Raw genomic sequence first — 72,089 nt, 5'->3', positions numbered from 1 at the left:
CCTCTGGACTCGTTCTAACGCTTGCCTCTTTATTGTGTCATTCATCAGGGGGTTGGCTCCACTATGTTGTTAGTGCTCCACAGAGGGTTAACAGAAGGCTTCAGTCTCTGGAGGACTCTCTTGCCAACATTTCTTCTACTTCTTCCTTTTCAACATCTCTGAATTCTTCTTTCATGCCACTGCACAGAGGAAGGTATTCGGTTCTGAAGGTGTCAAAATGCATATGTCCGAGCATTGTGGTGGTGCCATCATCATAGTAATGCCAGCTTCTGATGGTTTCAACAGTGTATGTTGTGAAAAACACTCTGTCTACCAACTTCCAGTGGGTTGCTAATTGGACAAACAAAAGATTATCAAAACACCAAGCATCCTACGTATCTTGCTGTTGAGCATCCACGAACAAATTCCAACTCTTTTCCTTCTTGTCTTTGTGAACCTCCACAGACCAAGACTCCTGAAGCTTCTTCACAATCTCCCACTTGATGATGTCTGGAAACTTCTCAATGAATGCCAAATCTTCCATGGATGGTCATTCTCTCTGTTTCTGCTCTTCAGTTTGTCCCCAAACAGTTTGCCACCAAGATGCAAGTTTCTGTTGCTTCATCAGGAAGAGGAAATTGTCCACCACATAGAGCATGCATCATGATGGTGATGTGTTTCTGCCATTGTAGGATGAACTTCTTATGGAAAGTGGCTTTGATTATGAGAAATTCCAACTCTTCAGTGGAGGAAGGAACTTTACAAACATCCATTGAATTCTTCTCTTCTTGGCAATGCCATTTCCTTCATTTTCAGCCTCTTTTGGTGCTTGTTGATGGCAAGATTCCCCGGCTGCGCACCAAAAACATGGAGCCCCAAGAGGAACACCAAGAAAAAGGGAATTCTCTTGCAAGAAAATCTATCTTGTAACATCAACAAGCTTTTTTATTAGGTTTTATATGATCACAATGAAGAAAAGAACACCAGGCACAACAAATCTTCATGCAACATCATGTAGATCTCCCACGGATTTGATAGAATCAACCATATTCTTCAATATCTTCACAAAATCCATCAATAGAACAAAGAAAGCAAAGGAATACACCATCTTTGAATGGAAATACATCACATAGTATTCATCTTCAATGTCTTCATATTCTTCTCTCTCAATCTCTGACATACAATCACTCTGTTTTAGTAGAATTGGCTATCTCTGACTCTCTCTCTCTCTCTCTCCATCAATAATACATCATATCCTCACTACAATATCTCATAATCACTCACAATAATCCTTCTTAGGTCATGGATACCCCTCCCAAGAGGTATGTTTGATATGAAGAGTCACCAGAGCCACTACAGTGTCCTTTCGTAGCTCACTACTGTCACTTCACTTCAGTCTTTACTTAAGTCTTCAACAGCTACTTCTTTCACTTCTTTTAGCTCTTTTGCACTTGTATTCACCTCTTTCCAAGGCTAGAAAACTTTCCCAAGCTACACATACATTCTACAGAACACATATAGAAGGTCTACAAAACAGTCACAGTACAGTACCAGAATAGCTACAATACAGTTACAATATAGAGATAGAAGCTCTACAGAAGATCTACAGAAGGTTACAGAAGGTCATCAAAACCTCATAACTCATACTCAGACCATTCCAAACTCTCAAAAACTATTCAATAAGCTTTCACAAGATCTCAAACCCTATCAATCAATACCCCATCGCTCCTTGCAGAGAGAAAACAGAACAAAACAGAAGCTCAACAGAACCAATCAGGACCAATCAGAACATATCAGAACCTCATATCTCCACTGAAAATCATCATGAACTTTCAAAGCATAATCAATATAATCCAAAACACTCTCAAAACACTTCCAAACCAATCGATCATCTCATAAAATCAACCATTCAGCTCTCAAAAACAACAAAAAATCAGCCAAAAGAATAGGTCATTTCAACACTCAACATCCACGCTCCTGGCTGTGAGGCCGTGGGGTTGTTGAGCGCATGATAGAGGTCTGGCTAGTGCATGAGCCAGTGCCGGCCCATTTTAGGTACCATCAGTGGTGCGTCTGCCAGGAGCTGCCGATAAGTGGCGGTCTCCGAATCTTGGTCTCACAAGGGACATGTTAGCTTTATTCTATTGGTCGATAGCCGCCTTGAAGCGGTGGATATCAAGTTAGTCTGATAAAAACCTTGATCATCAGTATGATGGTCAATCCAAGAAGTCCCCAACACCCAAAGGATACTTTGTCTATCTTGAACAGTCTAGGGGGATCTTTGACACGTCGGCTGATTAACTATTTTACCCTTTGCCCTGAAAGTGATACCATGCTTGAGTTTGGGTCACTATGGAAAAATACCCATGGAGCTACCTCTAAGATTAACAGCCCATGGAGATTAGAGAAAAGGGAAAGTGAAAGTAGTGCTAAGATGACACAGTCATCTATGATCATTCATGATGATAATGTCATAGAAAAGACTGTAACAATGATGGTTAATATGCACATAGGAGGACATGATGATTATGATCTAAAGATACATCCGATGCTAGTGGCCGACGCAGTTGGGTACCATAGTGTGATTGCCAAGGTCCATAAAGTATTGAATGATGTCCATGTGTGTGGGAAACCATTGTTAGTAAGGAAGACTTCATTAGGACCTATCCTAAGTTCTAGCAAAGTGGTGGCAGATGAGAATAGGCTTACTAGAACACCACTAGTAGATGATGGGATAGATTCCCTATTGCATAGTGTTGGACTCCCTAAACCACTTTGTGAGTTGGCGGAAAGGGAAGTTCATGGAATTAGTGACTCTTCCACACCAGTAAAGGTGGAAATGGAAGAGATTAAAGACCCTAACACACTGGTATTAGGTCAAGAGGAATACAAAGATTTTGATGACCCAGTCTTGATCCCAAAGGAGAGGACTAAATGTCCTGCTCTTTATAGGGATCTCCCAGTGTTTTATGGGTTGCTAAATGAGGATCCGATGATTCATTTAAGAGAATATGACCTAACTTGCATTGCAAGTGGGTTTGACGATATACATCGGATGCTCGTATTCCCAAGTACCCTAAAGGGAGAGGCAAGGAAATGGTATTGGAGCCTCCCAAGAGGGTCGATCAAATCATTTGAGGAGTCTTGTGATAGATTTCTAGATGAGTATGATAAGCAGCTCCCTATGATTCAGGTCTTAGGGCAGCTTGTGTAGTTTAGACAGGAGTCTTATCTTTTTGTTAAAGAGTATGCTAGAGCCTTTGATAGTACTCTTAGGCTTTGGCCAAGAAGAGCCAGTGCATTACCAGATGATGTGCTATGTGATCTCTTTCTTAATGGCTTAGAGATTAATACGCAAATCCAAGTGGGCCTGCAAAATCCTAAGTCATTAAGGGAAGCAAAAATGCATGCCATTGATTATGAGGGTCATATTCAGAGATGTTGGGAAAACTTTTGGAGTTTTCCCTGCTCAGTACAAGTGCATCCTAGCTTCCAATCATTTCTGCAAGAAGACAGCTCACTTGTTGATACCAAGACAACCTATGAGGGAAACCTTGGTGGCCAAAATCTCAAAGCAGAAAATGGCCATCCTATGAGTAGTAATGACATGCCTCTCAGTGAACAGGTGCCAAGCCATGTAAGTCCCATTAGGGCTTGCAACACTTCCACGAGAGGTAGTTGTGATGGCAATATGGATAGAACCAATGGGCCTATGAGTGTTGATAAGCATTCTGTGTGTGGTTCTAATTTTGTTGCTAGTAAGGCTCTTGAGAGACCTTTGGTGTCAGAATCATGCTTTCGGGTGGATGTTGTTCCCTTCAGTGAAAGCATGGTTCTTATGGGGAAAAATTTGTAGTATGGATGTAAACAAGTAAAGATATCTTTTGTAAAGAGGATGCAAAATTCTAAAAGTCCACCTGTGCTTCACAAAGGTCATAAGGATGTGAGGCCCTTTGGCCATAGGGATAAGTTTGCATTGAGTTTGTTAGACCACTGCAACAAATTGAGGGAGTGCAAGAATATTAAGGGAAATGTGAGATGGGTTTGGAGACCCAAAATCTCCAAAAGTATGGCAGGAGTGTTGGATGCAAGGCCAAGGATCCCATCTGGATATATTCTGTTGAACCCCCAAGAGGATAAGACTGGATATATATCTGACAATATACACTGCCTTGGGATACACCCATGTGATGTGCCTAGGCTTGAAGCTCTACCTAGTTTGGGTCGCAGCACTGATTTATGTGAAAACCCAAATAGGGGAGGTTCGAATGAGTACAAAGCTATGATTCTTTCTCCCAAATGAGCCACTCAGCCGCTTGAACGACTAGTTTATTCGGATGACAATAAATGTGGGACATGCGAGCCCACTGAGGCCGTTCATTCAGGTCATAGTGCCAAAGAAGGGATCGGCCTTATTGATGAGTTATTTGTGGAAAGGCTTGGACTTATATCTCTACAAAAAAAAAAAAAAAACCTAATATAAAAAAACACAAGATCAAGCTTTTACCTAACTTGCATGAGTAGCATGGGGTTAGTCGACCTATTATATGCTATCCTTGGCACCTTGGGTACTCTGATAGGGTGTGATGTATATGCCAAGGATATCAATATCATGTGGACTAAAATAACCTATCTAGTTTTAAGCTAGGAAGGCTAGATACTTTGGATATTATGTCCAGATTTCATTAGGCCAAGAGGGCCAGATGTCAGTTTAGTGCAGGTGCGGTTAATGGTTTCTTGTTTGAGTTTTGTGCAAGATAGGTTCGGAAGAAGAACTTGGAAGGAGCCTTTTGTTGCGTGGAAGCTTCTTGTGGCCCTATCCAGGTGATATCTCTCCTTTATGAGTATCGTGTTTTTCTGTTATATGTGTTTGTGTACTTGTAGGGGATTTTCTTTTCTTGTTGGGGACCGGTGTCCAAGGCATGAAGTCCCAGGTTTAGGTTGGCTATGTCTGAGGGAGGCCTGAGTAGTCGTTGCCTCCTGTAAAGACATTGTCAGGCATCGAAAGACCTGTTTTAGAAGGTAGTCCTAGTGACCCTGTTCTGCTAGCCTGCTAGGCAGCCGTTCTAGGAGTTCTTGTTCGTTGTGAGGCAGTTAGAGAAGCTTGCCAAAAGAAGGAAAATAATGATGATAAAGAAAAAGAAATCCTGAATATCTTAAAGACAATAAATATATACAAAGGTGTGTAAAAAGGGGTTCTAACCCCCTCTAAAAATAGACAAGAAAAGAAAGGAAAATATATAAGCAGTTGATCATCGCCTAGTGAAGGCCTGGTAGGTTTCTGGGGACGAGTCAGACCCGAGGCCGATGCCTTGCCTTCCTAGGGGTGGCATCTTGCTGGAAAAGATGAAATTAAGGAAGGTTGGAGTGAAAATAAAAGTGAGCATCAGAAAATGATTAAGTGTCGCCTTGCGAGAGCTTGCTAGGTTCTTGGGTACCGAGACAGGTCCTGAGGTCGATGCCCTGTTCTCCTTGGGCCAGTACGCTCAGCTCCCTTCTTTTTACATGCCCGAGTATGGAAACATAAAACCCTAAAAGAAGAAATGTGCTGAAAGAAAATACTTCTTATGCTATAGGAGTCCTCGCCTAGTAGGAGCTCCTAGTTGTGTTGTCCTTAGTTAGGTTGGTAGTTCAGACCACCACTTAGGGCGACCTCTTTGATAGTTCTTTTTAGTTTGGCCGTGTTGGAGCAGTTGGTTAATGACTAGCTTCGAACCTTTTATCAGATTATGCTAGGCCTACTCCTTGTGGATGTCATGCCTTGGTTTTGTCAGGGGGTAGGGTGAGCATTGTGCTATGTGTAGTGTGTATCTATTTTGTATCAGCTTGATGCTTCCTTTGGTTGTTTTGTGCAGATCTGTTGTGGGATTCGACGGGCTGAGTCGCCCTATCCCGTGGTCGCCAATGAGAGCAGAATTTTGATGTTGAGAAGTGCTTAAAAATAGCCAAAAATTATGAATATCAAGGGAAAAATATTCAACGTCGAAGGCGGCGGCTCCAGCTATGACGATTTTAAGTACCAAGTGAAATACGACTCTTAAAAGGCGCCCGAGCGACACTTGGTGATTTTTGATAAATTTTCAGACTATCGTGCGAGTTTTCAGGAGTTACCAGTCAATGCGGGATGTAAAGCCGGACGCACAGAAATTTACAACACTCGAATCGGAGCCAGGATGGGAAAATGGCCACAAAAGGGGCAAGATATGAAAAGGTGGACACTTGGGAGACCAAAATTGGGCATGCCTTTTGAGTTTGGATCCCCCCCCTCCCCCCCCACCCCCCCCCTTTCAAAAAAATTTTTTATGCACCTTATGAAGCAAAAAACGTGGAGAGAGAATGAGAGACGAAGAAAAAACGTGGAGCAACATGGCGGTCGTTTTTTGTGCCCTCTCATGATGGAGATGGAGTATGTAGGCTGAAAGCAACCCATATAACCGATCATGGGGTTGATCTTCTCCTTTCTTGCTGGTCTTATCGCCTGTCTTCGCCCGTGAAATGGCTGTGGGAATGAAGAGATGGAAATCTAGTCTTTCTCTCTCCTCTCTCTCTCTCTCCCTTAAGAGGCTGTTCTTGTGTGGAAGAAGACAATGAATAATGATGGAGGAAAGCTTGTCCGGATGAGACCGGATTGCTTTCAGATGGATGAAGATATGAAAAATGCTGATGCTTGACATTGAATGAGGGCTGACACGCAGTCCCATAGCAAAACCGAGATTCCGAGACACAAAGCCTAAGCGGTAATTCAAATTTTATGAAGAAAAAATGAGTTTTTATGCTATTTGGTTGATGAAATATTGTTCCCATGGGCTGATTATGCATCATAATGTTGTTTGCTATGAGTTTGATCAGTTTATGCTCAGAAAATCAGAAAATCATAAGTGTTATGACTGAAATTAATGGTATAAAACTCGTAAAACACGCGTTTAAGGGGTAAAATGGACTTTTTTGCAAAATAAAGGGGAAACATGAGATATAACATCAATAAAACCTAAAATTTTGCTGTCAAGAAACCTAAGGGCCACAGCCCATAATCAATCTCAATTTCTAGTCATTTTTTATTGAAAAAATAGAGGAAAAATACCAAAAAATGGTGAAAATTTGGTTTTAAATGTGAGAAAATTAGGAAATGATAAAAGAAAAAATCTAGAAAATCACATAAGTGTTTGTGCAATGTATAATGAAGGTAGAGCATGAGGTTAGCCTCGGTTTACCCTCATTTCTATTTTTTTGTCCGTATTTATTGCTTTCTCTACAAAGAAATACACATAAAACAACTCTTACACCTATCAACGATTGCAAAACATTAAACGGTAGGGTGAGAGGAGAGTTTGAGCGTCAAAGTACAATCTTAAATCTGATTTATGTGTTGCATCATGGCTATAGGACGTTGTTTTTAAAATAAAGGAAAAGGCAGCATGAGCGTAAGGCTCGGTGTCTCTCCTCGTTTCAATACATAAACGTTAGCATGGAAATCATGAAAAGATTGGTTTCACAGGATACACAATGCTGATTTTCTATTGTTTGTGCACTAAACCATTCACATTATGCACTATGCATGGTTCATGGTATCGAAGGAAAAATCTCCTGGACTGCATAGCAATTGTTTTCTTAGGAATTTGACCCACGATTGAGAGTGTGAGGTTATCCCTTGCCGTAGGGTAGAGGGTCGGGTTTTTAAGGGATTGTGAAGTGAGGAAGCATGGTATATCTCCTGGAAATACGAGAAATATAAAAGAGAGGAGTTTGTGCTCGTTTGTGTTATATGTTTTGCAGCGCATCGAGGGGCCAATCCCCAAGGTGTAGGAGAGTCGCAGTGAGGTAGCAGCAGTCAGCCGTGGGAGGACCTCCTATGTTTGTGCTTCGTGCTATTTGGCAATGTGCTAGGACTCCCTCTGAGGAGTGTTAATTGGGTTAGAGTTGGACTACGAGACATGATACAAATGCAAGATGTTTAGGAAGATGATGTATGTGTCATCCACACTCCTGGCCGCGAGGCCGTGGGGTTGTTGAGTGCATGATAGAGGTCCGGCTAGTGCATGAGCCAGTGCCGGCCCGTTTTAGGTCCCATCACCATCCAACTTCTCATTTTTAAAGATAGCATTATCATTCGATCCCTAACAATAATTGTAGAGATAAAAGCATGATTCAAGACAAATAGGTCATTGTAAATGATAGCAAAAAACCCCCAAAATCATAGCCAAATCAAGGGATAAGCAAGAGAAACTCCCAAAATAGTGAGCTATCCACAAATTATAATCAAGTAACTATCAAATTAAAGTGAGTGTCCTTAGATAGAATGCATAAACTGAAATGGCACACTACTGTAATAAATTACAATAGTATGCCGATAACCAACTATGAGTAACCAAGAAAGAAAGAACACGAATAACTAGCACTGAAAGCTCTCATAACTACAATGTATTAGTAACCAAACATATAGTAGATATAGACATCATGCATATAGGAGATCTCAAGATAAAGAGAAAATAACTACCAAATGCATAACCGACAGCGACAAGCTCTGCATAACCAAAAATCATATAAATATCATTGGCAATACACTGATGACAAATATATGTATCAGGTCCAAACTAAGTGATCAAATTACCACAGTATAGGGTAACTATATCCAATACATATCAAGAGAGCATCTATATGAGTAAGCGTCCCACAACCTCGGTGAAAGTAAGCTCAAGCTTAACTTATAAATACAAAGCTCTATGTAATATCCCAAGTAGCACACATAACTCCCACTGGAACAAAATCAAATGCCAAATAAGCAATGCAAGCTCAAAACATCAAGTATATGACATTCAAGTATCCAAGATACATGAGCATACATGACATCTGAGTATCCAAGATACATAAGCATAAGCCGAGACCATAAAACCCAATAAATTCTTCAAGCCCATAACTACATAAGCCACTAGAATAACCAAGCCATGTAATCATAACCAATATTAATGAAATAGAGCCCAAATTCTAGCTCAAAAGCATATCATAGCATATAAGGAAATATATATAGCAATAGAAGTAGTGGTACATCCACTGAGTATCTCGTAAAGTATCAACGAGCATTAGACATAAGCTTTTAACTAATAACTACTTGTTATCCTGTCATTATAACACTAAAATGATAATAAAATATGAGCTATTTCAAGCTCAAATTAGTCCCAAAAGCATAACCATAGCATCCAAACACCAAAATAGCATCCTGAAAGCATCAAACATGCATTATTGAGTTTATTGTTTGCTATCCAAAAGTAAAATAGTTCTGTTCTATGTGAAATAGAGAATGCAAAACTACATAGAATAAACTCTATAAGTAGCTAAAATTTGTAGTTCTCATTGTGCTCTTTGTTTTTAGCTATAGAATGCCTAAATTTGATACCATATGAAAAAGTTAAGGCTAAAATATGATAGTGTTATCAAGCTGCCACAATTGTCCCAAACAATGACTTCTACAACATGCTTTTTATCCACTCAAAATGGATAAAATGGATGTTTTTTAACTCAATAAGTACTCAAAAAGGCTTAACTAAGACTTGGGAAGCTCCTTAACAAGCATGGAGCAAGCTAGAACAAGGTGGAAGAAGAAAACACTCAATGTATACCTCAAGAAAAAGAAACAATGGCTACCATGGAACCTTGAGTTGAAGCTTTGAATTCAAGCTGAAGTAAAGCATAAACAAGCTCCCCAAATGGTTGGCTCTAATACTAGTTGAAAGGGAGAGATTGAGTGGAAGCACACAAGCAAAAGCAAGAACAAAGCACAAATTATTGAGACTAATTTAAACCTTGGCTTTGGCCAACCTTGTTTTACCTCCATTACTTCAATAAAAAATTGCAATACGCAACTTTTTCCACCCATCGTAATCTTATAATCTATAAATTGTGACATTTCCTTCCTCATGGATGGGTGCTGAAAGAAAATTCCTAGCCTTCACTCCTCCAAAGAAATGCTCTTTTAGCAAGCTACCATTTTTTCTTGATCTCTTCTCATCTTTTTCAATTTTTACTTGATGCTTGTGTAGCCCAATTTTTGGTAGCACTTACTTCACATTCCTACATGTTGCAATGGCTTCTTTTTTTGGTTGCATCATGTAAGCAAAGAAAATATACTCATATATCATTTTCTCTGTAATTTTGACAAAAGAATACAATGAAAAAATATGAACACGATCCAATGGAATGTTGAAGATGGGCTTCCAAGTGGGATCTTATTTATCACATGTTAGTGCAACACTTGTTATCCTTTGTTTGTTATTCTTCCTATCCTTTCCTTCCACTCTCTCTATCAAGAAATATAGGTATGGATGCTTTGCATTTGCACCATTGGAGATTCCACACATGCCTTTTAAAAATTTTTAGTATCTTGCAAGATGTCATTCCACCAAATATTGACCATGCCCTTCAATTGAGAGCATCTCACCATATTCTTGAATGTGGATGATGTTTGGAATGCTTATGTGCATAAGGAATAGTTGTAGCATCTCAAATGTTTCCTTAGGAACCTCAAATGCAACAAGCCATCACACATGGAACTTCGATTGAACACTAAAGGTCGTTGGGTTTCTCTTGAATTGTAAAGCTCTGTTCATCAAAGTTACACTAACGCTTTCAAGCTTTACTCCTTTGACAACCTCACTTTCATCTAGTTTTATGATATAAACTACAATTTATGATTACATTACTTGACATACGTATTGTAGTATATTATCATTGCCATTTACACCTTATAAAGATCTAGATAATAATTTTTGAGTTTGGTGAACTTCACCTTATATGCATTTTTTATCCCAACCTTTAGTGTTTTTACACCTTGAACATGCATGGGATCTTTTATCAACTTCAAAACCTTTGCGTTGCTGTCAAGCCTCTGTTAGCTTTGAAGGTCTAAGAAGAGGTATGATTCTATTTCTCTTCAATACATGACCAAACCCAACCTTCACACCCTTGAACATTTTTTAAATAAGTCATTGTACTACTACTAGCCTTGTCACAAATAGATTGTGCATCCATAGCTCTTTGATGCATCTTTCAATGTGGAGTCAATCACCTTCTCCTTCAAAACCTTGAACTTTGGATTGCTCAAAGTGTTTTCCAATGTACTTATCGTTTGCAATCTTCTAATAGATGATCCAAGATTACCCTCACCTAGGTTTTCATTATGGCTTCCTTGCATGCTTTAATACATCACTTTCACCAAATATCATTCACAATTAACTCATTGATTGGCTTCTTGTTTCATTTGATATTGATCATTCTAAGGTCATCCAATTGTGTCTTTGCCTCCTTATATGAGATAGCAATTTCGCGTAGTGTCCTGCATTGTGACAATTTAATTATTTTGTTGAATTATAGTCTCATTCAAGTGTACCACTTGTCATATGAGCTATTTTATATGAAGTTGATGTGCAATGATTACATCATGAAATTTTTTAATGATTTCTTGCTAGGTTTTAAACACTTTGAATTCCTAGATATTGGGCCACTTAGTGTAACTAAGGAACCCATTATTACCCTCACACACATACTTCAAAAAATTTGTGATCTGAGAAAGTTGGAGTTTTTTAAGTTAGGGGATCAAATGGGTAGATTCCGCCATCAACCCACAAGTCCACATGATTCAATCCCATCTACCTACTCTATAACTTTGTCAAACTTGACAGTTGTCACTGGTATGCTGGGACCTTTTAAACAATGGGGCATATTCAGCCTCTACTGAAATATGTAGCTCCTTTTCTATATGTGTTTTACTTATTACTTCTGCGGTAGTTGTAGGTATATGAAATGATTCTTAGAGATGCTAATGAAAATATGAGGTCTAGTATTTAGAGAGTTGACCTAGAGAGAAGCCAAATGACACACTTACATATTAATAGGAATAGGGCTATTGAGTCTATAATGATAGACTAGAGAGACACAAGTAGAGACATTGAGATACATACATAAAGACATTGATGGAAATAGTTGGTTTGGTATCTTTATGAAGATAGGTTTGGTATCTGTACAAAGATAGGTTGGAGGGAATACATAGAGATATTAATAGAAATGGAGAGCTAGGCTTGGTTGTCTCAAGAGATAGAGTAATAGTGCATGCAAGTCTTATTGACTGCATAATAGACATGTATGTATGCTCCAAATTCATTGAAACACAATAGTCTGTAAAAGGAACTTCCAAAATTTTATTTTTATTTTTCTTGATTAAAATATCAATCATTTCACATCTACAAATAATTTTGCATTGAAAACCAAACACCACACTCCTATAACTAACTCCTTATAAATATAGAATTAGCTTGAAAAAGGGTTCTTGAATGAGAAGAGAGAAACAATCTAAGAAATTCATTTGTGGATAATATAAAAAATACAAAACAAGATTGCAAAAGTGGAGAGATAAGAGGATTATTTTATTATTGTTCTTCCCTTTTTTCTTTGTTTCAAGGAGGAGAGAGGGGGGGCTCAAAGACGCATTTTTTAGTTCATTTTTTTCCTAATGTAGAGATTGACCTTTCCCTTCACTTCCTAAAATTAGTTTTCCTCATATCTAAATGTGCTTAACCATATTATGTGTTCAACTAACATGAGACCCTTCAAACAATATTGCATTTAGAAAATCAACCTATGCAACTTTCTCTCTTATCCTACATTGTCTTACAGAACTACTTACAGCCATAACCAACCATTATAGAAAAATGGATTTGAATATTCAAGTGGATAAGTGATATGCTATTACAAAGACCCCTTGTAGTAGATGTGGCCTTAATTTGCTACAACAATAGAGAGGTAAGTTTAGTGAGTTACAACTCTTGATTCCTTTTACTTTCTTTCATATTATGGTTGGTGATGGAGTAGTCCAAAACTAGAATATGAGCTAGCTTGAACCATAAGTGGGTTGAACTCTTGAAATTATAAGAGCTCTATAAAAATCCCATTGTTGAGTGTAGAGTCTAGTAATGGATGGGGCGCTACACATCCTTAATAGCAACAAGGAATCAAAGAATATTGAAAGCATGTGGATTGAGTTTCAAAAGACCCAAAAAACTTACAATTGGTTCTTCTCATGGATGGGGTGAGTCCTTTTGGCCAACACCTAACTATATTAGTGCTTGGACAATGGTCTTAGTGAATTACGATATCCCTCCCTGGCTCATCACTAAAAAAGGTTAGTTAGTTTAGTAATGCCTAGCTAATACAAAGTTAAGAATACGAACATCTACTTGCAATCTCTTATCAATGAGCTTAATATCTTAAGGTCTAGAATTGAGGTCCAAGAGATGAATAGGTATGTAAGTAGGAGAGTCCAATCTAGGGGCTTGGAATGTGGAAAATATATGACTTTTCCCACTATAGAGAGAGTATTCACATATGGAGAGATGCATTCTATGAATGTTTTAGGATTAAGTCAAAGTTTTTTACTAGCATGTGTATCAATTCACATTTATTGTATAGCTCTTATGATAACTTATTACCTTGGATGTGCCCAATTCTGAGAAAATGTTCAAATCTCAAAGGTCAAAGTCATTTGAAGGGACATGACTTGCGAAAAAAATCTTTTGGAAGGCCACTAAAGCATATTATTTCAAACAATTAGAAAACCCTTTGGTCACAAAGCAAATGGAGCCTTGCCAAATGGTATGAATAGGCCACCCATCTTCTAGGACTTTCTGTTTTGGGACCATCTTCTAGTGAATCACATTCATTACCAATGCATATCTTTAAGGACATAGAAATTCTCTTCTTGGAGTTCCCAATTAGCTTAAGGGACTCACTTTCTTCATGCAATAACCTTATGGAGGCCAATATGATGCAAACATATTTTTGATGGGTAGGATGGAAGGAAGACTCTACCAAAAGTCCCACGAGTGTTAGACAACACAAATAATGCCAAGTGAAATACATGATTAGAAGGATCTACATTTTGCGACCAATCTCATGCATAGTCTAAAAATGGCCTTCATAAAGGACTCCAAGCTTAGTAGACTAAAATCCCATGATTGGCATAATATGCATCAAATGAGTACATTGATATCACAACCTAAACATTTAGCTTAGTCTACTTGTAATTTAGCGTACTTAATCTTTTGATCTATGTATGTCATTCTTATAATCATAATAGATGGTCCATTAATCATAAAGGTTCAATTGGTCATATACAAGCTTGCACCATTAGTGCAATGGATCTTGCAAAAGAAGATTTCCCTCTCATCTCTATTGACATGACCTAGAAAAACTCCATCCTAGTGCACATAGAGAAGTAGCATCGCTCATTGACGATGATCATTTGGATACATTTTATTGTGCATATTCTAGACAAGTGTAATACTTCCATGTAATTAAAAATTAGTTGGTTAGTTTGAAAGTTAGTTAGTCAATTAATAAGTTAGTAAGGTTACTAACTAAAGACTAACCAAAATAAAAACTAACATTAATAACTAACCATTTTTATTTAATTAAAAATATTTTAGAGAAACAATCGAGACTTGTAATCCCATATTTTTCCTGGATTGACAAGGACTGTAGCCACCCTTCACGAAAGTTACAATGTGAACAAGAGGTATGAGCCATATTAATCACTAGTATTAATGTGTTTAATATAGATGGTCCAAAAATATTAGATTTTTGGACAAAACTAGCATATTTTAGATATTACTTATTGTAAATATCCTAAAAAGCTATGGATATTTCTAAAACATGATGTCGTGTAAAAAAGGCAAGTGGTTTTTTTTCAACTTGTTTTGGAGATTTAATACCAAAAAAGAAGAATTGGTGAAATCGCGCGTGCCGCGATCACAGTTTACAGGTAGTAGACAACACTACAAACAGGAAGAAAAAGAAAGAGTGATCTCAAAGATTTCTAACCATCTTGAGGTTTTACCCCCCTTTTGGAGCCAATGGAACCATCAGATTTATGATTTGAGCATCAGATTAATGATTTTTCCAAGTTCCCCTCCACAAAGAGCTCTTTTTCTCAGCCACAACCCTTCTTCTCTTATTTAGCTAATAAATATGAGGCATGGGGAGCAGTTAGAGAGATAGAAGGAGACCCCGGGAGGCTACGAGAGAGAGATAGAGAGAGGGAGGTAGAAGGATACCCCTCCAAGAGGTTCTGAGAAGGAGAGAGAGAGAGAGAGAGAGAGAGAGAGAGAGAGAGAGAGAGAGGTTACCTCGAGAGGCTCCAAGGGAGAGAGTCAGCTCAATTCCCCCGATCTCGGTCTTCAACTAAGCCATCTTCTCTTACGCTCTCCCATCTCAAACCCATTCCTTCTTCTTTATCTCTCGAATCCACTTGCCTATGATGGCCCCCAAGAGAAGGATCTCTCCAAACACTGAAACTCCCACCACAACCAACGGGACTACGAACCAAGGGACTGCAACTATGGAAAATCCATCTCTTATGAATTAGGTGCACCCCATTGTATTAGGGAAAATAAATTGTGAAGGGAGCTACAAGCTCAAGCCCCGAGACCTACGGACCGCTTATTGGTCAAGCGTTTCAAGCCGAGCGGCCATGGCTACCTCTCACATAGCCGACGCGCCCTCCCTACCTATGGGGTGTAGTGAGCTTACCTTGATGCCCGATCAAGTACCCTCCTCTCCCACATACCAGTAGCTCTGCGATCCTTGAGGCAAGCTCAATCAACCTCAATCCCTCTCTAACAAGCTCCATCCTCCATAGCTGTACAAGACAAGAGAAGAGTAGAGAAGAGAAGAAGATGAAGAGAGGAGATGGGGAGCTTCTTCTCCTCAATCCCTCACTCTCAGACACTCACTCCCTCACTCCCTCTCTCAAGCACAAGCAAGAAGGCAAGAAGAAGAGAAGAAGAAGAAGAAGCTTTTTGCCACACACAAGAATGAGCTTCTCATTCACTTTTCAACTTTATATACAAAACCCTAAATCCCTTTTGGGCGGTCATCCTCTTATCCCCTTTTTTACATGGCCGGTGGTTGCCTAGGCCCTTTGTCCCATTGTTTTTCTATCTTCCTAACTTCCTTCCTACTACCCAACCACCTTTACAAATTGCACGCGTGAGAGCCCGGGACTCTTAAAATAAATCATGGTGTGCCTTGCACTTTTTTACAAAAGTATAGACTCATGCTTTTTCTCATTCACCTTTTTCCTTGATTTAGGATTTTTCTGTACTTCTTGTATTTCTAGATTCTTCCTGGCACACCTTTGTCTTCTACTTCACTTTTTCCTTGGCCTTGTCTTTTGCTTTATATTTTTTGATTTTTCCACCTTGTTGTTTGAGGGTTAATAAATCGGGAGAAAAGAATGTTTACATTAATTTTTGCAACTTAATCGAGTATGTTTCGAGATAATGAATATACTTGGAAAAAAAAATTCATCGCATTCATCTCAAGTGATCGATTAAAATTACATATTAAAATCTATTTAATTGCACATAAATTGCATGGCAATTTTATGCTAATATATATATGAAAAGATTCAACAATACTCATTAAACTGCAATTAAGCTAGATAGATTTTTTGCATCCACATTCATTTACTTGGTTGAAATAATAGGAAATCCTATTACATCTTGTACAATGTATGAGACCTTACCATACGTCTTAGCCAAAGGAAGGGAGTGCTAAATACATTTTACATAGAATCACTCTTTGATCCCAAGGGGGAGAGCAAATATGCGATGGAAATATCTTTGTATCTATTCTTGCATTGTTTGGGAAAAATACAATTGGTTTTGTTGGTTGATCGAACAACACCCTAAATGCTTTTATATTCAACTGATTGTTGCATTGTGGTTTGGATGGTTATTCCAAGTACTTGTGATTGATGGTAAATTCATGGCAGGGGTCTGTGATGACAAATTGCCTTGGGGATAAAGGAATCTCTTCTTGAAAGATGATATTAGGACTGAATGCATTGACTTTTCTTGATTCTTAAATGATTTAATTAAGGAAATGTTTTTTTTAACGGGTGGATCACCTCCATGATCGCACTGCAGATCAACCCGAAAAGGGCACTGATTGATTCACGGGTCAAAGGTTGAGTAGTAAAAAGGCTAAGCACAGAAATGGTGTTTCACTCCTAGGTTGCTTGTAAGTCAGGTGGAACTCTTGACACCCCTTGCCAAGTTTGGAATGGAGTTGAAAAATGTCCTGGCCCCAATGTCTATGGTGTTGGAAGATCCTATTCTAGATAAAGGATGGAAATTATGGTGCCATATGATTTGGATCGTGTACTTCTGCAAGAGGGCAAAAGGGATATATAATTTCTTCTGTATGGGTAGGAGACAAAGATTAACTAGAAGATAAGTTAAGAAACTTGTTTGTGAAAATGATTGAGGTTATGTGTAATTATTTCATTTAGATCATTTTGTGTTGCACGAAATTCATTGTCCCCCATATCAAGCTAACTATGCAATACATTCCCAAGAGAGAGACGAGAGTGGCCCAGTTGTAGGAGCAGACTTAGATGCTCCATTATAGCAGTAGATAGATGATGCATAGAAGGTAATTTTATCGAATCAATGTTATCGGATTCACGTAAAAATTTACCATAGGGCCTCTATGGCATTGGAAGTGTGCAAAAAAAAATTCGGGATCTGGCCCCGAGAGCTACCCTAGCCAGAGGCTCGTGTCTCTTGTAGCTCCCTAACCCACATGGTTGGCGTCGTGTCAGCGTGTTGATAGCTCCACCCACCACCCGTGACATCGTCCCTTATTGTGCCTCCTGCTACCTTGTACATAATTTCTAGCTATGAATATGACGTGATGCCCTCAAGATGCTCCCTTGTGCAAACTAGTGTGCATGTCATGATACGTGTCATGTTGGGGTGCCCCGTGACATGTTGAGGGGTCAAAATGGCAGAGTTGGGAGAAAGGTTTAGAGCTACTTCGGGGCCTAGACAAGGTCCCAAGGGGGTCCCGCACGGGTCTCTGAGGGCAGGACCATCACACTTGGTATCAGACACTCCTGATGCCATAGAGGCCCTACTAGTAAATTTTAATGTGAATATGATGTATATATCTTTATCACACTTCATGCATAGTGAGTTTGACATAGTGAGTCTAACACTAAACTTGTGTGATGTAGGACATTGTCTATATAGATGAATTTTCATCTAGACAAGGTGGCCAATCTGGTAGCCAAGGAAGGGTGTAGGACTCGGCATTGAAGGAGTATATCGGCCAGCTTGTGAGCGACATTTTTTATTCCATAAGACATACGCTCCGGTTTTTTCTGAGAACTTCTTGAAGTTGAGGGCACTAACGAAGGATGGGCCCTTCAAGACCATCCCAACTGACGAAGGAAATTTGGTATGGCAGCCTCTATACTATGCCAAACTCCCTTCAGCCACCCACAAAGTGAATGAGGTAAGGGCACCACCTAGTCATGGAAGAGCGGACTAGGACGCTATGCAAGAGGAAGAGGAGCTTGTGAGGGAGAAGAGAGAAAAACTAAGAGAGAGAGAGAGAGAGAGAGAACTACAAAAAATAGATGAATCAATAAAACTTAAGAGGGCACAAGAGATAGAGAACTCTCAAGACATAACCAATATACACAATATGGACACCAATAGCATGGGCTTATTACACTGTAGAGCATGCATAAGCTATAGTAAGGGAATGAACTGCATAAGCTCATGAGAGAGAATGGGGAAGGCTCAATAGGGCTAAAGAAGGCCTCTTGGCTCTCTCTTGCAAATTACAAAGGAGAAGGCCTCTTTATATAGGCCTTGAGGGTGTTTAGGAAGGAGATTAAGATAGAATAGGAATTAACACCACCAAAGCTGCATTAAGGCGATTCCACCAATGTGGAAGCTCCATCTAGATGTTTTGTTGACCAATTTTGTACTTAATCAAGTTCCATCATAGGTGAGTTGTCTCCATTCTTCCCCCCATAGCTTGAGTCCAAGAGCACTCCTATAAAAAAATATAGAGAATCTTTATAAAATAATATCATATCTAGCAATAATGGAGAGAGAGTAGTGAGAATTCATACATTACTACTACAATTAAGGATGATTTGAGGGTAAGTTAGGAGGGGAATAATAGTGGTTTATTAGCTTGAGAGAGAGGAGAAGAGAGGGGAAAGGGTTGGGAGTCTAATGAATGATGTTTATGGAAGTGTTAAGTGTGGGGAAGAAAGTGTGGGTGTGTATAAAATTGGGAGGTGGTCTCCACCACAGTTGAAAAAAGTTGGCATCCACCATTTTGGTCATATCTTTCGACTCGTAGCTCCAAAAAAATATAAAAAAATACCAGTCAAAACTTCAGCTCATGTGCTACAACTTTTATGTTGAAAAGTTTTTTTGGATTAGAGTGGAAGTATTTTTAAAAAATCTTACAAAACCATGTGCCTAATTTTTCTTCCACTAATGCTTCCAAGAAAGATCCCATTTGTTTGAATTATCATAAGGATCCAAAGCCATGACATTATGAGCCTCACATGCCCTTTAGATGGCTCCAAATCCATTTCATGTATTTTCTTTTCACATTACACATTTTTCCTTCACCTTCCTCCATTGATCTTTACTCTTCACATCTCCCCCTTAGTAAACTGATCCATGAAATATTTCCATCCAGTGATTTCTTGGATTTCCCAAGAGGTTGTTCCCACCCTCTTCTTTATTTCAAATCTCCAAATGTACAAAAAATCAACAAAGTATTAAACAAATATTTTTTTGTGATTTTCTCGGATCACCAACGAACTCTAGCTTAGAGAAAGTAGTGTTGCTTAGACATTCGAAACTCCTCTACTTATTCTCTAATACTAGGTCTGAGTCACTTTTTTCCATGGTGGCCCGTGGTATGGTTGTTGGTGCTGAAGACCCCAATGTCATTAGGCATGAACTACTATGGCAAAATGTATTATTGCCTATGATCAAGAATAGCTCTGACCATGGGAAGTCTAGCTCAAAGAAGCCTAGAAGAAGTAGATGTACTTAGCGCCAAATGATATCTCATCACCAATGTAATGTAATTTGTAATCTTCTCTTGAAATAATGAAAACGGATATTTGTTGGATTTGCATGCAATGTAGTTTTTCATGTGTGTCGTTTATTATTGTTTTTTCCTTGAATATTACGTTTATTTATCGGATTTATACGCAGCACGATTCGTACCCTAAATTTAATACGTAGTGCTTTATCAAGTTCATACGCAACATGTATTCATTCGAACACATGTAACAATAACTCAAAGACAAATAAAACAAATAACAAGTGAATAAACAAAAATAAGATGCGCCAAAAATTTTGTATTCATATTCATAACATTTTACATGGGATCCATTACAACTAGGGTTTTACAAAATCTTTTTGGAAGTTGCATTCCGTATATGTTTTGGTAGTACACCCCTATCATTGTTGATCTCCACGAGGACTATCCTTCCATCACCAGAAGAACCTCACTATCCGCAAATCCCTATCAGTGATGATGACTCTCCTTGCATGTACCGTTGCATAGACAAATTCTCCAAACAAGTCGATGATGTAAGCTTCGACAGCTTTCTATAGTGCAAGGAGGGCTTAGGCAGTCCAACGATCGAGTTATTGCAAGTGTGTTTCATCTGGGAAGTGCTATTGCTATTCTTAATGAGTATGCCATCCATAATCTCACACACTAGCTTCTGGAATGAAGCCTTTGGTATTAGGAGGTGCATGGTCTTTTGGTAATGGCGGATCTCACAAAGAGCCACTGTGCATGGCTTCCATCGATGCTTGTGGTGGTGGTGATGGTGATGGTGGTGGTGGTGGTGGTGGTGGTGGAGCTGGGGGAGGTGGCCTCTACATAGGATTTCTAGGGGGATGTCTCCAAGCCGCTTGCTTGGTGCGTGCCATGTCTTCTAGGAGAGAGAACTCAAAACTCAAAAGTGAAATATGTAAAATGAGGTGAAACTTTAAACTTATAGCAAAAATTTCAAAAAACCCTTAAAATTAAATTAATGTATCTAGGCTTTAAAAAAATATTAACATGAAATTTTACATATGGACTCCTCTAGGATTCATCAACTACCCAAAAAAAAATTGGCCCTAGACGCGAGCCTCCAAACAAGTGTCTCAGAGACTTCTGATGGGGCAAATTTTTTAATATCCATGGTTTTTTTATGATGCCTGGCATGTGGATGAAGTTTCACCAGATTTTGATTTATGAAATTGATGGTTCAATCATTTTTTCAAAATCCATTAACTGGATTATACTTCACTGATAAATAACAGAAAAACTCACAATCGTACCGAGTGTGCATAACTGCATATTAAATGTGTTGCCAATCAAACTACATGAAATATTAGAAATTTTAAAAAGCACAAAAAATAAGTCATGGATCAAATGGAATATCGCATATCGGATATAGTGTTGCCAAATCGTTAAATATAGTAAAGATATAGTGCATTGGCCCATATACAACTGATCACTGATGTGTGCGTGATTGCGCATTGAATTTATCCTTAACAAAACTACTTTCAAAATTAGAAACTTAAAAAATATGCACAATACAAATTATGGCAAAATAGAATATCAAATATCAGATTTGGCATTACGAAACTATGAAATACATGGTAGATAGTGCATTGCACCAAGTACAACTAGAGCTAGGCAAAATTTAGCTCCATTTTGTAGACCATTGCTATCAAATACTTGAAGGTCTACTAGAAAAATAAACAAAAACTAAGCTCCTTACAATCTACAACTAAACTTGGCTAAAAACGTAGATCCAATTACTATGTAGCTTCTCAAAGCATATTGTTGACATTAAGATTAAATGCATCCTTGTTGTTGCAGATCCTATGAACAAGAACCATATCTATGGGCTTAATAATGATACGTCGGGCATGAATGGCTAAAACTTGAGAATCACCCATTAGATCAATCAAGTAACTTCCAACTACTTCTTGGAGAGCAAGCAAGGCTTAGCTTGACCATCGCCCCACATTCCTTGCCTGGTTCCTTGAAAAGAACTTGTGATTATGCCCTAACTGCAGATCTTGCAGTATTTCTTGCACCAACCTAGAGAATGGTGCCTTAGGAATAATCAAGTTGGCACTCTTCTGGGATTTTCTTATCTCACGTAGCGCAACTGTGCCTGATCTCCATCTTCACTTCTTATGTATTGGAGGACATGTATGACCAGTTGAAGTAGTAGTGGTAGGTGGAGCAACTGGAGCATGTGGACCACCATTTCTAGACAATGGCAAACCATCATTATTGACCACGCTAGGGCCACCATTGTTGGGCACAGTAGCACCACCATTATTAGCTGCAGTAGGGCCACCGTTGTGTCAGCGACTAAGGGACCTTTGACACTCACAGTACGCTCACTAGATTTGGAAAAAACAGTATTGAGCTCTTGCTTTTGCAGGTGCCTTTTTGATAGGAAGCTTGGAACGCGCCATGGTTGTGATGATGAAGGATAAAAAGGTGGAGGGTAGAGTGAAGAGTAATGGGAAAAAATGAAAGGAGAGACTTGACTTAAGTACGAAACTTTTAAACTTACTGTGGTGTAAATGAAATTTAAAATTAAAAAACGTAGTTCGAAATTAACTTTGAAAAACATAGTGACAAACCTTCAAAATTTTAAACAAAAGTTGCAAGACATCTCATGTTAAAGATAGGAGTATTGATGTGTCATATCCTGAGTACCTATACTCTCTCATGGACTCTAAATGCATCAAAAGTATTATATTTATCTAGGTCTTCATTTCTTGCCATTTCTCTCTTGGGTTGCCAACCATTATGTGTGGCGTTGTCTAGCTGTGTTGTTTTCATATCTTGCTTTTCTCACTTCATATATTACCCTACTTATAAATTCTACTTGAGAGGTTTTGGACTTCTTTTTTTTTCCTCGTATCGTATCTCTAATCTCCTATACCACCATTGTAATGATTGCCTCATAGAATTGGAATCATTGATGCCACCTCCATGATCAGTTGCCTTTTGAAAAGCACAGCAAGCTTGCCATTGAGATCGTTCCATGCCCTGAGATGACCATACTCCCAAACTTCCTTGATCTGCAAAGTATGGACCATGTGCTTCAAGTATATGCTGCACAAGAAGAGAGATTAGAAACACAAAATAATTCGAAATGATGATATTTTTTTGTAATGGTGACAATACTAACCATGTAGTGTGTTATACTATTTGTAGTCCATGCCTCCACCATGTGTTGAGAAATGTGTAATCACATCCACCATAGCCTCTTTGTATGAAACAAACAAGGCAAAGAAACATACTGCAAATAACGCCTTAGACGAGGTCATGTATGCATGGTTTATTAAAACCACAGTTAGTGAATACCATGGTCATCTCCACCTACCAATACCACCTATTGCACTCATCCCCACACTCATTCCATCAATCATTCTCATCAGTTGTACTTGCATTATGCTTGGATAATATCAGTTGTTCTTCTTTGTCAATGCCTATGCTTCATTATGATTGTCTATCTACTCTTCAGTGATCCTCCATAGCATGCATTCTCAATATTTTAACATGATATCAGAGTGAGTTTTAAGTTAATGACTCATCATGCCACTAATTGAGTCATTCCAGTTTGAATTTCTGGCTCCCTCCACTTTTCCATGAATCTCTCATCTACCTCCATAGCTACCCACCTTCAGTGGAGGACTTGAATCTCCCTCTCTAGGAAGTTTCACCTCATGTTTTCTTCTAGGCAAATACTCTCCGACTCAGGTCGCTCCTGCCCATCACATCAAACCCTGACATTGGTGGTTCTACTATCCAGCGTTGCATGGAATCTCAGTCTCATAGGACGTCAATTTGCGCCATATGTCGTTCGTACGGTTCAGTCTGCCTGCATACATTGCGATGATGATGAGTATCATAGGGCCTTGATAGCCTATCTCTTAAGCTTCATTTCTATAAAGAAAGTTTTGAAAATGATCAAGTATTCAGTTCATTTCACAGGAGCTGAAAAACCAGGCTACCCCCAGAAACCCTAATGCAGACTCCATACCTATCAAGCTTTGAGCTCATGCTTCACTTCTCTCACTCCTGTGGCTCAAATCAAGTCACTGACTGTAATCTGCTCCAACACTAAGTCTTCAGCAAAGCATTCAAGTTATTTACCAACAAGGAGAGGAGATCTTGACAAGATTCACAAGCATTTCAAGAAGTGTCCATTAACACTCATCTAATGTTTTAGCACTTATGTTATCTAACACAATCAGCCTTGCCCTTAATCAAATCTGAGTTTTTCATGCTATTTGAGCATCAAATCAAGGAGGGGAAGACTCGAACTTATGAAGATTCCAAGTTTAAGGGCATAATAGTCACCAAATCACCTACTATCTCTTGATACTAATCACCCAATGCTTCTTGGTACTTGTGCTCAACTAAAATTTGAAATTTTTGGAGCTAATTTGCTGCTAATTTTACAATCTCAAAATGGGCAATGACTCACCGACATCCTAATTCAATGGTGTTGGATTCTATACATGGCAAACTAGGCCCAAACTAATCCTAATGAAGAAAGGCTTATGGTCAATCACAAGTGGTCAAGAGAAGAAACCAAGGAAAGTTGCACTTTCAATCGTATGGGATAAAAATGATTATAAGGCTCAAGCTATTATCAAGCTCGAACTTGAAGACAGTTATATTCATCATGTTGATGATTGTGAAACCTCTTATGAAACATGGAATCGATTAGAAACCCTATTTGGAGCTCATTCAAAATCCTCAAAATATGATTTACTAATTGAAATTTTTAGGCTCGACATGCAAAGTAATACCTCACTTGCAACTCATTTGAATTATATGGAAAGTTTGCTGACACAACTTGCAGGAATCAACTTAAATATGGATGAAGACATTTGCATTGGAGTGCTTCTCAAAAATTTTCCACCTAAGTTTGATAATGTGTCCACCACATTAATCAACATGCCAAAGCCGAAACTTATGGACATCAAAGCCTCTCTCCTGGAAGAGAAAAAGATGATCAAGAACAAGGGAGAAACAAGCATCCCAAGATGAGACCAACAACTCCTCTATGTGAAAGGAAAGAAGAGCATAGTCTGTGACTTTTGTAAAAAACTGGGCATATTAAGAAATTTTGCTATGCTAAGAAAAGGTCTCAAAGAGCATAACTTGCTACAATCAAAGAAGATGAAGACAACATTGAAGAAGAAGGAGAACAAGAACCCCAAGAACAAAAGGATAGGACTCACATGTCCCTCTTTTGTAGCTCATTTTCTGATAGACTTTTTTAAAGTTTAACGTGTGGACTTGCCTAATGTTCCCACCATAAGCTCATATACTCCTCATGTAACCTCTACACACTACAGCCTCTACACACTTAGTGAGGCCTTGTAACAACCTCTAGCTTTGTATGGTTGTCTTTGTTTCTTCCATGTCTACACTTAGCAAGGTTCTACTCATGACAACCATTGTATACTCAGTGTCTTTTCTGGTTGTGATTGAGGAGGGGTGTTGAGAAATGAACAATCACATCCACCATAGCCTCTTTGTATGGAATAAAAAAGGCAAAGAAACATATTGTAAATAAAGCCTTAGACTAGGTCATGTATGCATGGTTTATTAAAACCACAGTTGGTGAATACCATGGTCACTTTCCACCTATCTCCACCCACCAATACCACCTATTGTAAGCATATAAAAGGCACTCATCCCCACACTCATTCCATTAGTCATTCTCATCAATTGTACTTGCATTATGCTTGGATAATATCACTTGTTCTTTTTCGTCAATGCTTATGCTTCATTATGATTATCTATCTACTCTTCAATGATCCTCCATAGCATGCATTCTCAATATTTTAACAACATGGACTTATGAGATTTAGCAACTATCTCTTTAAATATATTGGCATCAGCATCCCTAAACCTCAACTTTTGTAAGAGAGCTGCTAATCTATCTAGGTGTATCCACACTTCTGCATTTGCATTCCTCGTTCGTCCCCCATTGCTCCAATCTGGAACAACAAGGTGCAACTTTTTCCATGCTTCATACTTCTTTGGTTGTTTTACAAGTATATTTCCTTTCTCATCTCAAGGTGGAGATATAAACTTACTAGCCTTGGGTCCACCAAAGCATGGTTTACAAGGGATATTTTCACTCTTTCTCGATTTTTTCTCGTCCTTTTTCATTTCTACTTGGCCCCCGTGCAATTCAACTTCAGAGAGGACTCCTTCTACCTTCTTGCATGTAGCATCAGCTTCTAACACAGGCTGCATCTTGTATACAAAGTATATATATTCATATACTAGCTTCTCAATTATTCTAACCAAACAATGCAATGTGCAAAAGTGAACCCTTGTTAGTGGTATTTCCAAAATAGGGTGCCAATTTGGATCCATTGGAACTAGCATTCCATTTCTCATGACTTTTTGATCACGTATTGGAGCACCTTATTGTCCTACCTTGGTCAGCCATTCTTTCTTTCCATCTTTCCCTATCTTCCTAGTTTGCATGCAGTATATGCACGAAAATTTTGCATTCACTGCATTTGATAAACCAAACATACACTTCAATCTTTTTAAATCACCTGCAAGATGTCATTCAACTTGATAGTCCCCAAACCTCTCGATGTGTAAAATTGCTCCATTATTTTGTTGTTGAATAACACTGGGTATATTAGTGAGGTTTAAAAAAACTTAAAGTACTTCATGGTCCTCCTTTGGTACTTCAAATGATGCAAGCCATCATATTTCATTCTCTGACTGTACACTGAAGTATAAAGGATAATTTTCATCAATGTTGGGATCCAATGCTCAATTCATAAGTGTTATACTCACACGTTCAAGTTTTTTCCCCTTAATAATCTCGCACTCATTAAGTTTGAGGACAAACTTACGCTTGCCTCTACATTCTTCCATAGACATATTGTAGAACTTAACCATAGCAATCTGAACCCTACATATATTCAATACAAAGTTATTGGATGCATTCAATACAAATGCAACTTCTTCGGAACCATACTTCAATATGTGTATATTTTTCAGATGCATTGGCTCACCAATTAGTTTTAAAACTTTCTCATTTAGTTATTTTCGAGCCTTTTTCACATGAAATGGTTTTGGTAGAGGCATTACTCGCTTAGCTTTGAAGACTTGCTTAAATCCTATATCCAATTGTTGATATAGCATACTATATGACCCAAAACTCATTCCCACCTTGTCACATAATTCCTGAGCATCTGTAGCAGTAAACAAGTTGCTCACATCCCTAAGATGTTCACTTGCGACACCATCTATAATGTCTCTAAATTTACAATTTTTCAATCATGCATTTTTTACCATATTCTTTCTTAGGACTTTGACAATAGTATCATTCTCTGCATGAGGAAACATATTTCTCATTGTAGCAGATTGAGCCGTCTATGATATTGTCCACTTCCTTTGGTTAATTGGTGTATTGGTTTAACTAATCAAATGCACCGACGTACTTCTTTGGTTTTTAAAATTGGCCCAATCTCTGAGCTTTCTCTTTACATTTCGATTCTCCTTCTCCAAGTCCATAACTTTAGACTATAACTCCATATTTTGCACGTGTGTAGCCTGCATAGCATCTTGAATGACTGACATTACTTGTTGTAGGCTCTAGTTCTCCATATCCTTCTCAGCCAATAATCTATCCTTTTTCATCAAATACTGCATATTTCCTTGTAATCTTGTCTGTATATTTGTCAAGCTTGATGAACCCCTACTAATCCTTGTGTGACAAGTCTATATGTATATCCATACAATCTTTCATTGCCTTCACAAACGAACTTTACAAATGATATAAGCCCTTCAAATTGTGGTAGACTTTGAGTGACTGGATCAGGTGGATAAATGCACCCATCAACCCAAAAAAACCACATTTTTTTTCCTGCATTTCTTTCTTGTTGCATCATGTATCTTATTTCATTATCCCTTTCTACAGTTATTTTGAACATCGGTACATATTCATCCTCCAATTGAAAGTGAACATGTCTCTTTCTCTTGGTACACCCTGCACCTGCATCCTGTAAAGGAAAATATATGTCAATTTTAACATTACACAATTACACCCCTTTGATTAATAGTAAGCTAAGGAGTCAATGTCGATTTTCTGATCAATATCAAGAATGTCTAAATATCTGGGAGTTGTAAGTCAATATCAATCCAACAACATACAGCTAATTTTGTACTAGCTTAAATCACACAATTACACCCCTTTATTCACTACATTTGTGTTCTTTTTTTACCCAGTTGGATCTTGTATATTTCTCTTAATTTTAGTCATGATAGACCCTAATCAATCCCTAATCTGCTTGTAATCTTAGCTTTTAATCTACCTCTAATCAGCATCCAATCTTATCTACTGTTCTATCAAAAATATTCTCTCTCTCTCTCTCTCTCTCTCTCTCTATATATATATGAATTAACACTTAAGGATTAAACAACTATGAAAAAAAATAACATCACAGAGATTAAAAAAATAAAGAATACTCCATTATCACTTGATTACTTATAGTATAGAGTGTTGAAGAGGAAGATATCTTATAACACAATACTAAATAGGAAGATTGCTTGTAGCAGGGTAGAGTGTTATAGATAGAGATCATTTGAATTCAACAAATGCTATCAAAACCACACGTGAGATTGCTTGTAGTAGAATAGAGAGTATTGTAAATAGTATTGAGTATTGCTTCAGAAAAAATCATATATAAGATACCATATTCTGGAGAGAAGGAAAAGAGTACACAAAATTTCGGACAAAATTAGAGCTTTGAGAGGGAATGAAGAAATGTCCGAAAATAACCATATACTTGTCCAAAAACGATAAAAATTTACAAGGAAACTCTCGAGTCAAAAAGGTGTCTCTGGGTAAAAAATAATCTTAAAATATGATGTATATGTAATTTTATATCATTTTTTAACTTCCATCCTTTTAAGAAGCAAGAATAAGAATGAATCTAATATATTTTCATGTTGAAAAGTCATGAGGACATTAAAGAGTCGTATATTTATGATTGGCTCTGTTTTAATAGAAAATAAAATTGTATTTTTTTAGTTATGAGGATTTTGAGAAAAAGTTACCTTATCCTACAATTTGAGAATAAAATAATAGGTGAAATCTATTGAAAATACAAATACAATATTTGCTTGATTGGAGAAGATCTCTTAATCTAATATTATTTTGGAATCTCTTTTGAGTGAGAGAGAGGTGAGAGAAACCCCTTAAATGGCAAAAAAGAGAGTCCATATTTCTCCTAATGAAACAAAAGAGATTTCTTCTTAAGTAACGGTGCAAACGAAGAGAGAGTTGTACTTGAGAGGAGTGTGTTAATAAGCCCATTTAAGAAATACTATCTTAAAATACTACTCAGAATGCATATGGATAAGCAACCACACCTATTGCAAAAAGCCTCTAAACTTTAATCTTGTAATATCAAACTTTTCGAGTATACTAACCTTTGGCTCCTTTTTGTACTTAGGAGAGCTACTAAAAGATGTCAAAAAGCCTTCTTAATGTAGACTTGCCTCTCAGAGTTCTTAAGAGTTGATTTGGAAGGTCTTGGATAGCCAATCACAAAATTTAAGGCTTCTCTGCTTACAATCTTGCATTACGGCTTCTCTGCTTACAATCTTGCATTACTCTTATAAAGTTCTTACATTTTTTTCACAAATATTTTATAAAAGATGATAACACTTTCCATTATTGTATCCATCACAACTAGACAAGATCAAGTATAAAATCTTACCAATTTGTTATGAGGATGATAAGAACTTAGCAAAGACAAGGATTGTGGCCTCATAACTTACAAGAAAATAACTTTGAAGAAAAAAAACTTTTTTCTTTATTACAAAATGATGAAGTACAACAATATATTTTCTTGACACAAGACAAGAACTAGATATAAGACTAGGTCAAAGACAAGTTAAGAACTAGATATGCACAACTTGAACTAAAACTAGAGAGGACTTACCTTATCTAGAATGTACAAGTTTTCATGGTGTCCATGGCACACAAATAGAGTGACACTCGATGATCACTTGTTTAGAAGTTTTACAAAATCTGCAATATGAAGAAATTAATATAGGTTGTGATGTACAGTTGCATATACGTTGCCTTTTGATTCCATGCTTAGCCAAATACCTATCAAATTCACAAGAGTCGTATTCATCTCCTCCATCTAATCTCAAGCAAGAGATATAAGACCCAAAATGTTTTTTAATATGACTTTTGAAATCCTTAAAACACATCCAATACTTTATCCTTATGCCTTAAAATATATAGCCAAGTTTACTTGCTGTAATCATGAATGAAAGAGACATAATACCTTGCACTACTAAATGATGCATTATGTGCTAGAACCCAAACATCTAAGTGCACTAGTTGCAATGGTCTAGTGTTGTTCTTGACACATCTAACTTGAAATGAAAACTTAGCTTGCTTTCCGAATTGGCGATCGCCTTTTGGTGAATGAGCCCTAAGAAGCTTCTCACTTCCTTAACTATCGTTGGAGGTTGCCACTCGTGAACATCTCTAACTTTGGTTGGATCTACAGAGATTCCTTTAGTAGATACTATGAATCCGAGATATGCCATATGTCTTTTGAAAAAGACATACTTCTTTTTCTTTGCATAGAGCTTATGCATCCTCATTGTGTCCAAGTTTGCTGAGTAGACCTGGTTTATTTAGTTTTCTAATTACTTATCACATTAAGCTATGACATATGAAAGCAGCTTTGTTAATTAACCCATTATCATAGAATCCTTTGCGTAATTTTATGACACAACACAAAGATAGAGAAAAATAATATTTTGGCAAAACATATTTATCTATTATTTTGCAAAGTTATTTACAATGCTTTTTTCCTTTTGCCTATGTAGAAGATAAAACCTTCGTTCATTAAAAAATCCCTTATTTCTGTGCAAAAGAAACCAAACCCTCCAAGATTTCCGTCCCTTCACTAGTACCGGGGACTCCAAGATCCCATCCTAATTCGCGTGAGGGTTAGGTAGTTCCTAGGAGCGATCGAGAGATTTACGGCCAGAGCCCCTTGGCACTCCCGCCTCCTCCTGCCTAATGGATTCCTCACCAAGCAACCTCTCACCATATCGGGACTGGTCTAAAGCTTCTCGTGGCAGTACAAAACAATCCCCCTTGGAACAGGGTTCCGCGTCTAGCCATGGGGGAGGCATAGCGTGATCTTTCCTCTTATTATCTTGATTATATATTTACAATCATATCTAATTGCTACAAGCACAATTAATTCTTTCTTATGCAACCATTAATGCATGCACAAAAAAAAAAGAAAGAAACATCAGCAAATGTCTTTGGCATGGGAAGCAGTCCCACTCAATTCTAGGGTTTCTCTTTTAAGGTTCCACCTTTTTCTTAGGGTTTCTCTTCCTACTTGCAACTCTTTTTTTCGGATTCGTAAGTTATTTCGCAAATTTGAAGTCTATTTTATCCTTATCAAGACTTGGCATTTTCTCCCTAAAAGATAATGTGGGCATTTATACCTATGGCAAGCAATTCATGCGCTGCCCTGCCCTAACCCTCACTTAGCAGGATTTCAAATACTTTTCCAAGTCTATTTAGACATTAGAATTTGTATCAAAAAATTCTTATCAATGTCCAATAATTCTTACAGACTTTTGATATTTATTTAATTTTCGAATACTGATAGTTTCAGGGTTGTTGAGTATTTCATAGTTGTTTTTGCTTCAACATTCTTGATATTTTGGATAAGGTTTTCTCACTGACGTGGGTCGACTCATGATATTGACGCTAATATAACCATTAATATTAACATTGTGTGTATTTTCAGTAGTAAGGAAAATAATTTTTATTTTATTCTGCTCATATTCTATGGTTTAATCGATAATGTCTGACCATTTGTCGAACTTTTAACATTATCTAGGAAGATCAATTTTCATTTAGCTATGTCCTAAAGTGCAATGCATATTTTTTTTTTGAAAAATTTATTCTAAGCAATGTAAAAATCATAAGTGTACTTTTTCTTTCATCCTTCAGACATCAAAATATATTACTATGTACCTAATTTATGTGCATCTAGTATATATTTTCTTATACAATTTTCTGTTGATTTAATGCATTGATTATTTCATGATATTATCTAAATGATTTTCTATAAATTTTTATAAGACTCATATGCATCTATTTATCATTATGTAACGTGCCCGCTTACTAACTGTCCAAGCATGTTTTAGCAGTCCATCAAGAAACGATTCTAGGCATCGCCGCCCGACGCTCCCATGGAGTGTTTCGGGGCTTGTCACCTAGGGTTTCCCGAGTTCACCTCGCAACGGAATGTCCACGGCTGAACCCACTAGGATCGACCTGAAATTTGGGTTCCTAGTAGACAAAGTCTCTTGACAGCATCCTAGTGTTGGGTTTTTGGACATCCTACTTTACATAGAGATGCCCAATCTGAATCAGATCCATCCCGCACTTGGTTCAAAGAGAATGGGAAACGAGAGGGATGCACTGCTCAACCTCCATGCCCATAAGGCCTAGTCCCATTCCAGTCCCCTAAAATGGCATGAATCGGGTTCTATTCTAATATTACCTAAAGGTCGTTTGTCTATAGAACCTTGTGAGAAGCCTCCCAACTTTTTGGGGCCACACTTTTGTAGAACGGACCCGTCAAGGGTTCCACCCACCCGCTTCCTTCATTGGGTGTTTCTTTAGTTACCTAATTAGGTCCTATCACATTTATGTGGGACATTTAAAAACAGCTCCCTGAATTAAGCCTTTTAAGAAACAAGGTTTGTTTGTGTAACTTATGGCACTGATACAAAAACAGTTCAGACAATTCTTTGGAAGTTAACTTTACATTATCATCTTAACTGAAATACAAATTCTTGTCCAAAAGGGAGGGATTCTGCAATCGGTGAGGATGCATCTTATTTCCTCCAAGTATTCGCCCTTGCACTAGTAACACAGCCTTGAGATTCTATCCCGAGTCTCATAGATTGTTTGAGTAGGACCTCAAGGCAGGGAATTTATAGTTAGAGCCCCCCTGGTATCCAAGCGTCCTCCTACATTCAAACTAACCCACCGAGAGACCTCTCGTGGCGGGTTTGGTCCATGTTCTAGTCATGGTTATTTTTGGAACCCCCTTGCCTAGGGTTGGTGGCCAGATGTGGGTAGCTTGGCCCACCCTCCTTGAATTCAACCTGATTCATTGTTCAATTTTTCCGTTGTGAGCTTGGGTCATTCATTCCTTTCACAGACATTGCACCTAGATGTACAAGCACACACAAACAATGATGACGAGTGCTCTTAAGACATTTGCTAGGGTGGAGTCCTCATCTTTGATGCTAACGCCGCCTTTCTTGTTCATTCCTACCTTGGCGTCATTTTCCATTATTTTTTGGGGGATGGAGAAAACCCTCTGCTTAACCTCACTACTATGTATAAGGGTAGAGTAATTACACTATAGTTTCAAATGATGGCTCCCCTGGGTTACTATCCTTTGGTCCTCCTATCTTAAGATTTTGGTCTAGGGTTTTGCTGGGTCAATTGGTAGTTATCTCTTCCATCTTAGAACTCTATCAGGTTTTAAGTTCACCCTAGGGTCTCCTCGTTCTCAAGATAACAAAAACTCATATTTACTGTTTTTTCTAGACAATGTAGACCAAGTCTACTTACCATTCCGAGATAGCTACGAGCATCGGATGTAGCTTGATGAGTAGTCATTCTCCTTGTGGGTACTACATTCGAGCTTCCTTGAGTTAGTCCCGGGGTGTTTCATATTCCGAAAATGATTTACTTAAGCGTGTTTTGGGTTCATTGCGGTTGGCTATTGGGGTTGAGACCAACGAGCGTGTTGGCTATTGGGGTTGAGACCAACGAGCGTGTTGGCTTCAAGTCAAAATATGGTCGTAAAGATGAGTTGATTCATCTTGTGACTAGGGTCCTAGGTGGGTCAAGCTAAACCCCATCTTCACTTATCGTCGAGGACCTTATTTACCAAACTATTCCTTTCAAATGAGTTCAACAATGTGTGCATCCTAATCTACCTGTTTAGATGCATACCCCATTATGTGGTGCAATTGAAGCTATTCATGATGCCATACAAGTCACAATGCAAGTCTCCCCTACGTTGTCAATGCAATGCAAGGTCCCTATTCGTAGAAATTCCTTCTAGTACATTTATGCAACTCAAAAGGCATGACTTAATTGCTCAAAGGCGAGTGTACATGCTTCCATTGACAATGCAAGTTAATCCTCTACGATGGTCTATGGAGTATAATTGACCTAGACGGAATATTTATGTGCTTCGATGTAATATTTCCCCCCATGCTCCCCCGTGCCTTCCCCCCATGAGACCCCCCCTTAAAAACTTGTTTTCAAAAATTTTTAAAATTTTTTACTCCCTCTCTCTCCCCCTGCTAATTGCATGGTGGGGAGAGAGAGTGTGTGTGTGAGTAATGAAGAGAGAGGGGCATGCAGCCCCCCAGATGTCAAGATTGTGGGATAGAAGGAAGGAGTCTCACTTGTAGCTTTCTTGCTTCCACAATGGGTGAATACACACAAAGGTGGAGGCTGTAAACAGTTTTCCTCTTCTTAGTTGTGTAAGCCAAAAAACTCTCATAGAAAGAAATAGAAGAACCCTATATATGGGTCTCAAACCAAACTCAACTAACTAAGGTGGCATACTAACTAAGCCACGAACTAGAGTAGATAAGGATAGCTATCGTGTAGCTATTATTCATGGGCGGTGTACCAACCGCATCTGCAACTGACAAGTCGGTGACATAAATACACAACGGTCACCCTGGCGTATCACGAGTGGAGCTCGATATCTCAACACTCCCCCTCGAGCTCAATCCCAATTCCTGCACACCAAGCAGGTCTCTGAACTTGCACAGCTTCTCTGTGCCCAATGCCTTCGTAAATATGTCAGCTACCTGATCCTCTGTGCTGACATAAACTAGATCAATAAGACCTAGTAAAACCCTCTCCTGCACATAGTGATAATGCACCTCAATGTGCTTTGTTCTAGCATGATAGATTGGGTTATTTGCCAAGTGTATACTACTCATGTTGTCACAATAAATGACAACTGGCCCATCTGTAGGTTGATGCATATCATAAAGTAGCTTATGCAACCAAGCTACCTCACATGCAGCCATTGCTGCGCCCCTGTACTCAGCCTCTGTGCTAGATAAGGCAACTATAGGGCTGTTTCTTACTGCTCCAAGTGACTGTAGCACTCCCAAAGGAGAACACATATCCACTGGTAGATCGTCTATCAGAAATGCTACCAGCCCAATCAGCATCAGTGTATCCATGCAACTGTATATGAACCCCAGTCTCATAAAATAGTCCATACTGCAATGTGGACTTCACATACCTGAGTATGCGTCTAGCCGCATCCAAATGCGGTTTCCTTGGAGCCTTCATAAACTGACTTACCAATCCAACAGCATAGCTCAAATCTGGCCTGGTAATAGTCATATAAATCAAACTTCCTACTATGCGTCTATACATAGTAGGGTCTTCCAGAAGCTCACCTGCATCTGTGCTCAGCTTCACATTCTGCTCCAAAGGAACTGAAATAGGCTTACAGCCTGTCATCCCATATTTGGATAGCATGTCCAATCCATACTACCTCTGCAAGAGCTGTATCCCACTTGGTGATCTAATCACCTCAATGCCCAAGAAATAACGCAGCTCTCCCAAATCCTTCATCTCAAACTTCTGCTTCAATAGCATTTTCACATGAAGGATATCTTCATCACTGTCACCTGTCATAATCAAATCATCAACATAAATGACAAGTAGCATAATACCTTTCTCTGTTTTTCTCACATAAAGTGAGAAATCTGCCTTGGAAATCTGAAAGCCAATAGTGACAAGATACTGTCCTATCTTGTCAGACCATGCTCTAGGTGCTTGCTTCAAGCCATACAAGGCTTTCTTCAACCTGCAAACAAACTCAGGATGAACAGCATGCACATAACCTGGTGGCTGCTCCATATAGACCTCTTCTTGCAAATCACCATGCAAGAAGGCATTCTTTACATCCATCTGATGTAAAGACCATCCCTTTGATGCAGCCATAGCAATGACTGCTCTTACGGTTGCCATCCTTGCAACCGGACTGAATGTTTCTTCATAGTCAATGCCATATGTTTGTGCATACCCCTTGACTACTAATCTTGCCTTGTATCTGTTCACAGAACCATCTACATTGTGCTTCACCTTATAAACCCACTTACAGCCAATTGCATTCTTACCTTTAGGCAAAGGTACCAATTCCCATGTAGCATTTGCTTCCAAGGCATCCATTTCTTCATCCATGGCTTTCTCCCATTTTTCTTTTCCCATGGCTTGCTCAAAAGAAGAAGGTTCTGGTTCCTGTATCACCTTGACCATATATGCATAGTGAATGGCTGTAAATCCATCATATTTCAGCCTATCCACAGGATACCTAACTCTGGTAGACCTGCGCAAAGTGGGTTCACTCCCAGGTGCTCTCAAAACATCCCTGGTCTTCCTTACTCTAGGTGTAACAATAGAAGGAATACCCAACTCATCATCAATGCTCTGTTCTGAGCCACTGGATTCACCATCCACATAAGAGTGACCTGCATTCACATCAAATATGGGCTGATCAACCTTCTCTTTTCCTTTTCGTGATAACTGCATACCACTATCTGCATTACTTTGAGAAGATTCTCCTGATCTCAATCTGCCTGTCCATGGCGAAGAATGTGAACCACTGCTAGAGGACGCTCCAGGTCCACTAATATTTTGTGAGTGCTGCTATGAATTCTGTGCAGCATTACCATTTTGTGCATCTACATCATCAATCACATTTACTGGTTTATACCAGCTACTCATCTCATCAAAAACAACATCTCTGCTCACTGTAAACTTACAAATAGAAGGGTTATAGCATCTATACCCTTTTTGCTGCAGAGAGTAACCAATAAAGATGCACTTCTCAGCTTTTGGATCCAACTTGGATCTCAACTCATCTGGCACATGTACATAGGCAATGCAACCAAAAATTTTCAAATGAGAAATATCTGGTTTCCTACCAGTATACCTCTCCTTTGGAGTCATTCCATGTATTGCTGTAGTGGGAGTCCTGTTCATTATGTAGACTGCTGTAGCAACTGCTTCAGCCCAATAAAAATCTGGCAGGTCTTTTTCACTGAGCATGGCACGAGACACCTCTCCAATATGTCTGTTTTTTCTTTCTGCAATTCCATTTTGCTGTGGGGTATGACTGGATGAATATTGCTGCTTTATGCCATGCTCCTGCAGGAACCTTGCAAACTCATTTGAGAGGTACTCTCCCCCTCCATCTGACCTTAGGCATTTTATATGCAGGCCTGTTTCTTTTTCAACCATAGCTTTAAGAGTTTTGAAATACCCAAAAACTTCACTTTTCTTTTTCATAAAATACACCCAAACTTTTCTGCTATAGTCATCAATAAAAGTGACAAAATAATGACAGCCTCCAAGAGATGCAGCTTTAGTAGTCCACACATCAGAGTGGATTAATTCTAATGGCTTCTCACTCTCTTGAACATGTCTAGGAAATGGTTTCCTTGCCTGTTTTCCAAACTGACAGGCTTCACATACCTTATGCATTTCTGCAACCTTGAATTTGGGCAATCCTGCAACAATATTTTGGGCCTGCATTGATTTAAGTCGCTGTACATTAACATGACCAATGCGTTTATGCCAGATATCAATATCTGCAACTACAGCGGTCCCATGTGCAAACATTGCTGCACTCAATTCAGGCATGTCTGCATCCAATGTAAACATTCTGCCCTTCTTCTTTCCTTTTGCTATCAAGCGACCTTTATTTTTCATATCCTCAACAAAGCATCCATGAGGATTAAATCTGACCTGCAAGCCCTGCTCAACCATTTGACCAACAGAAACCAGATTCTTGGTGATATTCGGGACATGAAATACATCGGACAGGTATTTCTTTTTCCCATCCTGCATAGACAAAGGAATTTTTCCAATCTGCACAATAGGATGTGCAGTATCATCACCAGTCTCCACAAATCCTAGTTTTTCCATTTTCCTTGCATCCTCCATCCATTCTGCATGACCTGTCATGTGGTTTGATGCACCTGAGTCAACATACCATACATTGTTGCTTTCTTCTGCACTTGTCACAGAATTGTTCATGTGCTGCACCATGAACAAATGCTCATTTCTATCATCACCCTGTCTACTAGAAGATGCATAATTCCCTTGTTTCAGTTTTCCATTCATGATGTCATTCTGCTTTTTATAGCAGTCTTTAGCCATATGACCCATTTTGCCACAGTAGTAGCATTCAACATTACTGTTTGCATTTTGACCTCTTTGCCATCCACCACGACCTCTTTGGCTCCCCCTGCCTCTAGAGTTACCACGTCCTCCTCCATAGGACTGGTTTTCTTGAGTTTGCTGCATATTCTGATTTCTACCACGGCCTCCATATCGGCCTCCTCTACCTCTGCCTCTACCTCTTCCAGCATTTGAGTAGAAGACAGCTTCTTTTGAAGTTCGTCCTGAAGAAGATGCACCACCATTTCTCTGCTCCTCAGAAATTAGAAGAGCAATCAACTCCTCAAAATCAGGAAATCTTTCACGGACGGAAATGGATGTTCGGAACTGTGCATAATCCTTTTCTAAACCATTCAAGGTCACAGAAACTAAATCATCATCTTCCACTGGTGACCCAATGGAAGCAAGTGCATTTGCAATCTTCTTCACCTTCATGTGGTAGTCATTGATGCTCATATTTTCTCTTTGCACATTATGCAACTCTTGCTTGAGCTGCATTTTCCTGGCTTGCGTATTTGTGCTATACATTTTTGACAAAGTATCCCATGCCTCCTTTGGCGTACTTGCATCCTGAATATGCACAATCATAGAGTCTGAAATGTTGATAGACAACCAATACATAACTTTCCTGGCTCTCTCATGCCATGCTTTAAATGCCTGCATTTGTTGTTGATTGGGAACATCAGGAAGAATTGGTTCTTCTTCATTTCCTGCAACAAATTTCCAATATCCTTTTCCCATAAGGAAATTCGTCATTCTAAACTTCCATGCTTGGAAGTTGTTCTTGTCAAGCTTTTCAGTGACAATCTGTGAGAGAGAATCATACGCCATTACAGAACACTACAAAAAATTCTGTCACTGCAAAGAATACAGCTTCAGCCTCACAAAGGCAAATCTGCAAAACTGACGAAAGTGGTATTTGACCACACAGTCACTTCCTAGTGACGATTTTGCATCAACAGGCAACAGGGATGATTCTGTAACTCCCAATGTCTCTGCACACAAGCATACAATGCAATTTCTACAGTAACTTTTCACCGACCTGTAGAACAGTGGCTGCACAGCATAAAACTAGGCCTTTTCCTGAGTGCGTGCAGAAAACTTCCGCGTCCAAAACAGGTCCCAAAATGGCCTCAAATCAAAAAAACAAGGTCGCCAAGGGCTAAACCCCTTGCACGCAGCATATACTGCCCTCTTGCTTCAACGCGAAGGGCGTCTCAACCTAAGACAATGCACTCCTGCACTTTCCAGCTATGCTACCTGCAGAGATCTGCTCCCAAAACAGAAAATGAAAGCAACACTGCTCCTCCTACCAGAACACCGCGAGCTTGGCTTGCTTTCTTGAGCTCCTTACCACGAACAAGGCTCTGATACCATGTCAAGATTGTGGGAGAGAAGGAGGAGTCTCATTTGTAGCTTTCTTGCTTGCACAATGGGTGAATACACACAAAGGTGGAGGCTGAAAACAGTTTTCCTCTTCTTAGTTGTGTAAGCCAAAAAACTCTCATACAAAGAAATAGAAGAACCCTATATATGGGTCTCAAACCAAACTCAACTGACTAAGGTGGCATACTAACTGAGCCACGAACTAGAGTAGATAAGGATAGCTGTCATGTAGCTATTATTCATGGGCGGTGTACCAACCGCATCTGCAACTGACAAGTCGGTGACATAAATACACAACGGTCACCCTGGCGTATCACGAGTGGAGCTCGATATCTCAACACCAGATGGAGGGTGGCACCATCTTTTCCCCCCTCGTCGGACGGCGCGCTCCCCCCTCCAGCTTCGTTAGCGGCAGCACGTCCCCCCTCCATCTGGATAGCCCCCCCTGTGATGTCAATGGCAGCATGCCCCCCTCCTTGTCAAACAACGCATCCCCCCCCCCTTCCCATGGGCTGAAATGGATCCCCCTTGGTGATCATTGCAGATAGAAGAAGAAGGGAGAGAGAGAGGAGAAGAAGAGAAGAAGAAGAAGGGAGGGAGAGAGGAGAAGAGAGAAGAAGAAGAAGGGAGAGAGAGAAGGAGAAGAAGAGAAGAAGAAGGAGGGAGAGAGAGAGAGGAGAAGAAGAGAAGAAGAAGAGGGAGAGAGAGAAGGAGAAGAAGAGAAGAAGAAGAAGAAGGGAGAGAGAGGAGGAGAAGAGAAGAAGAAGAAGAAGAAGAAGAAGGGAGAGAGAGAAGAAGAAGAAGAAGAAGAAGAAGAAGTAGTAGTAGTAGTAGTAGGGAGAGAGAGAAGAAGAAGAAGAAGAAGAAGAAGAAGAAGAAGAGAAGGGAGAGAGAGAAGAAGAAGAAGAAGAAGAAGAAGAAGTAGTAGTAGTAGTAGTAGGGAGAGAGAGAAGAAGAAGAAGAAGAAGAAGAAGAAGAAGAAGAAGAGGGAGAGAGAGAAGGAAAAGGAGAGAGGTCGCCGCCTGATTTTTCTGCCAGAGAAGATAAAGGAGTTTGGAGGCTTCCAAGAAGCTTCCAAAGCGTCTCCTTTAGGAGGTGTTTCACCCGCAGGACCCGGCTTAATTTTTCCTTAATCCGTGACCACATCGATTCAAGTGCAAAGGCCATGAGGATTGGTGGGAAGCTGCTGGACAATTTGCACGAAATTCCTGCGCATCTAATAGCTATCCCCGCACACAAAGGCCGCTAGACTTCCGCGAAAGATGTCACCCAAGAGGCACACAACTAGCAACTCTGCAGGTGTTTCTACCCAAGGTAGAGGAGTGACTACTAATGGGGTTTCGATTGTCAAGAATCAGATCCATGATCTCGCACTCCTTGTCAATGAACTCAATATGTTAAATGATTACGTAACCTCGTATATACAAAGTTCATGAAATACGTATTGAATAAATTCATAGGGAATTTTTGCATTAGACACTCTCATAAAAATTGTTTCATTGCATGGCTTAAGAAGGTTCTCTTGAATTTAATAAAAAGTCTAGTGCATGAGTTGCATGAATATTTGCAAACACGGGGTGATTTCATGGAAGTCAGCTGCACTAATGGAACGACTCAGTATTACTTCGTGTCCCAAATATATTAATTATGCTCCATTGTGTATTGAATTGGAAATGACATATCCTAGGGTCTTCTCTTGAGATTGATATTGAAATGCATAAAGTATCACAGTCATATTAGATACATGCAAGGAAAACTTCTACATGCACGGGAAGATGTGACTAGTATTTATCATGGGTTTCTTTCATACCTTAATTGCATGATCATGAAAAGATAAGTGCATGGAAAGGTAGACATACCTTAAAGGTCTTTCTCTCGAATTGATTAGCGAAATCAAGTGATATGGTCGTTGCATCCATACTAGATGCATACGAAGGAACTATTGCATGCATGGGTAATATCAAGATTGCACACATAGAAAGATTGCATGAAATTAATGTGCATTAGAATGCTTGAATTCATGCTTTGTACATTGGCCTTGAAATCATTGAGTAAAGTCAATACTTGTCTTAATCAATGTAGTTAGACAAGCTCAAAGAAAGGGTTAGAAAGGGACACTTAATTCTCCTGTATGGGTGGGAGACAAACATTAACATGAAGATAAGTTAAGGAACTGTCTGATCTTGTTTTATCTTGTCTTTGTGTCCATGCCCTAAATTACGTAAAGGAACTTGTGATTAACGGGTTAATTAGTGAAGCTGCTTTTATATGTCAAACATAATGTGTTGTAGGTAATTAGATAACTAAAACAACCCTCGAGGAAAGCGGGGTGGATGTGACCCCGATGGGTCTATCCTACGGAAGGGTGGTCTCGGTTAGCTGAGAGCTTTCCTCAAAGGAAATGTTAACGAGAAATGTTAGGAAAAGTCGGACAATGACCTTAGACAATGTTGGTTAGAACCCTGATTCATACCGTTTTAGGGGACCAGAATGGGACTATGCTCTACGGGTAGAGAGGTCAAGCGATGCATCCCTCTTGTTTCCCATTCTCTTTGAACCAAGTGCGGTATGAGTCTGCTTTGGTCCAGTTGTATCTGCGCAAAGTGGAGCAGTTGTAGACCGACGCTAGAAGGCTATTAGGAAGACCCGACTACTAGGAACCCGGACTTCAGGTCGATCCTAGTGGAAACGGATGGATAAGTTCCGTTGCGAGGCAGACTCGAGAGACCCTAGTTGGCAAATCCTATCTCATTCCTTGGGAGATCTAGGTGGTGTCTTCTAGATTGAACTCTCGATGGACTGCTGAGACGCGTCCCGCAATTTGAGGGGTGAGCACGTTACATTCGACCATCTATGATGCATCTGCAGAAGTTGGATCTTATTTATTGACTTGTTTTCACTACACCATAGTTACCCAATATATTTTCTACATTTCATGATTATTAAACCCCTTTTCTGGCTACCTTTAAAAATATGCAAACTACTCGATGCGAAGCATGGCTTTATTTCTAATAGTGCCTATACTTAAAATATTCGATTCTAGTTTTAATCATGATAGCAGTACTTGGTTTTGGGGAGCTGAGTTAGCGTTTTCGCTTGACACACAGTTCGTGTTGATAGTGGCATCTTTGCCTGATCCTTCTCCTGTAGTCGCGGCTTTTTCGGTTACTTGGGAGAGCTTTTGCTTTGGGGCCATTTCAGAGCTGGAAGTGACCTTCATTTTCTTCAAAGGAATCCTTGGTGCCGGAGTTCCCTGCGCTTGCCTTGACTCTTGCGGTTTTCTGGAGGCAATTGATGGAGTGGCTACGGGACCTGCGGTGAGGCGAAGCAGTACTCGGGCCTTTTCCCAATAGGGAGTTACTCTTGAACCACTTCTCTCCCTCCCTCGCCCTTCTTTACTCTAGATTTCCCTTCCCTCTCCTCTATCTCTGATTCTCTCCTTCACTACCTCCACCCTCTCCTTCTCTTACTCAAAGTTATGGTGACAAAGAAAATGAAGAAAAAAAAGAAAAATAAATAATGGTCTCCTGAAGGGAAAAGGGGAGGAAAATGAGTTATAATGGAGGGGGTGTTGGTTAAGGGAGGCAAAGGAAGAGGATTATCCCCCTCTTTAGGGGGAGGGGATTTTTTTAGGGAGGGTGAGAAGGGTATTATGGGGAGGAGGTGTGACACGAGGCCCCCTTCCTCTTCCTCCATTCAGATGGCTAGAATGATTATTTTGCCATGCAATTGCCAGTTGTGTCGAGCTCCCTCCCTCGTCTCACAGTTCGACTCCTTCTCCACTCAACTTTTCCTGCCCTCATCGAGTGTAGATAAACTCCCTCTCCCCTTTCGCCAACTAGATGGCATCAATAGGGAGAGGTGACGAAAGATAAATTTCGTTTTACTATCATTGTTATTGTTTTCTAGTAAAAGAGAGGGGGGAAAATTGATGGTGGCCTGTTACAACCTTCCCCCCTGAAGGAATCGATATGTCCTCATCTCGAAAGGAATTGGGGGTATTGTTGGTTGAGAGTACTCTCATCAACCCATGTGGCATCTTCTTTTAGATAGTCCTTCCACTGGATGAGGTGCTCTTTTAGGGTTCTACTCCTCAGTCTCTTTTCTCGAGTGTCTAGAATTCTATCTGACAAGAGCTCAAGGACTCATTGGCTTGGCATTACAATTTGTTGATCGTTGAGTACGTGGCTAGGATTGGATACATATTTATTTAGTAGGCTAACATGGAATATATTGTGAACCTTTACATTCTCAGGGAGTTGGAGGTTGTAGGCATTGGGCCCTAGATGCTTGAGGATCCTGTAGGGTCCGCAATACCTTGGACTTAGTTTCTTAAATTCTCTCAGTGATAATGAGCTCTTCTTAGGGTGTACTCGAATAAAGACCATATCACCTTCTTTAAAGAGTCGCTCCTATCTATTTAGATCTGCATAGGTTTTCTGTCTATCCTTGGTAGCTCGAATGTATTGTTTGATGGCCTTGACCTGGTCCTCCATCTCCTCAAGCATTTTTTTGGAAGCTTCTACCCTCAAGGTAGGATTTGAAAATTTTAATGGAGTATGGAAATCATGCCCATACAATGCTTGAAAAGGTATCATTTGAATGCTTTGTTGGTAAGAAGCATTATAGGCGAACTCTACCAATGGTAGATATTAGATCCATTTCTTGGGTTCACGACAGCAATATGCCCTAAGGATATCTTCAATGACCTGATTGACCCTCTCTATTTGGCCATCAATCTGAGGGTGATAGGCTATACTGAAACAAAGTTGAGTCCCAATGGCCTCGAATATCCCTCTCCAAAAGTAAGATGTGAAGAGGAAATCACAGTCACTAACGATCCTTCTCGGTTAACCCATGGAGTCTGAATATTTCCTTGATGGATAACCTGGCAATGTCTAAAAATTTATAGTTTGTCTTGATTGGAATGAGGTGTGCAACCTTAGTGAGCATGTCTACTATAACCATAATTGAGTTGTATCCTACTTGGACTGACAACACCTAAAAACATGCCATTTATTGCAACAATTTTTTGGCAAAACTGTATACAATTGACACCTTATTACTAAATTTTTACGTGAGTTCAATGCAGATGCGGTGTTCGTTGTTGCTGTCTTTGGAGGCCGTGTCCTTGCAGTCTAGCTAGGAGATGAATCTATGGGAAAGTTCTTGTATGAGAGGAAGGTGGAGTTTTAGATAAAAATTTGATAGGTCTACTTAGTAAATCTCAGCTATGACTGTTTAAATTTTACTGTAGGGATTATTACTACTTAGAGGAGATAAGACCTTGTTATAAATTAGGGGTTTTCGGGGGAATTTTAGACTTGACAAGGTCTTGACAAGTTGATAGGATATCTTAGTATTAATCTCAAGGATGGAGGATTTCATTAGTTATGCTACCTCCTACCTCCTAATGATGAAATTCTTTATGAAAAATACACAGCATCATGATTGTGATTATTGTCTATTTATTGAGACTACAAAAAGTTAATTTAGTAAGAAGGTTGTTGGAACTCGACACTGTTTGGGTTTGGATCCACAGTGGCTTTCAACATATGCAATAGGACTGGGAACAATAGAGTTCAATATCACAATCAGAGTATTTGTTGGCTTTGACACTCTACTGTCCAGCATAACAGTAACTCCATCAGATATTATTGCTACAACTGAAAACAGAACAGTAATTGCGAGGCTACATGGAGATCTTGTGTTCTATACACAATTTCCAGTTTTTCCAAGTGTGTACCTGTCAAAACCAGTTAATTACGTGAGACGACTTTTGAATGGATCAGAATGGCTTTTGATTGATAAGCTAAAATATTCCTTCAATGGGCAATTGTGTGATCACATTGGAACATTATACTATGCATTTTGTGATCAGTTAAATCGATGTACATAAGGCTCCAACTATTTAAGATTTCAAATTCAAGACTATATAGAGGAGGATTATGAAAGAGTGTTAAAGGGACTAAAACCTCGTTATGCAGTGATATAGTATGGTGTAGAGTTTGGTTTCAAGGATGAAGGTGCTTTTACACGTTTACCTCTACCTTTTTAAGATGTCATAAAATTTGTTATCACATTGGAACTCAATGCAGATGATGTCAAATTTATTATAAATAGGAGTCCAAGGAAAATCATATCAGGGGTCTCGTCAAAATTTGGAGCACTCTCACGAAATGGAATTGCAAAGCTGGTGGTGTCTAACGTTGGGGAGCTTGTAGCTGTTTTTTATCTAGGTTAAAGGACTCACGGGGTGAAGTTTTGGACAAGGTATCAACAATGGTCATGGTTACAGCAACAACATACATCATTGTATCAAAGTTTGCAAATAAGGACATAGATCCAATAGAGAGTACAAGCTTTATATCAAGTATATTGTCATCAATAACAAGCTTTCTTACAAGTGCTTTCAATGGTATTGCAAGCTTGGGGGAACGTCATTATTTCTTTGGAAATGTCATGAGAGGAGGAAAAAGAGGAAAAAAAGGATATTAAGTGTGAGAGAGTAGTTGGAAAAAAAAAAACAAACAACCATCGTGGGAAATGAATGCGCCTATCACAGGGAGAAAGAAGGAGGGGAAAAACGGTTACGAATGGGAAGAAGAAGAAGAGACGAGGGAGCAAGGGCCGTTGAACGGGGGGGGGGAGAGGGTCCATCTCTATCTGCCATGGCACACCCCAAAGAAGAGCTTTGATCTTGCCATGCAACGGAGGAGAGCATCATCCACATGCTGCCGGAGGTCTTGCCAACGGAGGACACGCTGAAGGCCATGGATACGCGGCAGGATCAGCTCCTGGCGGACGACGCCATGACAGAGAGAGAGAATGGCAGAAGTCGGAGATCTACGGCTAAACGCCACGTTGTCTGAGGAGAGGGGCCAAGATGGTGGAGAGAGAGGGAGAGAGAGAGGTTCGCCATCACCGAGTTACAGGGACGTATCTGAGAAGGACAAAGAATGATGCTTTGGGACAACGTCGAGAGCGTCTACAACCTCATCCCTCCTTCCCCTTCCTCCACTAGCAAGCACCGCTCTTACCCCAAATCCAAGTACAATGCAGAGGAAGATACATTCTTGACATATGCCAAGTTGAGACGGTCCAAAGCAACATTTGGGCATCTGCCGAGGTTGCAGAATCCCCACACCGATGAGTTTCTGAAGAAGCATTCGAGGGTCAAACTTCGGCCATTTGTGATTCGGACTCCAAAAATACGCTTCAAGCCGCCCATTCCACACGATAAGCCAGTTCTTAAGCATCCCCACAAGGATTTTATCACTTCAAATGCTGTTGAGATAATCCATTCGACACCAAAGAAATTGCCGGTTTATGTGCGGCCGTATGTTGAAAAGCCTGATTACGGAAAAGTTCCAAAGTATCTTGTGAACTATAATAAAGTTTTGAAAGAAAATCAAAGTAAAGCAAACTCAGAAGGATCTAAAAGGCAAGGAGTGGAAACTCAACCAAATACTAGGAGGTTGGAAGAGTTTGAGAAGCAAGAGCTAATTGAAGGGCTTAAGAAGAAGTGGTAGCAAGTGAATACAACATATCAGAAAACCTCAGTAACACTTGATACCTTGGCCAGACTGCAAGAGGACGCGGACCCCAAAGGCGCAATCACGACTCGCGGGTTTTCCAAGTAAGTGTCCAACTGATTTATCTAAAATAAATGATATGGTATGAAAATTTCTCTAGTTTATAATTTTTAAAATATGTCTTTAAACCTGTTTTCTTATGCTACATGGTTGTTTGTATTTATCTAAACTGGTTTTTATTTATTAAAAATAAAAAACAGTCGAAAACACTAAAAAATGACTCAAAATTATCATAAATAAAATTTTATAAAATTATTGACTGAAAATTTATAAGTTCTGATATTTTTCCTATAAAGCTTATGAGTCAGGGAATTTAGTGAATTTCTATCAAGATTTTTAAAGATGTTTTGTTATATTTAAAAATTAGAAAAGAGTTATATTTAGGAAAAAAGCATAGTTTTCCTTTACGTAAAATGTGTTATTTATTGATATAAACTATGGATTCTTAGTGAAATATTGGAAACAAAATCTTTGATTTTTTAGTGCATTTTTGTTGTAAGGGTTAAAGAAAAGAAATAATGATTTAATAATATTTTACTTAAGAAATGCTCGTATAAAGATATGGTGTTTTGGTTTTGAAAGGAGAGATTATATGCGGTGTGAGCATTTAGGAAACATGGAAAATTACAAATAAAAAGTTTGACAACACTTTATAATGATTTATAATGTTAGGTTGCAGTTATAAAATTTAGTTTAAATTAAAACCAAAATAAAATCAAATAATTTGATGATTGGTTGGCATGGGGAAAAAGCCTCAGCATCTATATTAAATTTTTACATGTTATTCATTTTACAATCATCTTCTTAAATATATGGAGTGGAGGGCCACTAGGATATTTAAAGAAAACTAAGGGGATATACGGGATTTAAAATGAACGTGGTATGTGAACCATAAGAGTGTGGAAAGAACTTGTTTTATCATGCTTGATACTGGTTATAGAAGAGGAAAAGAAAGGACCTGATTTTTGTGGAACGAAAAAAATATTTAAAAATTAAAAGCAACGACGAAATTTATATACGGAGTAGGAAACGTCTACCAAGGGAGATTAAAATTTAGGAGTTTATGGTACGTCAGAAAATTTGATTTGAATGTTTGTTTAAAATTAAACAAATAAAAATAATTAATTTTAATCAGGTGGAGAAAAACATAAAAAGGAATTTTAAACGGAGATATACAAATAGATCTAAGAGATCTATATCCCTGAAACAACCTTTCCAAAGTCAAACATTAAAAACATTTCCTGGATAAACCGCCACTAGCATGGCAGGAGAACATTATGAGGAGCTGCCCCTGAGAGATGGGGAGAAACCATAATCATCTTAGGTTTAGCAATTTAGTGCCCAGTATAATTTACTGAAGTTTAGAATCTTTGCAGTTGGACTACTACAAACAACGTTGTAGATATTAAGGAAGGTTAAGTCGAATTAAAATAATTAGTGCAAATAATCACTTGTTAGTGCAACAACTCTTAGGAGTTGGCTTGTTAACCTGGGTAAAAGTGGCTTGGTCTTTGGCCAGTCATTTTTTGGTGCGTCTGCCGGGAGCCAAGTGCGCTCGAACGAGTGATAAATCTTACGAGGGTATTTTAGATCCTAAGTGTTATTTATGAGTGAATACGCAGTCTCTTTTCTAAGGGACTATTTTCCTAATTTGCCCCAGGAGTGCCAAAGAAAAGTGCTAGACTGGGCGAGAGATAAAGAGTTAGTAGAGGGAGGCACATATTTTGGGCCACAATTAACTGTGGACGTTGAACAATTATCCTCTTGGAGCTGGGGTTATAACGACAGTGCGCAAACCATAGTTCTACTAGCGACACACTTTGGGTTAATAGACGCGGTAGAGATAAATACAATCAGTGTATCGTACCACTTTGATTGGTATTACCGCACAGCTTATCGGACGTTTAGAAGAGTAGTGTGGGATGATGTGTTGCCTTGGATACGTGTATCCAGAGGTTTAAAAATTGCTTTCGACACGAAAGACGTTAGAGAGGTTGCTGAAATTCTAGGTTTAATCCCCGAGCAAGAAGAAAAGTTACCTTTTGGGGAGATAGACCCAGAGCTGCCGACTATTTTGAAACTTCTAAGTGCGCATACAAGCGACAACCTAATTTTATAGCTTCAAATAAAACGAGCGTAATTTTGGAGTATGACAGTAAAAGCTAGTTTAGTACTCGTGGATGAATTCAGAAGAGAGACGGAAGCAGCAAAACGAAGCTAGGGATCAGCGAGTTAGAGAACGAGTAGTGCGACAAGAGGCTTGGCTATTAGAAAGGCTAGAGAGGGTCAACGCATTGCTGAATTTGGGAGTAGACGCTGTGTCTAACTCAACGGTAGAACCTCTTCAACCTAGCTTATCAACTGATAGAACACCATCGAAAGAAAGTGAAGCAGCTTCATATCAATGGGATCAAGTTGTCTCCAGTACTAGCAGTGTCACTGGGGAAAGAGGTAGGAAAAATAGTGAAACTAGGGAGAGTGAAGCTAATGCTGCGGTCGGGAGTATTGAATTGCTCTTTGATTGGGACTTAGAGTCAAATTTCGGATTGCGTCAATTATTTAAGAAACCTCAGGAACCTCCGTGGTTTGATACTATCAACGATTTAGGGTTAGGGCTACTATTTAGAGAAACAATGGCTCGCAACCCAGTCAGATTAGCTGATTTCACGCAATTCGGGGGATTATGGGACGAAGATCCCGATGCCCATTCGCAAAGATTTGAGGTGACTTGCGTCGCTAATGAGATAATAGATGACGACCAAAAGCTTCATATCTTCCCTGCAACATTAAAAGATGAAGCAGCAAAATGGTATGGAAATTTAGATGCTCAACATAAAGGGACCTATGATGCCTTATCAAGAGCTTTTCTAGAAAAATTTAGACGACAAGGTTTTCAAGATAGATTGGCTCTTCAACTGGATTATCTGTCCCAAGGAGCAACTGAAAGTGTTGAACATTATATTGAGCGCATGGAGATGATCATTCGTAAGATGAATCCTGCTCCTGACGATCCCACGCAAAAACGTAAGTTTATTGATGGACTTAATCCTGAAGTTCATCAGCATGTTAGTTTACAACGACCAGCTACGTTGGCAAATGCTAAAACACATGCTAGATGGTGGGAAGAAGTGCAGCTTAGTCAACAACAACGGAGAGATCTATTCAAAGAATCTCGGACAGAATATCCAAGCACTTCAGGTGGGGTACCTAAGAACGTGTCTTATGTGACCGTTCCTTTAAATCCCTCGGTAACCAAAAGCTCAAACATGTCGAGTGTACCTCTAAATCCGTACACTTCAATTCCAGCCTATATGATGCAGACAGGAATGCCTTCTATGCCGCAATCTCAATCTCCTCTGGATGAAGCAAAAGTAGCAGATATTATTGCAAAATCTCTAGGAAAATTAAAGGAGGAAATTATGACTGCAGTACAAGCACCTTTGAAGGAAATTTATTCGATAACGACACAAGGATCTAGTGCTCAACAATCGTCGGGAAATTCGACTTCAAACCCACCTCGATCTAATATCTGGTGTGGCAAGTGTCATGGTTACGGCCATGTGGCTACCGAGTGTCCGACGCCTTCAAGGTTAATGCCCGATCATCCACCGTTTTGCTCTTTTTGCCACAAGACTGGTCATTTAGATACAAATTGTTGGCATAAATTAGGTCAAGAGCAACAACAAGCTCGTTCAATGCAAACGAATTACAATTACATGGATCGTAATAATAGGACTTATGAGATTGGACCACCCAATCAACCTTTTAGGCCACGAGGATTGCCCACCCAGGGTAGACCCCCAGTGCCTCAAAGCAATTACAACAGTGATGGCAATCGAGGGAGAAATTCTCCTTTTAGAAGAAATAATGGAAATTTTCGTAATCCAATGGGACAAGGTGGTCAACAAAGACCTAGGGGATCAGTAATTTGTTATCGATGCCAACAAGAAGGTCACATAGCCACATATTGTCCAAATGCGCGTAAAAATCAAGACTATACTCCTCTTTGTAGGAGGTGCAGTGGTGAAGGACACTATGAAGAGAATTGTCCTAAGCGAGAGGATAATAAAATGTCTGACAAAGGGAAACAAACCTCTAGCGAACCTTCAACGTCTGCTGCAAATTTAGTTGAAGTAGAAACAATAAGGAAAGATATTGGAGTTAAGTCAAAATTTATACCTCGTAAGGTGACTTTTAGAGCTGACCCTATGATTGGTGTTATTACTCGAGCACAAAAGCAACAACAGAAGGAGCAAGGTTTAGAGGAAGAGAGTCCACAATTAAACGGAGCAGTGAAGGATAAGTCTAAGGACATAGATCCTAATACAGAACTACCTGAATCGGATTCTCCACAGCATTCCTCTGACCATCCATTATTACCTGTGCCTTTAGTAAATCCTAAGATTCAAGTGGGAGTAGCTCCTTTTCCCGAAAGATTGGTTCCTTCTAAGGAAGGGAGTAAAGATTATGTAGAATCCGTAAATAAGACCTATGATCTTTGGGCTGCATTAGAAGAAATATCATTGACTATTAACCTTCGGCAATTGCTAGAAATAGCGCCTGTTTGTCGGAAACAACTTTACCATAAATTAGTTCGGCGTCGAAGGAAGAGGATTGAAATAAACGCTTCTAAAGTCCATGAAAATTCTTCCAAAGGAAAAACAACTAAGGATGTAAAAATAGTAGATTTATTTGTGGACCCAGGAGCTCCAGTTATCGATACTACTATTAATGGCCATTTGCTACATGAAGTGCAGTTAGATGGTGGCTCAGCAGTTAATTTGATGACAGAACAAGCTATGCAAGAATTAGGGTTGAAGGATCTAGAACCTACTCATATTGTTTTACGTGTGGCTGATCAAAGGAAAGTAACTCCTTTGGGGTTACTGCGAAATGTGAAATCTGTAGTAGCCGGATTAGAATTTCATGTGAACTATTTGATCGTTCGTTCGCAAACAAATATTTCATCGTATTCTGTCCTATTGGGAAGACCTTGGTTATACCAAGCAAGATGCATTCAGGACTGGTATAAAGGTTCAATTGTGATTGGTCCTAGAGACGATAGGGTTAAGATACAAGTTATTTCAAAAGGATTTTTGAAAGATTCAGGAGATGAAGCAGTTAGTGAAATGGATGAGAAATCCAACAGTGAGTTTTATGATTCAGAAATGGAGAGGACTGATCATGAAGGGCCTTATGCCTGGTTATTTAAAACACCACACCCAGCAACATCAGAAAAAGTAGAGGTCAATATAGTACATCAGCCTCACAAGGTAGAACAGATGGGTATTGGTGAATATGCTGTAGCGTTTTCATCTGACAATGATTCGGATAGTGATATTACTCAGTGGTTATCCACATCCGAAGATACAACCCTCGACTGCTTAATGCTTTCAGTAGAGAAAGCAGAATATCTTGATGATTCGTTTGAAACATGTTTTCAATTATCTACAAATCAAGAAGGAAATGATCAAGAAGATATATTTTCTGCTTACAACAGGTCGGAAGTGATTTCTATGGATGAATTAGAGGAGGAAGAAATGCCTGAGTTAATGATATCTGATGTGGTTGACATTTCAATAACCTCTTCAGAAGGTATGGGAGAAGATGATGTTACTGATAATCATAATAGTATGCTTGAGAGTAGGATTTTAGAAGCTCTTCCTTATGGGGAAAATGCTTTACCCTTTGGATTTGGACAATTGCCAGATAGAGCTAAAAGGATTTATTACTACCAGCTAGAAGCGAAGGAAAGAGAAAGGAGAAGTAGGCATAGGTGCAAACCCTTACAAAGACCACTATCTCGTGAGGATGAGGATGATTCAACTTCGGCTTTTAACAGGTTTTCACAGACTTCTCGTGAACATCATGATAATTACGCTAGGATTATTAGAGAATTGGAAGAGGCATTGGAAGTAGAGCGTGAGGCAGCGTTGACTGCTGTAAATGAAGCAATGAAGAAGATTACTGAGTTGCAAAAGGAAAAGGCAGAGTTTCAGTTTAGAGAAAGGCGATATCTAGACGAAATCTCGCTTTTAGAATTTTATTTAGAAGAAGAGAAATCTAAATTCAGTAGGGGTGAGTTACAGATGGACCAAGCGTTATCTATGGATACAAATTATTGGGAAGAACATGAAGACACTGATAGGTTTTTGGAAAAAAATAAATCTAAGAATACTTTTGAACCAGAGACTCAAGAGAAAAACCCTACAAATGTTCCCTGGTTGTGTCATTCTTTTAGGCGTTCGACCGGAATTGCGCAGAAGATTTATCGCTGTTCTAGGGGACCGATAATTGGTTATCAACAAGTCCAATCTGAACCTACTAAGGTTAAATTGCACAATATGCAAGTGGTGGTGTTGCCTCATCCAAAAGAAAGAGTAATGGATTTTACTATTTATGGGGATGGGCAAGAGCCGCAACTTAGATGGTTTGAACCTGCAGTACCTAGAAATTTTGTGGAACTGAAACAAGTTATACATTATTTGGGCTGTCGAATTCAGGGCGAGGAGGATGAGAATCTACATTCATTAATTCTCAAGCTTAAAGATAATCAATGGTTTTGGAGTTTAGATGATCAGGAATGTCTAGAAAAGAATAATGACATTTTAAGTCGATATTGCCGTAGGTTACATGCTCAATATCCATGTACTTCAGAGCAGATACCTAGCGTAATTGACTCTGTAAGAACCTCATTTACCTTGAAATCTCGTAAAAATGTAAATGTCAATAATGGCGATTTAGATAAATATGGGAAGAGATATACTGAAAAATCCTTTCCTGAGTTAGTAAATGTCTATGGAGTAGAAGTTGATGGTGCTACGCAAGATAACCTGGCTATTATTCCTTATAGGGCTTTACCTTTAGTAAATTCTGTGAATGTGGGAGAAGAAGCACTGGAATCAAGTACTAAGAATAACCTGCTTGAAAATGTATTGATGCAGATATCCGAAGATGTGCCCACAATTAAGCCACGAAGAATAGACTCTCTATTTATTGAAGAGCCTGAAGTTGAAGTAGTTAAGCTTAAAATGGCAGAAGGAAAATATTTAAATTTAGGAGACCAATTGGAATCACCACATCGTGAAAGATTCGAAGAAGTCTTACGATTGCATGTTGATGCTTTTGCTTGGTCATATAGGGACCTTAAGGGTATCAAAGCTGAATTATGTCAGCATTTTATTGATCTAGAACCAGGCACAAAACCTGTATGTCAACGTCAACGACGAACAAACCCTGTGTATGCAGAGTTAGTGAAAGCTGAAATTACTAAGCTTTTAGATGCTGGATTCATTTATCCTGTTGCATACAGTGAATGGGTATCTCCTATTGTGGTAGTACCTAAGAAGAATAGTAAGAAGATTCGCATTTGTGTCGATTATAGAAAGCTGAATAGCAAAACACATAAAGATCATTTTCCTTTGCCATTTACTGATCAGGTACTTGATAAGGTTGCTGGTCATGAGCTGTATTCTTTCATGGATGGATTTAGCGGTTACAACCAAGTACTAATTCATCCTGAAGATCAATCCAAAACTACATTTACTACTGAATGGGGTACATTTGCTTATAGAGTAATGCCTTTTGGTTTGTGCAATGCACCCGCAACATTTCAGAGAGTTATGATTGCAGCTTATCAAGATTTTTTACGTCAATGGATGGAAGTTTTCTTAGATGACTTTTGTGTCTATGGTACGGCAAAAGAAATGCCTGAGTTACTAACGCAAGTATTTGAACGTAGTGATGAAGTAGGTATATCCTTGAATCCTGATAAATGTGTTTTTGGAGTACCAAAAGGAACCTTATTGGGGCATATCGTTTCTAAAGAAGTTATTGCCATGGATCCAGCTAAAATTATTAAGATTTCTGCACTTCCACCTCCAACAAATCTTAAGCAATTGCGTGGATTTTTAGGACATCTAAATTATTATCGGAGATTTATTTCCGATTTTGCAAAGGTGGCATCACCTTTGACAAATCTACTACGAAAGGATACTCCTTTTATTTGGGATGGTGTTTGCCAGAAAGCATTTGAATTTCTTAAACATAAGTTAATTGAAGGACCAGTACTCGCACCCCCAGATTGGACAAAAGAATTCCATATTCATGCTGATGCATCTATGTATGCTGTAGGAGCTGTTTTGTGCCAAGCAGATGATAATAAGGTGGATCATCCAATTTATTATGCGAGTCGAAATTTAAGTGATGCAGAAAGGAATTATACCACCACTAAGAAAGAATGCCTATCAATGGTATTTGCGGTGGAGAAATTTCGTCATTATTTATTAGGGAATAAGTTTACTATATATGTTGATCATGAGGCGTTAAAGTATTTGCTTAATAAAGCAGAACTTTCAGGACGTGTGATTCGTTGGATGTTGTTATTCCAAGAGTTTGATTTTCAAATAGTTACTCGTCCTGGTAGAGCTCATGTTCTAGCAGATCATCTATCACGATTATTAACATCAGACAAGGAGGAAGGTGTGGAAGATGATTTGCCGGATGCATCACTTTTTACTGTGGAGACACAAGTTCCATGGTATGCTGATATTGCGAATTTTCTTAGTACTGCTCGATATCCACCTGGTGCCGATAAACGCAGGAAACGTCAGATATTAATGCAATCACGCTCCTATGGATTATTAGGGGGTTACCTTTATAAATTTTTTCCACGTGAAGGTATCTATCGACGTTGTGTAAGGGAAGATGAAGTACCAGTGGTTCTTAAGGCATTGCATGATGAGCCGTGTGGTGGCCATTTTGCCGGTGAATTGACTGCAAGAAAAGTTCTATTAGTTGGTTATTGGTGGCCTACTCTATTTAAAGATACTTATTATTATTGTCGCAAATGCGATGTATGTCAAAGGACTGGTCGTCCCTCTAAGAGTTTTGCTACGCCTTTGACACCTATATTAGCATTAGCACCTTTTGAGAAATGGGGAATTGATTTTGTAGGCCCAATTGATCCGCCTACTAGATATCGATCGAATCGTTATATCTTAGTCTGTACTGACTATATTACAAAGTGAGTGGAAGCGAAAGCGCTTAAAACGGATAAAGCCATTGATGTGGCTAAGTTTATGTATGAGAATATTATTACGCGTTTTGGTTGCCCACTGGAATTAGTAAGTGACCGAGGTTCCCATTTCTTGAATGGTCTTATTAGCGAGTTAATGGAAATCTATAAAATTAAACATCGCAAATCAACACCTTATTATCCCAGAGCTAACGGTCAGGTTGAAGTAACCAATCGCATTATCTGTGGGATTTTAACTAAAACGGTTGCTTCCCACAGGCGAGATTGGGATGAACGTTTATATGAAGTGTTATGGGCCTATAGAACTACTTATAAGGTGACAGTGCAAAATACACCCTTCAATTTAGTTTATGGCACTAATGCTATATTCCCTATTGAGCAAGAGTTGCCCACTTTACGAGTAGCTCTATCATTACGACTAGGTGAGGTTGAATCTTTGAAACAACGGATTTTACAATTGGTAAAGTTGGATGAGGAAAGATTATTAGCTCTACAAAGTCTAGAAGCAATGCAAAAACGTCGTAAAGCATGGCACGACCAAAATATTAAAGTACGGGAGTTTAAAGAAGGCGATTTAGTTTTACTTTATGACAGTCGTTATTATAAATTTCCTGGGAAGCTTAAAATTCGTTGGTTGGGACCTTTTAAGGTGATTAATGTTTATGATAATGGTTCTCTTAATGTGCAAGATATTAATGCTGAAAATGAGATATTTAGGGTTAATGGCCTGCGCCTTAAACATTTTGTGACTTAGGTTAGCTAGGTATAGTTAGGTTAGTAGTTACAATAATATTTTGTCTAATCCACCCTTGGATGTCTTTTCTTTCTTGGGGGGTTTTTAAATGGGATGCAGGTATGGCCTTTTTGTGGATGGATGCGCTTTACCCTCGTATTGATGCCGATAGTACTGATCCTGTTCATGCTGGACCTTACGATATTCCGCGTTTTCAGACGCATGACAGGTTTTTATATGCACCGAGAGGGGAGGCCTGTTGTGGTTCTTCTTTTCTGATTATTTTTTGTTTACAGTATCATCCACCTTTTGGTTGTAGGTCCTGTCAGCGGCATTTATTTGTGCGTGCTCAGCTCTTGTGTTGGCAGTGTCGCACATACTTTCGACGCTATGGTACCACTGCCATGCAGGAAATGATTGGTTATACCTACCAGCGTCATGATTATAATAGTGTTTTTTCTCCTGAGCGCGGCGCTGGTCAGTCTAGGGTAGGCCGAGAGCAAGCAGAATTTGCGAGATATCGTTCCACTGTCTACCGTCTTACTCCATCTTACCATGATTTGCAGACTAGTGTTCCCTGCCCATGTTGGGATTATATTTGTTGGTACATGGATGCGACCGAGGGGCATTCCTTAGATGCTTTACCAGTGGCCCCTATGCCCTACTATGATGATGCAGCTTCGGCTTCGCTCCATGATGTGATGGAGGTTCTTAGCGATGCACCTGATAGCGGATCTGTGACTTCTGATATGTCTACGCTAGAGGTGTCTACGCTAGAGGCTATTCTTGAGCATCCTATAGATGATAGTTTAGTTAATAGGTTTGACTTAGATGGAGTTGATGATTTCGGATTAGGATTATTGTTTTCACTAGAAGATCTCAGAGACTTTGAAGATTTTAGTTTAGATATTTTGTTTTCTTAGTCTTTTATGTTTTTCTTTTATTCTAAATTTTGAAAAAACAAACAAACAAACAAATATATATATCGTTTTAAAAAAAAACATACAATGCTTTGAGTTATTGATATCGTGTAGGTTTTCATGCACTTTAGTTTTATTTTCCACGTAGTTAGGTAGTTAGTTGCACGCACGGTCAGGATATTCCTTTCAGTGCTAGAGTTTGGGATATTTAAGTTAGTAAGATGGACAATTCTATATGCAAGAATGGTTATCAAGTGGAGAAATATACTGCTTCTTAAATAACCAAGCAGTGGGAGCGTTACAACAGTCTAGTTGATCGAGATTGTGACATGAGTATTTGACAATTCTTTTGTACAGGGAAAAGTTTTATTATTTATCTAACCCTTTAACATTGTACTGGCTAGTGTATGTTTCATGTGCAGATTTGACTATGATTTTGTGTTACACACTGTTGTATGTTTCTGTTGCTGATTCTTGGAGTTGCAATATCCACGAACATACAAGGTTGTTTCATACCTAAACTTTTTATTTCATATTCATTTTGAAAAAATACATGAATAAAAAAATTGATGGAATGGAATTAGAGATGTCGAAGAAAAAAAAAGGAAAAAACACTTAAGTAAATTACAGAGGAATTATAAATAAATATTTTAAACAAATATGAATGATATATAAACAATTCTCTCTATATGAAGTCCACTCACAAGGGATGGGACTTAGCATTAGGGAGTGATTAAAAAGGGGGGTGATGTGTGTGCATAACATAGTGAATTTCATTGTATGGGTGTCCGATTAGGAATCCTATAGAGTTTTTCCCTATCTTTTGGTCGCTTTTCTAGCGATATGTGGGATAGCTGAATAACAAGGTTCTCTCCACGAAATTTTGACTAGGAGTAGCGTGGAAGAAAGATGCTGAGCTGGTGAGTATTCTTTGCTTATCATTTGCCTAGGCAGAGTGACTAGTATTATGCGTTAGATTAGATTCCTCGAGCAAAGTTGTTGGGCTGAAATGTTTGACCGTTCAATTAAGTGATGTCTTCTTAGCTTCTTAGTTGATCCTTTTTAAAAAAAAAACAAAAAAAAAACAACAACAAAACAATCCTTAAAATCCAAATATTAAAAGTTCGGAAGAGTCTATATATTTATTCTTTTAAAGAAAGAAAGCAAGAAGAAAAAGAAAAGAAAAGGAAAGAAAAAAAAACACCCTGAGACTGCAGGGTTTGAAAAAAAAAAACAACCAAAAGAAGATAACCATCGCCTCTGCGGTCCTGGTAGGCTGTAGGGATTTCCTTGACGGGTGCCCTGCATCCGATGCCTTGTATCTCTTTGGGGTGGGACCTTTTGGGAAAGAGAATCAATGTATATACTCTTTTGACATTTTTAAAAAAAAAACCCATTAAAACATAAACTTAAAAGAAGAGCCTTGGACAATTAGAAGTTACGAACCATTGGCTGGTTGTTCTAATAGAACATGGAGGGTTAGCAGCTAAACCCTAGGAGTCCTATTTAGTGTTGTAGTATTAGTTTGCCTTGTTTGGGTTCTTTGCTAAGTAACGACCTTATCAGTGATGCTATTTCAGAAGCAATATTTTTAGTAGGATAGTAGTGTGGTAATTTATTGCCTAGAGGGATTATTGTTGTTTTGCGGCTCTAGACAGCTTCCTAGTTGGTATATTCTATGCAATGGATGAAGCTCTGTTATGCATTTCAGTGTGGAGAGTGAGTAAGGGAGAATGTTAGTTTGCACAAGTTTTTACATCATTTCATTGAAACATTTATATTGTTTGCATTTTAATATGACACAAATAAGTATTTTTTCCTATCTTTTTAGTGTCTACTAGTTGTCCATGTGTGGTTATGTTCGTGATGTAGCTGTGCTCGCGAGGACGCTTCGCAATTAAGTGGAGGAGAGTATATTTTTCTTTCAAAGTTGCGTAGCAGTGCTCGTGGTAGCAATGTTCGTGATGCTGAATGTTCGTGATGTAGCTGTGCTCGCGGGGACGCTTCGCATTTCAGTGGGGGAGAAATGACAACACCTAAAAACATGCCATTTATTGCAACAATTTTTTGGCAAAACTGTATACAATTGACACCTTATTACTAAATTTTTACGTGAATTCAATGCAGATGCGGTGTTCCTTGTTGCTGTCTTTGGAGGCCGTGTCCTTGCAGTCTAGCTAGGAGATGAATCTATGGGAAAGTTCTTGTATGAGAGGAAGGTGGAGTTTTAGATAAAAATTTGATAGGTCTACTTAGTAAATCTCAGCTATGACTGTTTAAATTTTACTGTAGGGATTATTACTACTTAGAGGAGATAAGACCTTGTTATAAATTAGGGGTTTTCGGGGGAATTTTAGACTTGACAAGGTCTTGACAAGTTGATAGGATATCTTAGTATTAATCTCAGGGATGGAGGATTTCATTAGTTATGCTACCTCCTACCTCCTAATGATGAAATTCTTTATGAAAAATACACAGCATCATGATTGTGATTATTGTCTATTTATTGAGACTACAAAAAGTTAATTTAGTAAGAAGGTTGTTGGAACTCGACACTGTTTGGGTTTGGATCCACAGTGGCTTTCAACATATGCAATAGGACTGGGAACAATAGAGTTCAATATCACAATCGGAGTATTTGTTGGCTTTGACACTCTACTGTCCAGCATAACAGTAACTCCATCAGATATTATTGCTACAACTGAAAACATAATAGTAATTGCGAGGCTACATGGAGATCTTGTGTTCTATACACAATTTCCAGTTTTTCCAAGTGTGTACCTGTCAAAACCAGTTAATTACGTGAGACGACTTTTGAATGGATCAGAATGGCTTTTGATTGATAAGCTAAAATATTCCTTCAATGGGCAATTGTGTGATCACATTGGAACATTATACTATGCATTTTGTGATCAGTTAAATCAATGTACATAAGGCTCCAACTATTTAAGATTTCAAATTCAAGACTATATAGAGGAGGATTATGAAAGAGTGTTAAAGGGACTAAAACCTCGTTATGCAGTGATATAGTATGGTGTAGAGTTTGGTTTCAAGGATGAAGGTGCTTTTACACGTTTACCTCTACCTTTTTAAGATGTCATAAAATTTGTTATCACATTGGAACTCAATGCAGATGATGTCAAATTTATTATAAATAGGAGTCCAAGGAAAATCATATCAGGGGTCTCGTCAAAATTTGGAGCACTCTCACGAAATGGAATTGCAAAGCTGGTGGTGTCTAACGTTGGGGAGCTTGTAGCTGTTTTTTATCTAGGTTAAAGGACTCACGGGGTGAAGTTTTGGACAAGGTATCAACAATGGTCATGGTTACAGCAACAACATACATCATTGTATCAAAGTTTGCAAATAAGGACATAGATCCAATAGAGAGTACAAGCTTTATATCAAGTATATTGTCATCAATAACAAGCTTTCTTACAAGTGCTTTCAATGGTATTGCAAGCTTGGGGGAACGTCATTATTTCTTTGGAAATGTCATGAGAGGAGGAAAAAGAGGAAAAAAAGGATATTAAGTGTGAGAGAGTAGTTGGAAAAAAAAAAACAAACAACCATCGTGGGAAATGAATGCGCCTATCACAGGGAGAAAGAAGGAGGGGAAAAACGGTTACGAATGGGAAGAAGAAGAAGAGACGAGGGAGCAAGGGCCGTTGAACGGGGGGGGGGGGAGAGGGTCCATCTCTATCTGCCATGGCACACCCCAAAGAAGAGCTTTGATCTTGCCATGCAACGGAGGAGAGCATCATCCACATGCTGCTGGAGGTCTTGCCAACGGAGGACACGCTGAAGGCCATGGATACGCGGCAGGATCAGCTCCTGGCGGACGACGCCATGACAGAGAGAGAGAATGGCAGAAGTCGGCGATCTACGGCTAAACGCCACGTTGTCTGAGGAGAGGGGCCAAGATGGTGGAGAGAGAGGGAGAGAGAGAGGTTCGCCATCACCGAGTTACAGGGACGTATCTGAGAAGGACAAAGAATGATGCTTTGGGACAACGTCGAGAGCGTCTACAACCTCATCCCTCCTTCCCCTTCCTCCACTAGCAAGCACCGCTCTTACCCCAAATCCAAGTACAATGCAGAGGAAGATACATTCTTGACATATGCCAAGTTGAGACGGTCCAAAGCAACATTTGGGCATCTGCCGAGGTTGCAGAATCCCCACACCGATGAGTTTCTGAAGAAGCATTCGAGGGTCAAACTTCGGCCATTTGTGATTCGGACTCCAAAAATACGCTTCAAGCCGCCCATTCCACACGATAAGCCAGTTCTTAAGCATCCCCACAAGGATTTTATCACTTCAAATGCTGTTGAGATAATCCATTCGACACCAAAGAAATTGCCGGTTTATGTGCGGCCGTATGTTGAAAAGCCTGATTACGGAAAAGTTCCAAAGTATCTTGTGAACTATAATAAAGTTTTGAAAGAAAATCAAAGTAAAGCAAACTCAGAAGGATCTAAAAGGCAAGGAGTGGGAACTCAACCAAATACCAGGAGGTTGGAAGAGTTTGAGAAGCAAGAGCTAATTGAAGGGCTTAAGAAGAAGTGGTAGCAAGTGAATACAACATATCAGAAAACCTCAGTAACACTTGATACCTTGGCCAAACTGCAAGAGGACGCGGACCCCAAAGGCGCAATCACGACTCGCGGGTTTTCCAAGTAAGTGTCCAACTGATTTATCTAAAATAAACGATATGGTATGAAAATTTCTCTAGTTTATAATTTTTAAAATATGTCTTTAAACCTGTTTTCTTATGCTACATGGTTGTTTGTATTTATCTGAACTGGTTTTTATTTATTAAAAATCAAAAACAGTCGAAAACACTAAAAAATGACTCAAAATTATCATAAATAAAATTTTATAAAATTATTGACTGAAAATTTATAAGTTCTGATATTTTTCCTATAAAGCTTATGAGTCAGGGAATTTAGTGAATTTCTATCAAGATTTTTAAAGATGTTTTGTTATATTTAAAAATTAGAAAAGAGTTATATTTAGGAAAAAAGCATAGTTTTCCTTTACGTAAAATGTGTTATTTATTGATATAGACTATGGATTCTTAGTGAAATATTGGAAACAAAATCTTTGATTTGTTAGTGCATTTTTGTTGTAAGGGTTAAAGAAAAGAAATAATGATTTAATAATATTTTACTTAAGAAATGCTCGTATAAAGATATGGTGTTTTGGTTTTGAAAGGAGAGATTATATGCGGTGTGAGCATTTAGGAAACATGGAAAATTACAAATAAAAAGTTTGACAACACTTTATAATGATTTATAATGTTAGGTTGCAGTTATAAAATTTAGTTTAAATTAAAACCAAAATAAAATCAAATAATTTGATGATTGGTTGGCATGGGGAAAAAGCCTCAGCATCTATATTAAATTTTTACATGTTATTCATTTTACAATCAACTTCTTAAATATATGGAGTGGAGGGCCACTAGGATATTTAAAGAAAACTAAGGGGATATACGGGATTTAAAATGAACGTGGTATGTGAACCATAAGAGTGTGGAAAGAACTTGTTTTATCATGCTTGATACTGGTTATAGAAGAGGAAAAGAAAGGACCTGATTTTTGTGGAACGAAAAAAATATTTAAAAATTAAAAGCAACGACGAAATTTATATACGGAGTAGGAAACGTCTACCAAGGGAGATTAAAATTTAGGAGTTTATGGTACGTCAGAAAATTTGATTTGAATATTTGTTTAAAATTAAACAAATAAAAATAATTAATTTTAATCAGGTGGAGAAAAACATAAAAAGGAATTTTAAACGGAGATATACAAATAGATCTAAGAGATCTATATCCCTGAAACAACCTTTCCAAAGTCAAACAATAAAAACATTTCCTGGATAAACCGCCACTAGCATGGCAGGAGAACATTATGAGGAGCTGCCCCTGAGAGATGGGGAGAAACCATAATCATCTTAGGTTTAGCAATTTAGTGCCCAGTATAATTTACTGAAGTTTAGAATCTTTGCAGTTGGACTACTACAAACAATGTTGTAGATATTAAGGAAGGTTAAGTCGAATTAAAATAATTAGTGCAAATAATCACTTGTTAGTGCAACAACTCTTAGGAGTTGGCTTGTTAACCTGGGTAAAAGTGGCTTGGTCTTTGGCCAGTCATGGACTGAAGGTAATCCAACAACAAAGTCCATGCTGATAAATTCCCACTTCATCTGGGGAATGTCAAGAGGTTGCAACTTTCATCATGACATGTTTTGCTTTAATGTGCTAGCAAGACAAACATTCTGTAACATATTTGAGCACATCTCCCATAAGCCTTTCCCAATGGTAGCTTTTCCTAACCGTGTTGAGGGTCTTGACATATCTGGGATGGCTTGAAAAGGGGGAATGATGTGCTTCCCAAAGTATTCTCTATTTGAGCTTCTTGCTTGAGGGTATGCACAATCTTGTCCTAAAGTAGACAAGTCCCTCATTGACAGAAAATTCTTGATATTTGACCTTAATTTTGGGGTTTTGGTCCTTTTCCAAAATCTCTTTCATAATCTTCAGATAATCTCGGTCATGTCTAGCTTCCTCCTTTGCTAATTCAAGGAGTTACCAATGATTCTGCCATCGAGGGTTTCTCCATAATAACAGAGTTGAGGAATGCTTTGCGACTTAAGGCATCATCAACTACATTCTCCTTGCCAGGTCGATACCTGATCTCAAAATAATATTCTTACAAAACCTCAATCCCACGTTGTTGCCTCATATTGAGGTCAGTCTGGGTGAAGATCCATTTAAGACTCTTGTGGTCTGTGACCAAGGAGAACTTGTTAACAAGAAAATAGTGTCTCCAAAGCTTGAAAGCATAAATAACTACTAACAGCTCCAGGTCATGGTGATCCGGGTTTTTTACAACCCGGATTACTACCACAAAATTTTGGCCAAAGCCCCTATCAAGAGCCTACCATATCACTCTGGGTTTACTCTTCAAGCACTAGGTATGCTACATTGCTTCTCGATTACGATAACTCTAGCAAATGGGGGGAACAAGTTCTTAGGAGGCATGTCAATGTAAAGGGTAAAAGGGATGGTTATCTTAGTGAAGATGAAAATGGATTACACCTAGGAGTTGAGTGAATGCATAGATTTTTCAAAGGACTAGCCTCCAACTACACATGGGCCCCGTCTGCATCACTAAGATTTGGAATCTATCACCATCATTAGAGGACACCTCACCCTTGCACACAAGTCAATATCCACATCATGGTGTCATTTGGATCTTGCACAAAAGCTTACAAGCATGGACCCCTTTTGTCACATGCTTATATGTATTTATATACATATGGGGGACTAAAGTCAAAGCAGCTTTTAGAAGCCGTTTTTTATAATCTCAATAACTCCCAAGGAAAAGAAAATTTCAAGAAAATTCCCGCGAAGCCCAATCGGTTTCGACCTGGTCTACAAAGTTGCAGAAGAAACTTTTTTCAAATTCCTCACGAATTTGAAGTTACGAAGGCGCAGACTGCTGGCTACATGCAATTTTCTTCTCTCTTTTACCACACCAACTTTCCACTCTATCCTTCTTGTAAATATATTATAATAATGTGCTTTGGACACCCACCTCTTGTAATCTAGCTCCATTTTTCTATGTTGTCTACCACCACCCTTGGCTTCTTGCATGATGACCAAGGTGGGGACTTGTCCCATTCACTATGCTCCATATTTTCAAAGATGCCATACATCATCTAGGATTATGTTAATCAAGAAGATTAGCTTAATCTAATCCCTCATGAAGGCTATATAAAGAGCCCATGGAGAATGAAGAATGAAAGGGGAAGAGGGAGAATGACAAGTCCATGAGAGCACTCTACAATATCCTCATCTCTTTGAGGTAAGCTATGAGTAAGTTCTTTTATTATGTAGTATAATGGCAAGCTTCCTCTACCTCTTCTCCTATTATCTCCCTCTCTTCTCATCTTCTCATTCCATGTAGCATAATGGCAAGCTTCCTCTACCTCTTCTCCTCTTGTCTCCCTCTCCTCTCATCTCTCTCTCTTATATTCCAATGTGGTGTCTAGCACATATATTCTCTCTTGTAAATTTGTGTCTTGGCTCTCTTGATTCTCTTTGAGAATAGGGATGTCCTAGCCCATCCTCCCTTTGGCTAGGTGGTGCCCCTCTTTAGTTCTCTTAGTGAGGATTGGAGGTTGGATGGGTAAGAGGCAACCCGTTCATCATTTCAGCCCTCATTTTTGGTGCCCCCGCTGAGGAGTTCTCAAGCTATGCTCTACAACTTCCATGAAGAAAGGAACATCTAAGGAGTTGTCCTCTTCTTCAACGAGTGTTTGTCAAGAAATCACTAAGGAGGAATCTTCATCAAACCCTATTCAAGGGATTCGCCGCTCAAGAGTACCGCAATGGTCTCCAAAAGAAGCTCAAGAGAAGAAGGATCTTTATCGACAAACGGCACGTATGCGGGTAAAGCAAGTTAATTACACACATCCTTCTTTGCTTCATGAGAAATCTTGCTCTCATCAAGTCTCTACGTCAAGGCATTGTGTTGAGTGCATGGTGTCTAGTGTAAAGACACTCCCTACGGAGCTTCGTCTTCAAGTGGTGAAGGCGCTTTCAAATTCGGGGATTAACAAGTTTTTGGAGGGTGAGTTACACATCAATGGTGTGCGGTATTGGCGAGAGGCTACATATGGTGATGCGCTTCAACTACTACTAGCAAGAAGACTCAAAGTAATTGAAAAGATAGCTATCGAAGCCTATGAACTTTACAAGGCTGATGATGGTCACACAAAAGCTACGCTAATCAATGGTGAGCAAATCCTTCGCATCTCTCGAATGGTGGGATCTAAGAGGCCATAGCTTCAACGACACGCTTCATGAAAGTTTGTAGTGTAAATTTGTAGTTAATGCATAAATGACTACTCCTACTTTCTACAACTTTCAATCGGTTCAAAACATTCGGGTGGATGTGTGCATTAGTAGAAAGATACATTTTCAGCAAAGGTTGGTCTTCTATTTTGGAGCTGAGAGGTTGAGAGAGATCTTGTTGTCTCCTGATCCCATAATACTCCCTATTTTGGATTATAACATCTCCTTTAATGTGCACATATTCATTCTACTCTAAGTGTATCCCATGAACCATAGGGACTTGTACGGACCTATCCGTCCACTTGCTAGACAAACCGTGCATATAATCGTTAGCACAAAGATCAGGTTTCAAAATATTATAAGGGGCTTATTGGGCCCTCGTCGTCTTGCTGAGATTAATGCATCTGTAAATCCATTTATTCTACCCTTAATAAGATATGACTTGGGCCTAGACGTGTTCATCTTTATTTTGTATTGAGCTAGGCCAACATTTTCCTATCATGGCTTTTCCAAGTTTTTTTGGGCACAAAGGGGAGAAATCTCTGGACTTTTTGGATGACTTAGAAATGGCCTTCCTAGTCACAGGCCGGGATGACGAAGCAACCAAAGTACGGGCCTTCCCTTTAGTTCTAAAAGGTGATGCTCGAGTGTGGTATCAAGCTCTCCCGGAGGCTACAAGGGGTAATTGGGAGAATCTCAAGACCGCATTCATGCACAAGTACCAAGATACAGAGCCACCTGAAGATATTTGGAGAGAACTCTTAGATCTTCGCCAAACCATAGCAGGGGAGTACCAAACCTATGAAGGCATGTTTATAAAATTGTGGGATAAATGGACAGCCTCTTTAGCCGAGGGAGAAAGAGTACCTGATTGCCTTAAGAAAGATTGTTTTCTAGCCGGACTCCATCCTCTACTAAGGGAGAAGGTCAAAGGAAAGTTTCCCACATCATATGAAGAATCAGTCACTTATGCGAGAGAGAAAGATAGAAAATTGAAGTATCAAGCCCAATTGAAGGGGGGAGTTGAGCCCATGCAGGTTTTACCAACCATGCCAAGGCCTAGAGAAATAGCAGAGGCCCCACCTGAACTAGAGATACCACAGCAAGAGCTCCTACAACGCATTACTAATCAACTCGAAAGCCTTTCATTAAATTTGGTGCAAGGAGTGCGGCCCCCTCCCCTCATAAATGAAGGCAATCGAGGTCCAAGAAGACAAGAAAGAGAGTACGTTTGCTATAATTGTGGGGAGACTGGCCATGGTATGTACTTTTGCCCTCATCCCAGGCGTTTTCCAGGAAATGGGTTCCAACCAAGAAGGAGGGGACAACAAGTGACACCACCTAGGGAAAGGTTTGTTCCACCGAATCCAAGGCCTCCACCACCGGTTCAAGTTCTCCAGCATCCTCGACCACTTGTAGAGGTGCCGCCCTTGCCTGTCCAACCGCCAGAGAATCATGATGTTAGGATAATTAGTTTAGATGAGAGTGATGTCAAAGGGAAGGCCAAAGTAGTAGAGGTTGAAGCAATGCCGGTGAAGAAAGCCCGGAGAATTGAGAAGATGGAGCCTACACCACCAAAGGAGGTTGAAAATATGGAAGAGGAGGCAGAGTCATCAGTGGCTACAAAGACACGCAACAGTAAAAAGAGGAGGGCTCGCTCACGCCGACACATTGAGCCAGATGATTTTCCCTTGGGTAAAGGTACTAGAGCTTATGATTTGCTTGCTGATGTGAGGAATCAAGGGCCAAAAATTTCATGGCCACAATTACTACATCTATCTCCAACAGTGCGGCGACAATGGTCAAAGATGGTAAGCATTAGACCCATGAAGAATAGACATGTGAATGCAATCCAGGCTAGAAAGATGAAAGATATTGTACCTCTAGTGGAAGCCGAAATCAATGGGCAGAGAGTGTCAAAGACATATGTGGATGGAGGTGCAGAGATTTGTGTCATGACGGAAAAGTTGATGCATCGTTTGGGATTAGAGGTAAATGAAACTACTAAATTTGGGGCCAAAATGGCTAACAATGTGGTAGTAAACTGTTTGGGAGTTATAAAGAAAGTCAAGGTAAAGGTGTGTGGAGTGCATGGAGCTTGACATGTATGTGATGCCAGTGAAGGGGGATGGCTATCTGCTCATTCTTGGGCGACCATGGCTAATGGGAATGAAAGCCAGACAAGATTGGGAGACAGGGGCTTTAGAGCTCAGGCCACAAAAGGGGCTGCATAAAAAATGGAAGAGCACTATCTACAACATGAAGGAGGGCCGACAGGAGGATCTTGTGTTAGAAACCACCGCTGATGAATGGAGTTCCAGCGAGGGTTGGTCATCTATGACAGAGGGAGAGTCTTCTAATGAGGAGGAAGAAAGCTCTCTAGAAGTGATGGGGATTACATTAAAAGGGCCTTCTGGTAGTGAAATTCCGCAGCAGCTTCCAAAGGTCGAGAAGGAGGGGTTAGAAAAAATGTTGGCTAAGGATCTATCAGTTGAGGAGAAGGCAGCCTACATGGAAGTGGTGATAAAACACTCTGCACTTTTTATTTCTGATTATGAACACATCACAGGTGTGACAGCAGTACAACATCACATTAATCTAAAAGAGGGAGCACGGCCAGTGGTGCAGCGACTACGACGATTGGGAGTAGTTCAACAAAACGCTCTACTCACTGAGGTGCAACGACTTTTAAAGGCAGGCTTTATCTATCCAATAGGGGATTCAGAGTGGGTTTCACCTGTGGTGGTGATATCCAAGAAGAATGGAAAATGGAGGATTTGTGTGGATTACAAGCTGCTAAATGCCGCAACTAAGAGAGATCACTTTCCTCTTCCCTTTCAGGATGAAATACTCAACGAGGTGGCCGGGCATGAGAGATACACTGTTTGTGATGGGTATTCAGGTTATTTCCAGATCCGAATAGCTGAGGAGGATCAACAGAAGACCACCTTCATTACACCTTGGGGTTGTTTTGCTTACAAAGTAATGCCATTTGGATTAACAAATGCCCCAGCTACCTTCCAGCGATTCATGAATTATGTCTTCCAGCCATATTTTGGGAAATCCATCAGGGTCTTTATTGATGATTTTTGTATTTATAGTTCTAAGGCTCTACATTTAGGGAAGGTGGATGAAGCTTTCAACCGACTCGCACAAATGGGGGGGCAGTTAAACCATGAGAAGTGTCGCATTGGCGAAAGCAGTGTAACTTTGTTAGGGCATGTCGTAAGTGAGAGGGGCATTGAAGCAGATCCAAACAAAGTTAAGGCCCTATTGGCGGTGCCATCACCATCTTCTGTGAAGCAACTAACCTCTTTCATTCAGAAGGTGCGATATATGGGGCGGTTCATTCATCTCCTCTCCCAATTAATATTTCCACTGCAACAGTTAACCCACTCCGAGGAGCTCCTGTGGAGTGACGAAAGCGAAAGGTGCTTTCACGAGGTGAAGAAGGCTCTTAGCACCCTTCCTATAATTTTACAGCCTTGTTGGGATCAAGAGTTTTTTGTCAACCCGAGTTTTGGGGACAATGCTCTAGGGGCAGCACTAATACAAAAGGATGCTAAAACTGGACTAATGAGACCGGTTTACTTTTCTAGTAGAGTAATGACAGCATCAGAACGAGGGTACAAGATGGTCGAGGTGATGGTTTTGTCTCTAATGTTTGCTATAAGAAAGTTTCGTCCTTATCTTCTCCCTAGGCCATTCACAGTTATCACGACAGAAGAGCATTTTCCCTATGCCTTACAGCACATGGATGTTTCAGCTAGAATCGCTAAGTGGGTGATACAACTCCAAGAGTTTGACTACACCTTCAAGGTGGAGGATTCTACTCGAGCTTGCCTAGCTGATTTGTTGACCCATAGATGCCATCAAAAGAAGGAAAAGGAGAAGGGAAAGGTAAAAGAGGAGACACCTCCTCTTGAGGAGCCGCCACGGGTGGAGAATGCCCATGCCCTCTACTTCGATGGGGCCTACAAGCGTATTAAAGATAGAGCGGCAGCAGGAATAGTGGTGTTCAGTCCCGAAGGTGACAAACTTTATGGAGAAGGTATCAGCTTGGAGGATGTCCATTCTAACAATGAGGCAGAATATCAAGCCTTGCTTTTAGGTTTGAAGTGGTGTCTCTCACATGGTATCACTCGGCTTAATGTTTTTGGGGATTCTATGCTCATTGTTAAGCAAATGAAAGGAATCTGGGCTTGTAAAAATGATAACTTAGCAGTGAAAATGAGGGAAGCTATGTCAAGATTGTGGGAGAGAAGGAAGGAGTCTCGCTTGAAGCTTTCTTGCTTGCACAATGGGGGAAGACACACAAGGGTGGAGACTGAAAACAGTTTTCCTCTTCTTAGTTGTGTAAGCCAAAAGAACTCAAGTACAAAGAAATAGAAGAACCCTATATATGGGTCTCAAACCAAACTCAACTAACTAAGGTGGCATACTAACTGAGCCACGAACTAGAGTAGATAAGGATAGCTATCATGTAGCTATTATTCATGGGCGGTGTACCAACCGCGTCTGCAACTGACAAGTCGGTGACATAAATACACAACGGTCACCCTGGCGTATCACGAGTGGAGCTCGATATCTCAACACTCCCCCTCGAGCTCAATCCCAATTCCTGCACACCAAGCAGGTCTCTGAACTTGCGCAGCTTCTCTGCGCCCAATGCCTTCGTGAATATGTCAGCTACCTGATCCTCTGTGCTGACATAAACTAGATCAATAAGACCTAGTAAAACCCTCTCTCGCACATAGTGATAATGCACCTCAATGTGCTTTGTTCTAGCATGATAGACTGGGTTATTTGCCAAGTGTATACTACTCATGTTGTCACAATAAATGACAACTGGTCCATCTGTAGACTGATGCATATCATAAAGTAGCTTATGCAACCAAGCTACCTCACATGCAGCCATTGCTGCACCCCTGTACTCAGCCTCTGTGCTCGATAATGCAACTGTAGGCTGTTTCTTGCTGCTCCAAGTGACTGCAGCACTCCCAAAAGAGAACACATATCCACTGGTAGATCGTCTATCAGAAATACTACCAGCCCAATCAGCATCAGTGTATCCATGCAACTGTATATGAACCCCAGTCTCATAAAATAGTCCATACTGCAATGTGGACTTCACATACCTGAGTATGCGTCTAGCCGCATCCAAATGCGGTTTCCTTGGAGCCTGCATAAACTGACTTACCAATCCAACAACATAGCTCAAATCTGGCCTGGTAATAGTCATATAAATCAAACTTCCTACTATGCGTCTGTACATAGTAGGGTCTTCTAGAAGCTCACCTGTATCTGTGCTCAGCT

At 39.4% G+C, this 72,089-nt stretch overlaps 2 pseudogenes; both read left to right on the top strand.

Annotated features, from left to right (window-relative positions):
* The first annotated feature begins 46,587 nt into the window (after positions 1-46,587).
* On the top strand, positions 46,588-61,189 carry LOC148031275 (uncharacterized; annotated as a pseudogene).
* Positions 61,190-61,909: 720 nt separating this feature from the next.
* Positions 61,910-62,590, top strand: LOC148031274 (uncharacterized; annotated as a pseudogene).
* The last annotated feature ends 9,499 nt before the right edge of the window (positions 62,591-72,089 follow it).

Source organism: Lygodium microphyllum, chromosome 9 (assembly GCF_053477565.2).
Source record: "Lygodium microphyllum isolate KBCC chromosome 9, Lygodium_microphyllum_v1.1.10, whole genome shotgun sequence".
In the NCBI taxonomy this organism is placed as follows: Eukaryota; Viridiplantae; Streptophyta; class Polypodiopsida; order Schizaeales; family Lygodiaceae; genus Lygodium; species Lygodium microphyllum.
The sequence above is the reverse complement of the archived record's forward strand: the minus strand, read 5'-3'. Positions and strand labels throughout refer to the sequence as shown.